At 49.6% G+C, this 60,948-nt stretch overlaps 1 protein-coding gene across 6 annotated transcripts; it reads right to left on the minus strand.

Annotated features, from left to right (window-relative positions):
* Nucleotides 1-5,775: 5,775 nt before the first annotated feature.
* On the minus strand, nucleotides 5,776-60,035 carry DOK2 (docking protein 2). Of its 6 annotated transcripts, XR_008660532.2 has the most exons (8): nucleotides 59,029-59,468; nucleotides 57,684-57,965; nucleotides 57,356-57,443; nucleotides 56,130-56,314; nucleotides 54,528-55,303; nucleotides 53,543-53,736; nucleotides 6,833-6,985; nucleotides 5,776-6,487 (listed from the first exon to the last, which is right to left on the minus strand). XR_008660532.2 is itself a non-coding variant. In XM_055295559.2 (5 exons), the coding sequence occupies exons 1-5, from the start codon at nucleotides 59,089-59,091 to the stop codon at nucleotides 54,683-54,685; spliced, it is 1,239 nt and encodes a 412-aa protein (XP_055151534.2). In that variant the 5' UTR covers nucleotides 59,092-60,035; the 3' UTR covers nucleotides 54,245-54,682. The 6 variants fall into 6 exon arrangements, 4 of the variants coding, with proteins under 4 accessions (XP_055151534.2, XP_063467494.1, XP_055151536.2 ...); XR_010114125.1 differs by lacking the exons at nucleotides 5,776-6,487; nucleotides 57,684-57,965 and having other exon boundaries at nucleotides 6,838-6,985; nucleotides 59,029-59,459; XM_055295559.2 differs by lacking the exons at nucleotides 5,776-6,487; nucleotides 6,833-6,985; nucleotides 53,543-53,736 and having other exon boundaries at nucleotides 54,245-55,303; nucleotides 59,029-60,035.
* Nucleotides 60,036-60,948: the final 913 nt, after the last annotated feature.

The following is a 60,948-nucleotide window of genomic DNA, read 5'->3' on the forward strand; positions in this document are numbered from 1 at the left end:
GACTATCATTCCCATTTCATAATAGAGGACATTGACTTCAGAGAAGCCAAGAGCCTTGCCCGAGGCCACCAAGCTCTTAGTCACTGCGCAGGCTGTAGACTACAGCCATCCTGGCCCACTGTCATCATGCAAACACCTCGGCTTCCCTCCTCTAAGCACCTGCTTCCAGGTCCTTCTCTCATCTCTAACTGCAGGCTTGTCACAGCTCAGCCCATCTCTTCCAGGAAGCCTTCCACAGGGCCCTGAGCTTCTCCCTCTTCACCTGTTTCTAACTCCTCCATGTGGACTTGTCTGAGCACCACCAGACTGTGCATTCCATGCAGTAGACACTTGTCCATCTCCTCCACCCCTGTATCCACGGGTGAACGCAGCACAGGCTCTGGCTTGGGTGGCCTGTTTCCCACCCGCTGTGCTTCACTCCCTCTCCTGCAACTCTCTACAGTAGCACAGCTGGTTCTGATTCACTTCATCAGGCAATGCCGTGAAGGGGAGGGAATCCAATCCAGCAGTTGCAGTACAGGCAGGTCCCTGACTACCTTCCACAAAAGGTCTTCTCCTCCCTCCAGGTGATCCCTCTGCTCACCCCTGGATGTGGCCGGTCCCCTACTGCAACTGCCTGGGACCTCAGAGGTAGGACTGAAGGGGAGGGGTGCAGGGCTGGCTTCCCTAGGAAGACACCAGTACCAGGAAAAGCAGAGATGTACTCGGAGGGCTCGGACCCAGGGTCTGTACCTAGGGAGCAGCCATGGGGGATAAAGCACAAAACTAAACCTGTACCTGTCCCTCTTACCCCTCTCCAAACTTTTGCCTCGGTGGCATCACATAAAGTGCGTATTAAACTCTGTATCAAAGCAAAAAAGGATCTGCCCAAGGATGACCTGGGATGGGGACACGGGGATAGAGGAGTTAAGGCAAATGCATGTAAGTACACACCTCACGAGTGTCCACATACATACACATACAAATACACATTAGGCCTTTTGTGTTCACACCCTCACCCCCAGTTCTGGCTCTCCAATTTCCCTGGCCAGTCCTGGAAACAGCTCTGCAGAGGGGGCCATTGAGCACCTGGGAAACAGCCTGCAGCCATGATTGCAGAGACAGGTCAAGGGTACTGGGGCCAGGAGGGCAGGAGAAAGGCTCTTAGGGCCGGCCGGGCGCGGTGGGTCACGCCTGTAATCCCAGCACTTTGGGAGGCTGAGGCGGGCGGATCATGAGGTCAGGAGATCAAGACCATCCTGGCTAACACGGTGAAACCCCGTCTCTACTAAAAAAAAAAAAATACAAAAAATTAGCTGGGCGCGGTGGCGGGTGCCTGTAGTCCCAGCTACTCGGGTGGCTGAAGCAAGAAAATGGCGTGAACCCAGGAGGCGGAGCTTGCAGCGAGCCAAGATAGCGCCACTGCACTCCAGCCTGGGCAAAAAAGCGAGATTCTGTCTCAAAAAAAAAAAAAAAAGAAAGGCTCTTAGGGCCAAAGAGAGATAGAGCCAAATGCAACCAAGCATTCTAGGGAGAAATCACCAAGGATGCACCTGGATAATAAGATGCAAATTGCCAGGGCTAGAAGTGAAGGAGATGCTTATATGCAAATAAGCAGACCCAACCTCCACCCAGATTAAGCTCAGTTATATTTTTTAACCCTTTTTGACAGAATTCATCCTCAAGCAGAGGGGGCAGGGAGCAGTGCTCTCCATTCAAATGGGGAACTGAGACAGCCCAAGTGGGCTACAGGAAAGCAACCAAGTGCCCGAGCTCGAGGGAATCCAGACTCCATCCCAGAGCCTCCCCACCTCCATCAGGAATCTGCTCTCAGCCTGAGATTTGTGGATACAGATGAGCACCTATCTAAAGGGCCAGGCCTGCATTAGGTTGCAGGAGTGTGGGACCTGAAGAATGTAAGGACCAGGAAGAGGAACCAGGAAGAAGTCAGAGAAAAAAAGAAAGAAAGAAAGAAAGAAAGAAAGAAAGAAAGAAAGAAAGAAAGAAAGAAAGAAAGAAAGAAAGGAAGGGAAAGAAAGAGAAGGAAAGGAATAAAGTGGTAAAAGATAACAAAGAAGTGGATGGAGACATGCAAAAGAAGCAGAGGCACCTAGAGCAGTGTCTCGGGTAAACCAGCTTGATTGTAGTGCAGCATCTCAGGGATTTTGCATAGAAAGAGAAAGACATGGGTTCTAATCTCCCTTCTGCAATAGGTATGTGACCTTGGGCAAATCACTTAACCGCTTAAACCTTGGTTTTATTATCTATGAAGAAGGAGAGTGCTGGGCGCGGTGGCTCACAGCTGTAATCCCAGCACTTTGGGAGGCTGAGGCGGGTGGATCACCTGAGGTCAGGAGTTCAAGACCAGCCTGGCCAACATGGGGAAAACCCGTCTCTACTAAAAATTCAAAAAGTTGTCCAGGCATGGTGGCGGGCACCTGTAATCCCAGCTATTCATGAAGCTGAGGCAGGAGAATCGCTTGAACCCAGAAGGTGGAGGTTGCAGTGAGCCGAGATCGCGCCATTGCACTCCAGCCTGGGCGACAAGAGAAACAAAAATCCCAGCCCTACCTCCTTCACACAGTAACCAAGGCTCATATGAGATAACGGCTGTGAAAGGGCCTGAAAAAGGACCATGCATTATTTCTAACTGGGGAATCAACTGGGGAGTTGGGGCCAGAAGGGAAGCACCTTCTCACAGTGATTAGGTGTGTTGGGGTGTGCTGTACTTTCTTTCTAATGTTTTCCACCTCTTGAGTTTCCATACCTGATGATTTGGGGGCAAGGTCAACCCTGAATGGCCTCAGAATCAGGAAACTTGGCTTCTGCCCGAGCTCTGCACCAGTCACCTGAAGGGCCTTGGGTGAGTTACTTCCCCTCTCTGGTCCTTTGCTGTCCTATGTGCAAAATGAGAACATTGCACTGGGTGGTCTCCGGCACACAGCACAGAAGCCTGCTTTTTATGCATAGCAGAGACTCCTGCTGAACCCTTGGTTGGTGGGTGACTCAATTTGTGTTTGGTTTTAGTTTCTGCTGCTTTAGCGAGAAATTCTCCTCTCAAATGGAGGAATGGGAAGCATTTTCACTTCCCCCTCAAAGAGGGAAGGATGGGCCTTTGTGCTTCTAAGAACTGGGCCTTTCTTGCCCTGGAAAGTGGGTAAACAGGTCTTTGTCATTGACATAGGAGCAGAGTCCTTTCTGTCTGGCTCTGAAATCCTGCCATGGGAGAAAAACTGGAGGCTGCAGGCACTTGTGGAATGGCCCTAAAGAAAGGTGAGGTAGAAACAGAGGCAGAGGAGGGGGAAATGGAGGCAGGAAGTGGGAGAAGGGACCCTAAGTATGCGTTTGGACCCCTGGGCCCCATCCTCCATAGTGCTCCAGAATAGACTGTGGTCCAGAAAATGCCAAGTCTGGTAGACCCAGTCTAGGGGTGCTAAAGGGACACCATGCAAGCACCCCAGCTTAGCGTCAGAATAGAGAACTCCACCCAGCCACACAACGGGGCTTATCTCTGCCAGCAGCACCAGCACTGCTGTGAGCTGCAGCCTGTCTTGCTGGTAACCACAGACCTCACCCACTAAGCTTCTAGCTGTTGCTCAGAACACTGCTCTAAACATAAGCACTGCTGCACGCGAGTGATTCAGATTCACGCTGGCCCCCAGCATCAGGCATAGACTCTCCACTCTGACCTTAAAGCCACAGTTCTTCACCTTGGCACTACTGACGTTTTCAGCCAGATATTTCTTGGTTGCAGGGCCATCCCATCTGCTGTAGGACGTTTAGTAGCGTCCCTGGCCTCTACCCACTTACTAATAGAAAGACCCCAGATGTGACACCACAAATGTCTCCAGATATTGCTAAATGTCCCCTGGGAGGCAAAATCTTCCCCAGTTGAGAATCAGTGCCTTAAACATTCAGAGAGGACACAGCTCAGAAAAGAAGTAGGTTGGAACTACTACCACTGGCCAGGCGCAGTGGCTCACGCCTGTAATCCCAGAGGCTGAGGCGGGTGAATCACGAGGTCAGGAGTTTGAGACCAGCCTGGCCAACATGGTGAAATCCTGTGTCTACTAAAAATACGAAAAATTAGCTGGGCGTAGTAGTGGGCACCTGTAATCCCAGCTACTCAGGAGGCTGAGGCAGGAGAATTCCTTGAACCTGGGAGGAAGAAGTTGCAGTGAGCCGAGATCGCCCCACTGCACTCCAGCCTGGGTGACAGAGACTCCATCTCAAAAAATAAAAAATAAAAAGAAGAAGTAGGTTGTACTCCCGACCCCAAGAAAGGTACAGACATTTGCTGTTGCAGGTTTTCTCTCCCCCAACCCTCCCAGCCCCATGTTATCTAAAACCAGGACAATTGACAAATTTTTAAGGGATTATTAAAATCATGCTTCTCCTGGGTACCATCACTCACTGCAACAAACTTTGAAAGACCTCATGATGGAATCAACTGGTGGAATCCGGGAGCCTCAGACACAAAACATGCTGGAATCCTACCCATGGGCCAGCAGGGAGAGGAGGACAATTTTGGATCTGAGAGAAGGGACTCAGATGTAGAGCTGCCACTACTCCACTCCCGGGCTCAAATCACAGAGCCCAGTTTGAGTCCAATCAAGCTACAGCTGATAGACATGAGTCCAGCAGATCCGGTCTCCCAGTGGGAGTCCTCACTGATTTCAGAGAGCTCTGCCTGGGTTTAAGCAGAATCCTAGCCAGTGCCTGCAGGTGCAGAAAACAGCCCTAGCTTTCACAGAGCTAGCAAAAGTTAGCCAGAGAGACAGATCTCCAACCAGCAAGGCTAGGATTCAGGAGGGCGTCCTCCCACTGAGGAGCTGAACTGCAAACCAAGAACCACAGCCAGACCACTGGACCAGTTATGCTCAGCCGAGCTTGCAAGAGGGCCAGAGCTCATGGGCACCTGGGGATGCCAAGGACCTACCTAGGACACACATGCTGACAGTGGAGGAGCTGCTAATGTTCTTGGTTGCTCCCAGATTCAGCGACTGGATCCAGTTGGAAGGACAGGGCTCTCTGAAGAGCTGCAGCACTTACATCTCTGAGCCGTGCCATCAGTCTCGACACTGCAGTCTGGGGATTTCCTGGTTGATAAATTGCCCATCCCCCTTTAATGTGGAATTCACAATAAAGTCCTCCATAGTTGTATCTTCCCTAAATCAAGCTTGACAGTTATAGAGCCCAAGGAAAGGCCGACTGTGGGAGGCTGCTGGATGCAGCAGGAGACAGCATGCCATGATGCAAGCGGTAGAAAGAACCTGGGCTTTGGACTCAGAGGAGCTGCATTCAGGTCCCATCTCAGCTGTGCACAGCTGTTTGGCCTACAGCAAGTAACTTAGCCTCTCTGAGCTTCAAGGTTCCTCTCTATAAAATGGAAGGCCGGGCACAGTGATTCACCCGGCCTTCCAGGTGTGAACCTGTAATCCCAGCACTTTGGGAGGCTGACGTGGGCCGATCACCTGAGGCCAGGAGTTTGAGACCAGCCTGGCCAACATGGCAAAACCCTGTCTCTACTAAAAATACAAAAATTAGCCGGGGGTGGTGGTACTCCCGGCTACTTGGGAGGCTGAGGCAGGAGATTCACTCGAACCCAGGAGGCAGAGGTTGCAGTGAGCCGAGATCACACCACTGCACTCCAGCCTGGGTGACAGAGCGAGACACTGTCTCAAAAAAACAAAAAAAAAAGGAAATGGAGCTAACAGGCGATTCCTACATCAAAAGACATTGAGATGAAATGGGGTGAAATCATAAAGTCTCGGCACAGCACTCAGCACATGAATAGTCCTCAACAAGTGTGCTTTATTCTTAAGACAACCCCAGCTCTCAGGTATTACAGGAGTGGCCTCTGCTGTCCCCATGACACAGTGCACAGAGAGCATCAACTGGCCCAGGCGGCAGGGCTCAGGGAGCACCGGCTCCAGATGTCTGCATCTGCATCCAAAGACAGCAACCCCAGCCCAGGGCACATCCACAATCCTTGTAGCTTTGGAGGCTCAGAGAGCAGATTCCTCCAGAGAAAGGACAACTCTAAGTGCACTCACTGTGCTGACCTCATGAGGGAGGGGCAGCCCACATCACCTGGAATTCCAAGGTCTTTATTTTCACCTGTCAGGGAAGCCGTGAGATGTGCACTTGAGAACCTACGCAGCATTCCCCGTGGTGCAGCTCCCAGGTGGCTGTCAGCTGGATCCAGGGCCCATCAAGAATCATCGAGTATGGCTGGGCGTGGTGGCTCACATCTGTAATCCCAGCACTTTGGGAGGCCAAGGCAGGCAGATCACTTGAGGTCAGGAGTTTGTGACTGGCATGGCCAACATGGTGAGACCCCATCTCTAGTAAAAGTACAAAAATTAGCCAGGTGTGGCTGTAATCTCAGCTACTCAGGAGGCGGAGGCAGGAGAATCACTTGAACCTGGGAGGTAGAGGTTGCAGTAAGCCGAGATCACACCACTACACCACACTCCATACTGGGCTACAGCGTGAGACCCTGTCTCTAAAAAATTAAAATAAAAAGGAATCATCAAGCATGCCCTCCCAGGGCTCTCTCCACCACCCTTTGGCACAGCAGCTGAGGGCCAGCATGCACATTCCAGACTGCAGTGCCCAAGGTGCTCCCGTTGCCAGCAGCAACCTCAGACCTGCAGGGTGACCCCCTCTAGGAGAAGCCATGTGGGCAGAGCTAAAGCTTCTGGGGAAGAAATCAGAGGCCTAGGTTTGCATTAGAACAGCCCAGCCAGGGGCAATGCCAGCAGATTTCTTTAAATGTCCTCTGAAAAAATAGGCATTTGGGAGGACAGTCAGGGCGAAGGCTGCTTTGCGGTAGACACCCACTGCTCACCTTCCTTCCTTTCATAACATCATGCCTTCTTGTTTACGACCTGTCTCCACCAATCAGCTGTGAGCTTCGTGAGGGCAGGGACCATGTCTGACTTGTTCTTTGCTGTATCCTCAGCACTTACCCGTGATGTTTGATGAATGAATAAATAAATATCTCCAGAATACAGAATGTTGAAGTGGTTTGGAAAAGATAAAGCATGAAATATCATTAAGTTAGGTGACCTGAAAATATTTCAGAAACCCAATGAGTCTTGTCGATGCTAATGATGCCTCGTGGTTTGCTTTGTGGAGACCACAGGGCCCTGTGATTAAGGCATTTAAGCAAGTATCACCCAGCAGTGAATCAACTCCCCCTCCTGCTGGACTTTGCTCAGGGCTATTAAGAGTGAATTCACCTGTAATCCCAGCACTTTGGGAGGCCGAAGCAGGCAGATCACTTGAGGTCAGGAGTTCAAGACCAGCCTAGCCAATATGGTGAAACCCCATCTCTACTAAAAACACAAAAATCAGCTGGGTGTGGTGGCAGGCGCTACTCAGGAGGCTGAGGCAGGAGAATCACTTGAACCCAGGAGGCAGAGGTTGCAGTGAGCTGAGATAGCGCCACTGCACTCCAAAAAAAAAAAAACAGAATGAATCCATAGAAGTACTGCTAGGTACACTCAAATAATTGTCACTCATTGAGGGACATCCACAGTCAGGCACCTTACACTGTAGAACCTGTATGCCCTAGGACTTCCCCATACATCCAGAGCTCCAGATATGGAACCAGAGTTTGAAAATGCCCTGTTTTTTTTTTTTTTTTTTGAGACAGAGCCTTACTGTGTCGCCCAGGTTAGAGTGCAACGGAGCAATGGCAGCTCACTGCAGTCTCAACCTCCTGGGCTCAAGTGATCCTCCCACCTTAGCCTCCTGAGTTGCTAGGAAAATAGGTGTGCACCACCAAGCCCAGCTAATTTAAGAAAAAAAAAAAACTGTAGAGACAGGGTCTCCTGGCCTCAAGCGATCCTCCCACTGCAGCCTCCCAAAGTGCTGGGATTACGGGAACGAGCCACCATGCCCAGCCTGTATTGCCCTGATCTTGAAATCAAAAGAGAAACTCATAGAGGCCTTCATAAAATCCCACACCATCTGCACACATCAGCTTTCCTCAGTGAAGAGAAAACAAGTGTGCAATTGGACCTCACTGCCACCTCCTTAGACCACCACATCCCTGTTACTCTAATTAGCCAGCCCTTCGCCTCTCCCACCACGAAGCAGGGTCTGTACAACCCATGATGTGTTTGTTCTCAAAACAAAACAATAGCTTCCAACTCAGGAGGCTGAGGTGGGAGGATCACTCGAGCCTGGGAGGTCAAGGCTCCAGTGACCTATGATTGCACCATTGCACTCCAGCCTAGGTGACAAAGCGAGACCCTATCTCAAAAAAAAAAAAAAAATAGCTTTCAGCCTTCATGTGGCAACTCCATTTCTATCATGTGTTTCTTCCTCAAAAAGCAACAATCACAAAACCAATTTAACTCCTACTAGGAAAATGTCTCGTGGTACTGGACTCACCATCTTGAGGTCACGTCCAGGAATGTCAAGCCATTATAGACCTCTAAGTCTGCCCCAGAACGTAATAATAAACATAATCCATCTCTGACCAGTGATGCTCCACCTCACCGCACTAGGGCTATGCACAGCCACAAGATGCCAGAGAGTTCTGATAAGCTCATTGCTTATGACCTGAGAGCAACCTCATCTGGCCACACATTGACAAAGAAGCCCTAGAGATTATCACAGAAGTCAAGGAGTCTTAAAACTAATTCTATGTCCTTCCAATGAGAAGGCTTTTTTGAAAACCTTTTCTAAGGCGGGCCTTCTCTCTTAATGACGCCACAGGTACTCAACCCTGAAATTAGAGGCTCCTGCTCAGCAGTTATGACTATGTGTTTATCACCAAGCTCAAATATGTACTTTGACATGCTGATGTGCTGAACCACCTGCTGTGCCAGGTTCCAGAGAACTACCCTTGAAAGTAGGGTAGAAAGAGGAGAGAAGGCCACAAAAACAGAAGTGCAGATTAGACATGGGAAGGAGTGTTGCAATCACCATGTGCTACAGAGACAAATTATTTCAAAAAAGGAACCCACTCTCGGCCGGGCGCAGTGGCTCACGCCTGTGATCCCAGCACTTTGGGAGGCCAAGGTGGGTGGATCACAAGGTCAGGAAATCGAGACCATCCTGGCTAACACAGTGAAACCCTGTCTCTACTAAAAATACAAAAAATTAGCCTGGCGTGGTGGCGGGCGCCTGTGGTCCCAGCTAGTCGGGAGGCTGAGGCAGGAGAATGGCATGAACCCGGGAGGCGAAGCTTGCAGTGAGCTGAGATTGTGCCACTGCACTCCAGCCTGGGCGACAGAGCCAGACTCTGTCTCAAAAAAAAAAAAAAGGAACCCACTCTCCTAAAGGAAAAAAGACTGCCTCCCCCAACTCAAACAGCAGGACAGACTGAGAGGGGACATTTTGCTTAAGGGCAAGTCAGCCCCTTTGAAGGACAGAGGCAGAGAAGTGTAACGCATGCCTCTGTTTTTGAGTTTCTTACAAGCTAACTAGGAGAGACAAGGCACACAAAGTTCCAAGTTCAATGTCTAAATAAACAATGTAGAGTAAGTGCTCTAGGAACTCAGGATAGACTTGACTACAAGCTTGGGTGGCCACAAGATGACTTACGATGAATGGGATTTGGATAGAAGGAGACAGGACTTCTAAAAGCAGTTTTGCAAAGGAGAGAGTGGTGTTAAGGGCCTGGGGTGATTGGAAAAGGGCCCCAAATCCCTCCAGAGCAGTGGGAAGAAGGTGGGGTGGAGACTGCCAGAAACCAGCAGAGGAAGACTGAATGTAACAACCAGAAATGCAGACGCTAGAAGCAGGGTAACCAGATGTCCTGGAATGCCTGAGATAGTCCCAGTTCACTGCTATTTGTCCCTCTGTCATTAATAGTTTCCCCTCACACTCTCATGAAAATCACACTCTCATGAAAAATCCTATGGTCACTCTGGTTGGTGGGACCTTTGAGCAGCCACCTGTTCTACCCACAGACCTCTCACAGACCGCGGTCCCCACCCCTCCCCAAAGGAGACTTTCTAGCCCAGATCTAGAAAATCTTATTCAGGGCACACACCCTGGGCATGAATCTGTAAGGGACACCAAAACATCAATGCAACAAATAAGTCATATGGTGCCTCAAAGTCAGGCCCCTACACACAGCTTCTTCAGCAACTTGGTCCCACTCCAACAGAAATAGACAGGGGTTGGTAGGAACCAACACACTCTCATTACGCGCCAACTCCAAACGCACGGACAGAGAGTGGAACAAATATTTAGCAAAGCCTGTTTGATGGGGTGCCCGCACATACCCTGCCTGAGCGTCTACATGACTGATCCAGGCCCTGGCCCCAGCTCTGCCCAACACTAGCTATATGACCTTGGACAGCCATGTCCTCTCTCAGCCTCAGCATTCTCATCTGAAACACAAGGGGCTGCTGGGCAAGGTGAACTGCATCTGTAATCCCAGTGCTTTGGGAGGTCGAGGCAGGAGGATAGCTTGAGCCCAGGAGTTCAAGACCAGCCTGGGCAAAATAGTGATACCCCTATCTCTACAAAAAGTAAAAATAAAAAATAGTGGTGGCACTCACCTGTAGTCCCAGCACTCAGGAGGCTGAGGTGGAAGGATCACTTGAGTCCAGCAGGTGGAGGCTGCAGTGAGCCATGATCACACCACTGGACTCCAGTCTGGGCAACAGAGGAAGACCTTTAAATAAATATATTTGAGGCCCAGTGCAGGAGGCAGAGCCTAGTGGGAAGTGTTTGGGACATGGGGGCAGATCCTTTATAAATGTCTTGGTGCCGTCCTCCCAGTAATGAGCTTTCACCCTCTTAGTTCCCTACAGAGTTCCCCCCCACTCCCAGAGCTAGTCATTGAAAAAAGCCTGGCACCTCCCTTTCCTCTCTCTTGCTTCCTTCCTGTTCCCATGTGATGCCTCCTCCCTCGCACCTTCTGCCATGAGTGGAAGGTTCCTGAGGCCTCACCAGAAGCAGATGCTGGCGCCATACTTCTTGTAGAGCCTGCAGAACCATGAGCCAAATAAACGTCCTTTCTTTATAAATTATCCAGCCTCAGGTATTCATTTATAGCAACACAAATGGACTAAGACGCCATCTCTTAGAAGTCCTGGCTTCTCCAGAAAAAGAAAGAGAGTTAATTTAAATTTTTAAAAAGGCTTATGCAGAACAAGAGACTCCATGAACAAATGAAAAGATAAGCCACAGACTGCATGCAACCGAGAATAGATTCACAGTCAGAACCTATAAGAAATTCCTACATATCAATAAGAAAAAGACAAACAACCCAATAGGAAAATGGGCAAAGAAAATGGATAGACAATTCACACACAAAAAAGAAGCCCAATGGCCAGTAATCATGAAAACATGTTTAACCTCACTAATAATGTTGAAATACAAGTTAAAACAATGAGGTATTGTTTTATACTCACCAGATCAAAAAAATTTGTTTAAGTCTGACAATGTCAAGTGATGATAGACTAACAGATGCTCTCATACACTGTTTGATAAGCAATCACTTGGAAGAACAATGTAGCTATTTCCACTAGTGTCAAAAATGTATATCCTCCACAGCCCCACAATTCAGCTCCCATGTACGTGTCCCAGAAAAGCTCTTTACCCATAGTATAAGGAGATCCCTGTCACCTTGCACACATAATACTCAGGTGCTCAAGCATAACAATGAAGAAAATGGGAAAAAATCTAAACAACCACTAACAGAAAAATGAACAAGTGATTCTGGTATAGTCATACAAGGAATATTATACCACAGTGAAAATGAATGAACCAAAATGACAAGAACCACATGGCTAAGTCTCAGTGTTCAGGGGAGAAAGCAAGTTGCACATTTATACAGTATAATACTGTCCATATACATTTTAATTATCGCAAAACTATATGTACTTTTATACACATACATTTACGTACTTGTATGTATATGTATATATGTATATGTGTATTTATATATAGTTTCTGGAAACATATCTGCAGCAAAAATATACAATTATGAGTGGGATGACAAACTCCAAATTCAGAAGAATAATTATCTCACAGGAGAAGGTGGTATGATGGGATTGGGGGTGGGTATTCAGGGGGCTTGTATTGAATCTATGATTATGTACTTATTTATTTTTAGAGGCAGGGTCTTGCTCTGCCATCTAGGCTGGAGTGCAGTGGCACGATCATAGCTTACTGCAACCTCAAGCTCTTGGGCTCAAGCAATCCTCCCACCTCAGCCTCCCAAGCAACTCGTACTACAGGAACATGCCATGACACACAGCTAATTTTTTAAATATTTTTTTAGAGGCGGAGTCTTGCTATGTTGCCCAGGCTAGGCTTGAACTCCTGAGCTCAAATGATCCTCCCACCTCAGCCTTCCAAAGTACTGGGATTATAGGCATTAGCCACTATGCCAGGCTGTGGAACCTGGAATATCTTCTTTAAAAAAAAAAAAAAAAGAGGGGGGGCCGAGCATGGTGGCTCATGCCTGTAGTCCTAGCACTTTGGGAGGCTGAGGCAGGCAGATCACTTGAGGTTAGGAGTTCAAGACCAGTCTGGACAACATGGTGAAACCCCATCTCTACTAAAAATAAAAAATTAGCTGGGCATGGTGGCACACGCCTGTAATCTCAGCTACTCGGGAGGCTGAGGCATGAGAATTGCTTGAACCCAGGAGGTGGAGGTGCAATGAGCCGAGATCGCAGCAGTGCACTCCAGCCTGGGTGACAGAATGAGACTTTGTCTCAGAACAAAACAAAACAAAACAAACAAATTAAAAAAAAAAAAAGTAAGAGGGTTAGTGCACAGGTGGGTATAGGAGGGTGGGTAGCAAAGGTGTCTTAAGGACCAAAGGTTCTAGAACTAAGAGGCCACACTCTGGGACAAGTGTGGCTGCAACTCCCTAAGCCCCTGCAAAGGTGGCACCTCCTTAACAAGCCCAAGGGATCTGGGGTTGTCAGCTGGATAGAGACAGGCTGGCAGGTCAGGCTGGCAGGTGGGGCGTGTGGTTCTTCTCAGTCTCCCTGTCCCTCTCCTGTCTTTGGCTGGCCCTTGTGGATCCTTTCCTCAACTGGTCTTCATCGCCTCAAAATATATACTGAGGCAAATTTCCTCTCCCCTTCGCTGTCTCGGGAAAGAACACAGTTTTTGCCTACTGGGCTGACAAAGATGAAAATGTTTGATACAGCCCAATATAATTGGTATGAATTTGTTCTGCAACACACTGGTACAAGAAATGTCACTTTATCATTTGTCTAAATCAAACTGAACTTGGCTACAAGCCCCCATTCTCCAGAATCAGTAGAAAATTCAATCTTAGTCACGTTCTGGGGGGTTCCTGTCCTACCCGAGGATCATACTGAAGTGTTGCGAGAATGATACATTTCAAATTCAGTCCAGTATGGGCACCAATGATACACCCATCGTATCAGCGGCCATGATCCTTTCAAAGGCCCTTGCTCTCACCCTCCATACCACACTCAGAGAGGGCTCCCAAGTTCACATCACTTAGCATTCTGTTTCCTGGGACCTAGAAGCAGCCCTATCAGAAGTCCAGCCACCTCCCACAGCCCTGTGTCTGTGGAGCGCAGGTCCTGGGACTCACAGTAACCTGGTGCCCCAAGCCCACTGCAGAAAGGTATGGGTCACTTCCCACATCAAATTCCAAAGCAGACCAAGGATAACAGCCCCTGTGGACACCTACCCTGACATATTGTCACGCTCTGGGAAAAAGGGCTAAGGCTGTGTGTGAGCTCACAGAGCTGCAAGCCCCCAATCCAGGCAAGGAAGACCCCGTCCGCCTGTGCTGTGACTTAGGAGTTTTCACACTGCTAGACTCTTGGATCTGGTTGACCTCTTTAGTCTGAGTAAACCCCAGGAATAGAAGGAGGGAGGAGCCCAAGGAGGAGATATTAGACTTACTAATAGAAGAGGGAGGTTGGCCGGGCATGGTGGCTCACACCTGTAATCCCAGCACTTTGGGAGGCCGAGGCAGGTGGATCACTCGAGATCAGGAGTTCAAGGCCACCCTGGCCAACATGGCAAAACTCTGTCTCTAATAAAAATACAAAAATTAGCTGGGCATGGTGGTGGGCACCTGTAGCCCCAGTTACTCGGGAGGCTGAGGCAGGAGAACGCCCCAGCTATTCAGGAGGCTGAGGCAGGAGAATTGCTAGAACCTGGTAGGTGGAGGCTACAGTGAGCCGAGATTGTGCCACTGTACTCAAGCCTGGGCGACAGAGCCAGACTCCGTAAAAGAAAGAAAAAGAAAAGAAAAAAAGAGAGAGAGAGAAAGAGGAAGGAAGGAAGGAAGGGAGGGAGGGAGGGAGGGAGGGAGGGAGGGAGGGAGAAAAGCTCAGAGATTGAGTAGCCATGGGCCTTGGACAGAAGGTGAACTCAAAGCCAAGCCTCTCTGACTCCAGGCCCTCACAGAAGACATCACCACTCGAGGATCACATCTTTCAGCACAGAGACCCTCAACTGTCATCTTTGTAGGTGGTCTATTTCACCTCACCTGAGTCTGGGCCACACTGCCATTTTAGGTAAAGAAGAGTTCATCAGGCTGGGCATGGTGGCTCACGCCTATAATCCCAGCACTTTGGGAGGCCGAGGCGGGTGGATCACGAGGTCAGGAGATCAAGGCCATCCTGGCTAACACGGTGAAACCCCGTCTCTTCTAAAAATACAAAAAATTAGCCGGGCGTGGTGGTGGGCGCCTGTAGTCCCAGCTACTTGGGAGGCTGAGGCAGGAGAATGGCATGAACCTGGGAGGCGGAGCCTGCGGTGAGCCAAGATCGTGCCACTGCACTCCAGCCTGGGTGAAAAAGTGAGACTCCATCTCAAAAAAAAAAAAAAAAAAAGAGTTCATCAGAGTGGGGACAGAAGCTAGGTGTGCATTGCTTAGAGCAGTGAATGTCCTCTTCCTGTCTCTGCCATGCCAGGCCCCAGATGGAGGCCTGTGTTTTCAAGGGAGATGAATAAATTCATTTCAGGGGTGCAGAATTAGCAATCTCCTCCAAATAGCAGACTTAAAGCCCTGTTCTCCAATAGCTTTCTCAGCAACTAAAAGGTATTTTGATCTCCTACCTGATTCATGATCAGAACTTGGGCAGGGAAAAGAGAGTGTCATCTAAAAATCCCCTTAAACTGGCCAGATGTGGTGGTTCACACTTTGGGAGGCCAAGGCAGGAGGATCACTTGAGGTCAGGAGTTTGTGACCAGCCTGGCCAACATTGTGAAACCCCACCTCTACTAAAAATACAAAAATTACCCGGGTGTGGTGATGCAGGCCTCTGGTCCCAGCTACTTGGGAGGGTGAGGCAGGAGAATCACTTGAACTCAGGAGGCAGAGGCTGCAGTGAGTCGAGATCATGCCACTGCACTCCAGCCTGGGTGACAGAGCAAGACTCTGTCTCAAAAAAAAAGAAAAAAAAATTCCCCTTAAACCTCAGCAAAATTCAACTGACCTTGAGGAACTCTGACATACCTACTTCTGTTAAACGTGTTGGGTTAACTTAGGGCGACGTTTCTCAACCTCAGCACCATCACTACTTTGAACTGGATGCCTTTATGTTATCAGGGGCTTTCCAGTGCATTGCAGAACGTTTGGCAGCATCCCTGACCTGCCAATGGATGCTGCTGGTATCCCCACAGTAGTGACAACCACAAATGTCTCCAGACTTTGCTGAAAGTCCCCTGGGAGTGCCCTGCTCTAGAGTTAAGAACCACTGCTCTGGAGTTTTGTCCTCCCCGACTTCTCACCCAGCACAGTGCATGGACATGAGTAGGAATATCAGACTGAACCCTTCAGGATCAGATACAGGGGGAGGGCAAACAATGTAAAAGAAATAGGAGCTTTGACACCAAATCAAGACTCATTACTGAACACTCGCAGAGACACACATTCCTAGCAAAGAATGATTAAAAGCAATAAGGAGCCATTCATTCAATGAGTCAATCAACAAACATTTGTCTATTCATTAATCAGTTATTATGCATTAGGTGCTGGGCTAGACGCTGGAGATCAAAGATTGAAAAGACAAGCAGTCTTTACCTTCATATAGCTTATCCCCTGGCAGGAAAACAGATATTACATGATGGATTACAATAAAGTCTGTTAAGGGTTGTGATGGAGAAGTACAGGGGCTCTGAATGAGTTTACTAAAGGTGAACTCAGGGGCTAGAAAGGGGTCCTCCGTGTCATCTCTACCTATAAATCTTAGCCCATCCAACAAGCTGCCGTTTTCCTACCCCGTCCCCCTCCTCACCAGGCTCAGCTGTCCCCCTTCAGATGGGAAGCCTGGTTCCACCAGCAGTCACCTGGGACCAGGTAGGCCCGAAGTACTGAGAGGGTGTCAGGATCCAGTTGACTTTGCTCCCAACTGTAACTTTTGATTCCATTTTGAGCCAGCTAAGGCCATGGAGTAATCGAATTAGGCAAATATTATGGGGAAGAAAATGGGCCTGTAAGTAGCTTAAAGTGATGGAAATGACCTGAAGGTGGCCACGCAAATGGTCTGTATAATATCCTGTAATAACCCTGTCCAGGCAGCCCCGAGGAGGCTGGCTTCCAATAATGAGGTGTCTGATTAGAATAATGTTCAGTGGGAGAATGTGTGAGTGTCCACATAAATCAGGCCTGGAGAGCCTCCCCAATTAGCCGGGAAGGAGACAGGCAAAGTGGGTGCCAACCCTGCACCGGGTGGCTGCCAGGCAAACTGCAGAGATGGGGGAGGGAAACTAATCATTCTCGGAACAATCCCTGACATTTTATAACACTTTACAGTTTATAAACCCTTTTCTTGTGCCACATTTCACCTGTTTCTCACACAGTTGTTTGAGGGATTAAATAAGATAACTTCTCGGCCAGGCGAGGGGGCTCTCGCCTGTAATCCCAGCACTTTGGGAGGCCAAGGGGGACGGATCACAAGGTCAGGAGATCGAGACCATCCTGGCTAACACGGTGAAACCTTGTCTCTAGTAAAAATACAAAAAAAAAAAATTAGCTGGGCATAGTGGCGGGCACCTGTAGTCCCAGCTACTCAGGAGGCCGAGGCAGGAGAATGGTGTGAACCAAGGAGGCGGAGCTTGCAGTGAGCTGAGATTGCACCACTGCACTCCAGCCTGGGCAACAGTGCGAGATGCCATCTCAAAAAAAATAAAAATGAAAAATAAAAGTAAAAAAAATAAGATAACTTCTCTTGGGAGATAATGGTTGAATTTCGGTTGGGATTTCAGCCCAGTACATGGCACATAGTAGTTGTTCAATAAATGGAAACTATTGAGCATCATATGGCAAAGAGATGATGATTTTCCAATTACATGCTTTTCCTCCCTCCTGGCTCTGGGGCCATGAGCATGCTTGCAAACACCCCCAGAGGGCTTCTTTGCCCTTCCTGTGTTTCCCAAACAGTAGGGGAGAGATTCGTATTGTTCTCAGGGGAAAGCTGCTCCTGAAATGCTCATTTCCTTCCTTATTTGCCCATCTTCACTCCAGCTGACAAGAGCAGACCCCCATCTGCCCAAGACACCTCATTCCACTCAATAATTGGATATGGAGTGTCTACAATGTGCCATTCATTCATTTATGTATTCAATAATAATTACTGGATGCTGAGTATGGACCAGGCTCAGGCCCATGGGGAAAGAGGAGAAAACAGAGGTGGTCAACGGCCCTGGGAACCCAGGCCTGGCAGAGGGCACCTGCTTCATGGTCACACCGCCCCTCTGGGTATCAGGGTCAACAAGCTACAAGGGCAGAGCAGGGGACTGTCCGGGGTCAGGGCCAGGGCCACACAGCCTCAGGGGGAGAAGAGCTGGAATCCTCTCATCTGGGGGCAGCTGGACCCTTTACAGGGCTTTGCCCAGTCCTCTCTTGTCATCCTACTGCTCTCCTCTGACCAGTCCATCCTCACTGTTTCACTGATGAAGAAACTCAGGCCCAAAGAAATTAAGCATCTTGTTTAAGATAACATAGCTGAAAAGCAGAAAATTAGTATCAACCCAGGGTTTCAGGTTCCAAATCTAGTCTTGTGTATGTGAACAAATGTACGTGGTACCACACTCCTGAGCACACCCACAGCCTCATTATGTAGATTCCGATGTGACCATTCAGACCTGCATGAATGTTTGGTGTCCACATACACAAACCCACACAGATACAGCCTCATGGCCATGTATGCACCCAAGCCACGCTCCAGAATGGCATCGGACATCTTGGGCTTCTTTTTTTAATGCCAAAGAGTAGTAATTTGGGAAGGAACAAGTAAAGAGCCAAAACAGAGATGGAGGGACTGTACCCTGAAATTCTGAGCTAGATAGGAGACCCCTGGGGAAGTCTGGACCAAGATGGGGAAAACTTGACCCACAGTGACTTCAATGTGATCACCCAAAGCCCAGGTAAGTTTAAAGACTCCTTATAGGTAATTCTTACGTACAAATGTACTTCCTGCTTGAATGAATGAATGAATAAATCAATCAATATTTGCTCCTATCTCAGTTAGCTCAGGCTGTCATAACAGAATACTGTAGACAGGGTGGCTTCAACAGCATACATCTATTTTCTCACAGCTCCAGAGGCAACAAATCCACAATCAAGGCTCTGATTGATTCAGTTTCCAGTGAGGCCTCTCTTCCTGACTTGTGGACAGCCACCTTATCGCTGTGTCCTTTCATGATCTTTCCTCAGCGTATGTGCACAGAGAGAGATCTCTGCTGTCTCATTTTATAAGGACACTGATCCTATCAGATTAGTGCCTTGCCCTTATGGCCTCATTTAACCTTAATCAACTCCTGAAACACCCTATTTCCAAATAGAGTCACATTAGGGATGAAGGCTGCAGCATACAAATTTGGAGTGAGGGTCACTCTTCAGTCAATAACCCCTCCATACTGTGAGCCGAAGGCAAGCTCTAGGGCATTGGAATGTAGAAACACAGAGAAAGATGCATGTCACATTCACCACATGAACAGCCCCTACAGGATCTTGAATGCTGCACATCTCAGATGCAGGTTCCTTCTGCACCAGAGCCTTGTAGCACATGCTCCTGGAGGAGAAAGGCTGTCAGAATCCAGGAAGACTACAATGCAGACTCTTCCCTGGGTGCTCAGAGCCTTTGCTCCTGGCCCCTTTCCAGCATCAGATGACAGGGCTAGGTAAACAAGTCCGGAAGCATCAGGGAATTAACCCCTGAGTCCCTGGGTGACCAGCCTCAGCCTTAGCCAAGAGGTAAGCCTGAGAGGAGACATGAATAACCATAACTGGAGAGTAATCTAAACAGAAGCAGTGCTGTTGAATTCCAGCTTGCAGAGCTGAAAGAGAACCTAGAGCTGAGCCCATTCAAATCTGTTTCATTCTGTTTGAGATGGAGCCCAGGAATCTGCATGTTGAATCTGCCCCACCCCCAGATGGAACTGGCATGCTCCAAAACTTGAGAACCATGTCCCAAAGGAGTCTGGTCTGCTGCAGCAACTCAGAAACTGCCAAGTGATTCAGGGACAGGGAGAGGAAGAAGACCCAGAGGCAGCATCTCATTGTGACATGGGGGCAAGGAGAGGCAGTCCCCATGAGTAAACAGCAGAGAGCTAGGAACAGTCTCACCTGGAACAGTGTAGGTAGAGGGGGCCCCTCCAACTTATCAAGGTCAGCCACATCCACCCTAGTGATCAAGTACCACACCCAAATTGCCCTTATATCAGAAATATAGGCACATTCTTTCAAGGAGGACCCCAGATTTTGTTCAGAGAATAGTAGTAACCAGCCAAGCATGGAAACACTGCCTCTTAACTCAGAAACCTTAAGTACATGGAACTGTCCCAAACATTTGCACATTGCCTCTCCCTGCCCTCCAGAAGTCACCCCAAAAGCAAACAAGCTGTACCAGAGCTGCAAGGCCACCTGGTGGCCACAGAAGGAATTGTCTAACCTGACCATCTTCCAGACCCAGGGGCGGTGCATGGCTTGCCTCCCTTTTCTGTTTCTATCTTTTATTACTTCCTTTAGATAATCTATTTCATGCAATCACTCTCACACTTTTTTCTCTTTTTTTGAGACAGAGTCTTGTTCTATCACCCAGGCTGGAGTGCAGTGGCGCAATCTCGGCTCACTGCAACCTCTGCTTCCTGGGTTTGAGCGATTCTCCTGCCTCTGCCTCCCGAGTAGCTGGGATTACAGGCACGCCCCACCATGCCCAGCCAATTTTTTAACATTTTTAGTAGAGATGAGGTTTTACCATGTTGGCCAGGCTGGTTCCAAACTCCTGACCTCGTGTTCCACCTGTCTCAGCCTCCCAAAGTTCTGGGATTACAGGTGTGAGCCACTGCACCCAGTTCACTCTCACACATTTGTAAGACACAGGGTCTTGCTCTGTCACCCATGCTGGAGTACAGCAGTGCAATCACAGCTCACTATAACATCAAACTCCTGGGCAAGCAATCCTCCTGCCTCAGCCTCCCGAGTAGCTGGGACTATAGGTGTGCACTACCACCTCTGCCTAATTTCTTAATTTTTTTTTGTAGTGACTGGGTTTCACTATGTTGCCCAGGCTGGTCGCAAACTCCTGGGCTTAAGGGACCCTCCCACCCCAGCTTCTCAAAGCACTAAGATTACAGGCATGAGCCACCATGCCTGGCCTCACACTCAAACTCTTTTTAATCTCTTCCTTTTATTAAATAATATCACCTGGGGCTTTCAAACTCAAATGCCTACAGGGACCAAAAAAGGAAATATATTCTCTTTTTTTTTTTTTTTTTTTTGAGACAGAGTCTCACTCTACTGCCCAGGCTGGAGTGAAGTGGTGCAATCCCTGCTCACTGCAACCTCTATCTCCCGGGTTCAAGCAATTCTCGTGCCTCAGCCTCCCAAATAGCTGGGATTACAGGCATGCACCATCATGCCTGGCTAATTTTTGTATTTTTAAAAAATTAGTAGAGACAGGGTTTCACCATGTTGGCCAGGCTGGTCTCGAACTCCTGACCTCAAGAGATCTTTCTGCCTTGGCCTCCCAAAGTGCTGGGATTACAAGCGTGAGCCACCGCACCTGGCCTGGATATATTTTAACGAAATTTTTATATCCTGGAAGATGATTTTTTTTTTTTTTTTACTTTAAAATGCTATTGGGTCAGCATGGGTAGGCCCAACAAAACATGCATGAGAGTCACCAGCTGGTGATGTCTAGGAGAATTCTTGCCTCTCGGCTTTCATTTTCCTTTCTTCTCCCGCCTTCCCCACTTTCTATCGGTAAGTTCAAATCATTATAATGGCTTTAGACATGAGAGACACAGGTCAACACTATCTCAAAGAAAAAATACAACGGTTTAGCAGGAATCCTTGAATTTTTAACCAAAATTAGATATTTCAAAAACCTGTGCAACCAGCCTCAGTCTAAATCCCTTGAGAGAGCCCAGAAGAGAAGTTGCAGATTCTCCCCCACATGTCTCCTAGACCTCCTCCTCTTCTAAATTAACCTGCTTCCCTCAAGCACCAGGATTCTAGATAAATAAAAAATGAGTTCTTATTCAATGGGATTGTTTTTCTGTTTGGCTTAATTACTAGTGTTGTGACAGTATTGTTTCCCACCATTTCCAGTGCAAATGTGCAGTGTTTCTGCTTCATTGTGCAGTAAGAAGGGTGTTATAAGCTCGCCCCAGAAAGCTAACCATCACTTAAAAGACTACTCTTACGGGAACATAGGTGCCAAATTCCAAAGATCTAACTTTAACAGATCAGCTCTGGGAAGCACAGTCTCTAACAGGCTGAAGGCTGCCTGGGAAAAAGCTCTGTTTTGAGGGTCACATTTTGCTTTTCACACCACTCTTACTAGAATCACAGACTAGAATCACTTACTAGAATCACAGACTTTTCACATCACTCTTACTAGAATCACAGGGCGAGAGACATGCTTAGAAATCACTTAGTCTATCCCCTCGTTTTACAGATGAGAGAGATGTTTATATATGAGAAAACAGCAAGATGAAGTGACATGCCCCAATTCTCCCAGCTAGACAGTGACCCAGGTCCCCAGACACCCAGTGCAGAGACTCCTGCTTTTTTAGATGATGGGAAACGCCATGGCCTTAAGGCAGCCAAGGAAGAAAATAAATAAAACATGGCAGCCAACATTTATTGAATACTTGGTACCAGCCAGGCACTGTGCTGGGCACTTAAGCTCATTTAATCTTCTAAAAGCTCTATCAGGTGGTACAGTTCTGATGTCCACTACACAGATGAGGCTTCAGATGAGGCTACAGTTCTTATGTCCACCCAAAGACACACAGTGAGTATCACAGACAGAGTTGGGGGTGAAATTCAGGCCACCATACTCTGTTTTTTTTTTGTTGTTGTTGTTTTTGACTCAGGGTCTGGCTCCGTTGCCCAGGCTGGAGTGCAGTGGCACAGTCTCAGCTCACTGCAACCTCCACCTCCTAGGCTCAAGTGATTCTCATGCCTCAGCCTCCCAAGTAGCTGGGACTACAGGCGTGCACCACCACACCCAGCTAATTCTTTGTATTTTTAGTAGAGTTGGAGTTTCGCCATGTTGTCCAGGCTGTTCTTGAACTTCTGGCCTCAAGTTGATCCACCGGCCTTGGCCTCCCAAAGTGCTAGGAGTACAGGCGTGAGCCACCATGCCGAGCCCAGGTCATCATACTCTCAATCAAGGCACTGCTTCGGAGTCACCTAATTTGCTCCCCGCCCCACCATGCCCTCAAAGGAAGACCTTTGCCATCCAGTTATCCAGTGGGGGTAGTCCATTTCTCTTTCTCTGTTGAAGGAGAGGTGGCCTCCAGTGTGTAGGATTTCTCAGTTGAGAAGTACTTACAGGACCTGTCATTTTCAGGTCCTAAGCAGTTTAGATGTCCAGAAAATCCTCCCAGTAAGGATTCATTTATTTTGAAATTCAAAATAAATGAATTTCAGAAACGCATAGCTGAGCTAGTAGAAAAGTAAGAAAAATCTTCAAAGGCCAAAAATCATTGCAAAGCCCAATCCCAGGAGGTAAGTGCCCACTGAGGCCTGTGGTTGGGTGAGAGGTGATCGGATGGATCCCTGTTGACCTGGAGCTTGGCTTTTAATATGGATTAACATGAAGGGAAGGGATTCAGTAGACAAAATTTGGAGTGAAAGATGAGAAACTGAAGAGAGAATTTTTTATCTCACAATCAGAAATTACAGGACACAGCAGGCAGAAAATGAGAAGTGCCTACAGGGAAAAACCAAAGGGAAGAAGATGCTGAAGTCAATCCTGGGAAATGAGAGTATAAGTAGCAATTAACAGTCATGGGACACTAACTCTGAACTTGACCTGTACTAAAGGCTTTACATAAACATATCTCTGTAACTTTTAACTGCACATGAAACTAATCAATCACTGACTGGCTTAGCAATAAGCCTAAAATATCAGAATTGGAAAGGGCATTATCAACCACTTAATCTCTTGTTTTTCAAACTGCAAGTCTTGCAACTTTTGGTTCAATAGATAGATTAGCATATAAATAATATGCATGGTCGGGCGCGGTGGCCCACGCCTGTAATCCCAGCACTTTAGGAGGCCGAGACAGGCAGATCACGAGGTCAAGAGATCGAGACCATCCTGGTCAACATGGTGAAACCCCATCTCTACCAAAAATACAAAAATTAGCTGGGCTTGGTGGCGCGCACCTGTAGTCCCAGCTACTCAGGAGCCTGAGGCAGGAGAATTGCTTGAATCTGGGAGGTGGAGGGTGCAATGAGCCGAGATTACGCCACTGCACTCCAGCCTGCCAAAAGAGAAAGACTCCGTCTCAAAAAAATAAATAAATAAAAATAAATAAATAAATAATATGCACACAAATATATATGCATAAATCTCTATGTGTGTATGTATATACACAAATGTATATGTGTATATATCCATACATACACGTACAAATATGAACGTATATACTAGGTCCCAATGTAAAACACATGTCTCACTATAGATCAAAGTAAAAAATCAAATGCCAGCCAGGCGTGGTGGCTCACGCCTATATTCCCAGCACTCTGGGAGGCTGAGGTGGGTGGACGATTTGAGGTCAGGAGTTCAAGACCAGCCTGGACAACATGGTGAAACTTTGTCTCTACTAAAAATACAAAAATTAGCTGGGTGTGGTGGCACATGCCTGTAATCCCCGTTACTGAGGAGACAGAGGCAGGAATATCGCTTGAACCTGGGAGGCGGAGGTTGCAGTGAGCCGAGATCCTGCCACTGCTCTCCAGCCTGGGCTGTGACAGACAGAGACTCTGTCTCAAAAAAATTAATAAATAAAAATAAAAAGTTAATGAATTAATTAAAATTTAAAAATCAAATGCCTAGGAAGCATTGATAAAACTCCAAGCCATCAATGTCTTTTTTTTTTTTTTTTTTTTTTGAGATGGGGTCTCGATCTGTCACCCAGGCTGGAGTGCAGTGGTGCAATCTCGGCTCACTGCAAGTTCCGTCTCCCAGGTTCACGCCATTCTCCCACCTCAGCCTCCCGAGTAGCTGGGACTACAGGCACCCACCACCACGCCCGGCTAATTTTGTTTTTGTATTTTTAGTAGAGACAGGGTTTCACTGTGTTAGCCAGGATGGTCTCGATCTCCTGACCTCGTGATCTGCCTTCATTGGCCTCCCAAAGTGCTGGGATTACAGGCATGAGCCACCACACCCGGCCCATCAATATCTTTTGTGGGAAACGGAGGCCCAGAGAGAGTGCAACCAAAGCTGGTCACCTGGATAGACCAGAGTCCAGATGAGTGCCGTTTCTCTCACGGTAGTAAGGTGGCACTGTGAGTCTTTACCATGCACAGCTCTGGGCCAGGATGCTCCCTCTGTGCCTCTTGTCAGGGAGGAGGGAAACCAGAGTGAGTCTGGATCTGTATGAAACTGAGCATTAGACAGCTTGCTTTCAGTGCCTCCAACCCCGCAGCAGGGCCTTCTCCTCACCCAGCCCTTCTGCAGAAGCACCCACTGCCCTCCGCTGTCTCTACTCTCCCACTACCAAGGCCTGGCATCAGGAAAGGATTTAGTAACCTTCTGCACACAAAGCTGGAAATTACTCCCATACTATCTTTTCCATGATTATTTGGTCTTGTCGTGAAGGACTGAAAGTTTCAGCCAAAGACAGGAATTTCTCATTATGGAGTCTTTCCCTGGCTTCAGAAAACCAGCAGAGAAGGCATTTAGGCCCACAGTGGGAGAGGGGAAGAACACATTTGACTCTTTGGTACCTGGTGAGCCACATGTCTAGTGGTGTGTGATCAGGCACCACCAGGAGACATGAGTGATCCTAGCAGGTGACATAGGGGTTGGCCTTAGTCTTCTCCCATAATCTCCTTTTCTTTGATATGGAATCCTCTGGCCCTCTTACTTGCAAGGTTGATAAAGATAATAACAGATAAGATTGTGAATCTGAGGCCAGGCATGGTGGCTCACGCCTATAATCCCAGGGCTTTGGGAGGCCAAGGCAGGTAGATCACCTAAGGTCAGCAGTTCGAGACCAGCCTGGCCAACATGGTGAAACCCGTCTCTTCAAAAAATACAATAATTAGTTGGGTGTGATGGCCAGCGCCTGTAGCCCCAGCTACTTGGGAGGCTGAGGCAGGAGAATCGCTGGAACCCAAGAGGTGGAGGCTGCAGTGAACCGAGATTGTGCCAGTGCACTCCAGCCTGGGCGACAGAGCCAGACTCCATCAAAAAGAAAGAAAGAAAGAGAGAGAGAGAGAGAGAGGAAGGAAGGAAGGAAGGAAGAAAGAGAGAGAGAGAGAGAGGAAGGAAGGAAGGAAGGAAGGAAGGAAGGAAGGAAGGAAGGAAGAAAGAAAGAAAGAAAGAAAGAAAGAAAGAAAGAAAGGAAGGAAGGAAGGAAGAAAGGGAGGGAAGGAAGGGAAGGAAGTGAAGGAAGGAAGGTGGGAAGGCGGGAAGGCAGAAAGGAAGGCAGGCAGGAAGGCAAGCTCAGAGACTGACTAGCCATGAGCCTTGGACATAAGGTGAACCCAAGGCCAGGCCCTTCTGACTCCAGGCCCTCACAGCAAAGCAAAATTCCACCTAAAAAAAAAGACTGTGAATCTGCTCTTTTAAACACACTTAGCAAAATTTCTAATTCTAGATAAAGTCTGTGCCTTCAAAGCCATCACCTTGGGGAACACGTCACTTATTTCAATAATCCTTGCACTCGTTTCAGGGTCTCTGTTTTAGGAATATTAATAATTACCGATTATTAAATGCCTGCTACAGATCAAAAACTATGTCAGGCACTTTACACATTGTACCTTATTAAATCCTATAAAACAATTGTCCCCTTTTCAACAAGGCAAAGCTAGTTTTATTTTATCTGTATCAAACCTCATCAGTGGCCACAGAAACTCTAATCCCTAATTATAGTCATCACACTTGGCTCTAAATGACCTTAGACTGTTCCCAGAAATCAGTCTACCCTTGAAATGCGAAAAGTGACCTCCACGAAGAACAGCCAAGAGAGTATGTCACACGCTCAGTTGGATTTCCCATAAAGGAATTCCAGGAATATTTTGTTCCATGGCAACATCTTTGCAATAAGTTCATGGCCTCCCAAGGTGACTGCTTTGATGTGTGGATGCACGTGTGGGTGCACGTGTGTTGGATCAACCAAAGTGCTTTAGAGATACAGACTATACCCTTAGATCTGCCTAAATGTCTGACTGGTACTTTGAGAAGAGAGGGGACAAGAAGGAAGTGTCACAGAAGTTTATTTCCTGATGGGTCAGGGGCATGGCTCCCAGGTGCAACTGTCTGTCTGGTTCTGGGCCTTCTTTCTCATCCCACTGGCTGCGTTTTTGGTGACTGCACACAGCTAGTGAGAGAAAGGACACCTGTGACAGAGAGGACACCTGGCTCCCAGCTATAGGGTTCACCCCATCCGGAAGGCCCTCCCACCCCCTTCCCCTACTGCTGTAAGACCTACCCTGTGGGGTCCTACAGGGCTAATTCAGGGTTGGTTATTCTTCTCCCCCTTCCTTTACTCTTTTCCTTGATGGGAGGACTGATGTTTTTACAACCTTATGCGGCTGTTTTGTGAGTTCATTGTCAAGCTCCCTTCCAACTAGACCCCTCCGGCCCTCATAGACAGAAATTCTGGAGTTGCCACTGGTCAACGGAGCCCTTAGGGCAGCTCGAAAATCACCACGTTTCCTGAAGCAACTCTCACTCCTTCTCTTCTCTCTTCAAACTTCCAACACCTTCTCCCTACCCCTCAGTCTCAGCCTATGATTCTTTTTTTCTTTTTTTTTCTTTTTTTGAGATGGAGTCTCGCTCTGTCGCCCAGGCTGGAGTGCAGTAGCACAATCTTAGCTCACTGCAAACTCCACCTCCCAGGTTCACGCCATTCTCCCGCCTCAGCCTCCCGAGTAGCTGGAACTACAGGCGCCCGCCACCAAGCCTGGCTAACTTTTTTTTTTATTTTTAGTAGAGACGGGGTTTCGCCATGTTAGCCAGGATAGTCTCGATCTCCTGACTTCATGATCCGCCCGCCTTGGCCTCCCAAAGTGCTGGGATTACAGGCGTGAACCACAGCGCCCGGCCCAGCACAGGATTCTTAAAAAGAGAAGCAATGAACACCGCAGGCTCCCACCACTGTATCTGTCATCCTACCTGCCTCTGAGCCCACCTTCTCTGCCCTTCCTCCTTTTGACACATTTCCTCCAATCAGCCACATTTAATGAACAGGGTGAGGCATGCCCTCCTCCTCCAAACACTGTCTTTCTGAAGCCTCCAGACAACACTCTAGCGGTTCTTCTCTCAAGTCACCACCTATTCCCTTTCCACTGTCTTTGTTGATTTGTCCTCACAGCCCAGCTGGTTACAGTGCCCCAGGGATCAATCCTTTGGCTTCTTTTCTGTAAACACTCACTTTCAAGGTGAGCTCATTCTTTCTCATGGCTTTAAAATACCATGTAAACGCTCATAACAAACTCATAAATGTGTCTCTCTGCCCAGACCCTCTCCTGAGTTCCAGACACATCCATGCTACTGTCTAGCAACCATCTTCACTTTGAAGTCACATCTTCACTTCAACGCACTCCTCTCAGAAGCCTCAGTCTTCCCTCCAGGCTTGACCCTGAAGCCTTCTCCATCTCAGTCAATGGCTACTCCATTCTTCTAGCTCAGGCCAAAAACCTTGGAGTCAGCCTGAAACCTTCCTGGCAGCTCACGTAGTCAGTAAACCCCACTGGATCTACCTTCCGAGTAGATCTGGAATCGGATCATTTCTCACCATTCGCCACCTTCACCACTGCCACCTGCACTTCAGCTGCCATCACCTTGTCTGGATAGTGTGGGAGCCTCTCTCTGCTCCTACTTTTGCCTCTCAAAGTCTATTACTCTCAGCACAGCGGCAGGGTAATCCGTTCAAAACTAAGACAGATTACTGAACTCAAGAACAAAATAGCAAACAACGCAATTCAAAAATGGACAAAGGATTTGAATAGACATCTCCCCCATGGAAGTTATGCAAACAGTCAACAGGCACATGAAAAGACACTAATATCACAAATTATTAAGGAAATGCAAATCAAAACTGCAATGATGATATACCACCTCATACCCATTAAGATGGCCACTATGAAAAAAAATATATATATAGGGCCAGATGCAGTGGCTTACACCTGTAATCCCAGTACTTTGAGAGGCCAAGGCGGGTAGATCACTTCAACCCAGGAGTTCAAGACCAGCCTGGGCAACATGGCAAAACCTTATCTCTACAGAAAATACAAAAAATTAGGTAGGTGTGTTGGCGCACACCTGCAGTCCCAGCTACTTGGGAGACTGAAGTGGGAGGATCACCTGAGCTGGGAAGTTGAGGCTGCAATGAGCCATGATCACACCACTGCACTCCAACCTGGGTATCAGAGTGAGACCCTGTCTCAAAAAATAAAACAACAAACAAACAAACAGAAAATAACAAGTGTTGGTGAGTATGTGGAAAAATTGGAACCTTTGTTTGTGCACTTTGGTGAGAATATAAAATGGTGCAGCCACTGTGAAAAACAGTATAGCAGGCCGGGCACAGAGGCTTATGTCTGTAATCCCGTCACTTTGGGAGGCCGAAGTGGGCGTATCACGAGATCAGGAGTTCAAGACCAGCCTGACCAAGATGGTGAAACCACGTCTCTACTAAAAATACAAAAATTAGCCGGGCATGGTGGCAGACTCCAATAATCCCAGCTACTAGGGAGGCTGAGGCAGGAGAATTGCTTGAACCCAGGATGCAGAGGTTGCAGTGAGCCAAGATGGTGCCAATGCACTTTAGCCTGGGTGACAGAGCAAGACTCTGTCTCAAAAAAAAGAAAGAAAGAAAAGAAAAACAGTATAGCAGTTCCTCAAAAATGAAAATTATCATATGATTCAGCAATCCCACTTCTGGATATACCTGAAAGAATTGAAAGACAGGTATCAAAGAGATATTTGTACACTCATGTCCATAGCAGCAGGATTCACAATAGCCCAAGGCAGACACAACCCAAGTGTTCAACAATGGATGAAGGGTAACCAAAATGTGTTCCATACTTACAATGGAATATTATTATTCAGCCTTAAAAAAGAAAGTATTTGGGAGGCCAAGGTGGATGGATCACTTGAGGTTAGGAGTCTGAGACCAGCCTGGCCAACATGGTGAAACCCCGCCTCTACTAAAAATACAAAAATTAGCCAGGCATGGTGGTGCACACCTGTAGTCCCAGCTACTTGGGAGGCTGAGGCAGGAGAATCTCTGGAACCCAGGAGGTGAAGGTTGCAGTGAGCCAAGATTGCACTACCGCACTGCAGCCTGGGCAACAGAGCAAGACTCTGTGCTCAAAAAAAAAAAAAAAAAAGAAAAGAAAAAAAGAAAGGAAATTCTGGGGGGTGTGTTGTGGCTCACATCTCCCAGCACTTTGAGAGGCCAAGGCTGGAGGCTGCTTGAGCCCAGGAGTTCAAGACCAGATTGGACAATACAGTGAGACCCCATCTCTAAAAAGTTTTTTTTTAATTAGCCTGGCGTGCACCTGTAAGTCCCAGCTACTCAGGAGGCTGGGGTGGGAGGATGGCTTGAGCCCAGAAGGTCGAGATTGCAGTGAGCTATGATTGCACCACTGCACTCCATCCAGCCTGAGTGACAGAGTGAGACTCTGTCTCTAAAAATAAAATTTTCAAAAAAGGAAATCCTGACATATGCCATGACATTGATGAACCTTGAAGACATTATGCCAAGTCAAATAAGCCAGATGCAAAAGGACAAATACTGTATGATTCCACTTATGTGAGGTCCCTACAGAAGTCAATTCACAGAGACAAACAGTAGAATGATGATTACCAGCAGCTGGAGGGAAGGGGAAATGGGAGTTGTTGCTTAATGGGTACCGAGATTCAGTTTGATATGACGGAAAGAGTAATGGAGATGGATGGTGGTGACTGCTGCGCATTATGAATGTATTTAATACCACCGAACTGAACACTTGAAAATGGTCAGGATGGGCTGGGCGCAGTGGCTCATGCCTATAATCCCAGCACTGTGGGAGGCTGAGGCAGGTAAATCACTTGAGGTCAGGAATTCAAGGCCAGTTTGGCCAACATGGTGAAACCCTGTCTCTACTAAAAATACAAAAATTAGCTGGGCATGGTGGCACGTGCCTGTAGTCCCAGCTACTCGGGACACTGAGGGAGGAGAATTGCTTGAACCCAGAAGGCGGAGGTTGCAGTGAGCCGAGATTGTGCCACTGCACTCCAGGCTGGGTGACTGAGGGACACTTAGTCTCAAAAAAAAAAAAAAAAAGGTCAGGATGGTACATTTTATGTTGTGCATATTTTATTACAATAAAATAATGGAAAAAAAAATAAGTCAGATTCCTGGCTTCTCTACTCAAACTCTTGCCTAGGCATTTAATATGGAATAAATCATTCTTACCCAGATGGGACTGCCAGGCCCCCCTGCCTCTCCCTTCCTTTCCTGCCTCTTTCCTCTCGTCCACTCAGCCGCAGCCCCGCCGGCCTCCTCCCCTGTTGCAAGGGAAGCTTGAGGTGATCCTGCATGTCCACTCGCCGCTCACTCTGCAGGGAATGTTCTCTCTCCCCTTAGCCTGGTTTATTTTTCTTCTTATCACTCTCACCACCTGGCATATCATCTGCCTCCCCTCCCCTGACCCTAGCACAGCTCTAGGAGAACAGGGACTTCTGCTGCTTCTGTTCATGAACGTGCTCAACAAGGGCCTGCCCGTCCCTCTGACATGGTCCTCTTGGAGCTACAGCTGCCCCTCTGTCTCAGGAGTACAGAATTTCCTCCTCCTCCCCAATCCCCACACCTGGCCCACCCTTTCCCTTTGTTCTTCTGCCCCATGCTGCCAGTGATGAGCCCGTGAGACCAGACACTCAAGAGAGCAGACAACCAGGGACACAGGAGTCTTTGTCCCCAAAACAATCTCAGTACGTGTTGGCTGCTTGTAAAGAATCTCTGCGGTGTTGATTCTGTGGTCAATGAGGGGCTGTTTGCTCTTCCTCAAGTGTACCCACCCCGACTTCAGGGCACCTACTGGCCCCAGAACTAAGTTACCAAAGGCCCATTTAGGCCCAAAGGACGCCACTTGCCTCTGAGAGATGAGGGAAGCTCACAGCCTCCTCATAGCCCCATAATGCAGTATTTCCCCAAGGAGTCAGGTCTCACTGGTGGCCCTTGGACAGGCATTCAGTGGCATTGTCCACACCATGAAAAAGTTCTCCCTTTTCAATGCTTTTTCAAACACCCTGTCATGGGTTGAATTGGGTTCCCTGCAAAAAGAGAGGTTGAAATCCTAACCCCTAGTACTCAGAATATGACCTTATTTGGAAATATTTTGTGGCAGATGCCATTAGTTAAGATGAAGTCAGACTGGAATAGGTGGACCCCTAAGCCAATATGTCCATTGTCCTTATAATAAGAGGAGAGCCCCATGAAGACAAAAGCACTCAGGGAGAGCTCGTGACCAGGAAGGCAGAGATTCCAACTATGGGGCTGCGAGCCAAGGAACACACAGAATTGTCAACCAAACACCAGAAGTTGTGACAGCCAAGGAGGGATTCTCTCCTACGGTTCTCAGAAAGGGATGGCCCTGCTGACACTTGGATTTTAGACTTCTAGTGTCTGGAACTGTGAGACAACAAATGTTTGTAGTTTCAAGCCACCCAGTCCATGGCAAACCTGGGAAGCCAATACAGACCCTAATGACCTCAGGGAGGAAATCTCACTTGGGGGCTGGCAGGTTTTTCATGCCTTTCTGATACTTGCTAATTTTCCTTTTTGCAAAGAGAAAACAGTCCACAGACTAAGAGCTTTCAGCAAGAGAGGCACCAAACTAAATTTGAATAACCTTGTTTGGATTCCATTATATGTATTTGTATGATTACCATCGATTTCTAACAAGTGATAACAGGCTTTCCTTGCACAACAGTAAAACAAAATTTCCTTTTCAAAGAAATAAACCAAGTTTAAAAATGAGTTAATTTAATGAAAAATATTATGTCACATTAATAGAACTGGCGAGAAAATATGGCAAAAATAGTGCATGTGGGGAAGGTAACTAAAGTTTGTCATATGCCATCTTAAAGAAAGCCAAGACCAGATAGCCACTGTGCCTCTTCCTTTCATGTCCCAGATCACAAATGCAAAAGATTAAAATGAAAATGACAACATATACAATGATTAGAAAAAGTACGAAGTGGGCAGAATTATTTGCACATTGGTCTTACCCTTTTCCCGTCTTCTCCCCTTCTCATTTGCCTTCCCTCACCTGGGGGCCCAGGACCTGCATCCAGCTAGGCTCTTCCTGTCTCTGAAGAAAATCGATCTGGCCAGGCTCGGTGGCTCACACCTGTAATCCCAGCACTTTAGGAGGTCAAGGCTGGAGGATCACTTTAGCCCAGGAGTTCAAGACCAGCCTGGGAAGCACAAGGAGACCTCTCTCTACCAAAAATTTTAAAATTAGCCAGACGTGGTGGCACATACCTGTAAGTCCCAGCTGCTCAGGAGGTTGAGGTAGGAGGAGGATTGTGGAGCCAGGGAGTTTCAAGGCTGCAATGAGCTATGATTGCACCGCTGCACTCCAGCCTGGACAACAGAGTGAAATGAAAGAAAGAGAGAGAGAAAGAGAAAGAAGGAGAGAAAGACAGAAAGAAGGAAAGAAAGAAAGGGAAAGAAAAGAAAGAAAGAATGAAAGAAAGAGAGAGAGAGAAAGAAAGAAAGAAAAAGAGAGAGAGAAAGAGAGAAAGAGAGAAAGAAAGAAAGAAAGAAAGAAAGAAAGAAAGAAAGAAAGAAAGAAAAAGAGAGAGAGAAAGAGAGAAAGAAAGAAAGAAAGGGAGAAAGAGGAGGGAGGGAGGGAAGGAAGGAAGGAAGGAAGGAAGGAAGGAAGGAAGGAAGGAAGAGAGAGAAAGGGAGAAAGAGAGAGAGAGGAAAAGAAAAAGAAAGCAAATCTGATAAACTAGTCTCCACTGAGCTTGGAGTTAGAGAACTCAGTGACAGCCCCATCACTGTCACTAATGTGATAAGTGACTTTGAGCAAATCCCTTAGTCTCTCTAGACTTCAGTTTCCTCTCTACAAGAGAAGATAAGACAAAAGGGTCTCTTTTTGCTCAGAATTCTATGCTTCTGGGATGTTAGCAGTTTAATGTGTTCCCCTCTTAGGGACTCACATTATACTTTAAAAAAGACTTTAGTAAAAAGATGAATAAATTCAGAGGAATGAGCCCCCAAAAGTGAAATTCCAGGTTTAGTGGCATGTGGGGGAGAGAGATTTTTTAGGGTGGTGGGGTGAGGCAGTTGTAAAATCACACAGTCAGCAACCAGCAACTGCTGCCTCTGCATGAGGCTGGCTTCACCTCCAGATGGTAGGCCTACCGCTGTCTCAGACCCCCTTAGGCCCCACGAGGCCTGCTCTGACCCTCTGGGTGGCCTTCCATTCCATCAGGAATCAGGAAGTCAGATCTCTGATAGGGATAAATACTGCATTTTTAATTTTTGAAAAGCAAAATATAGATATTTATTTACATTCATGTCCGTGTACACGCACACACGCGCGCGCGCGCACACACACACACACACACACACACAGTTGGCGACAGGAAAGGGCCAAGAAGAAAAATCAGCTTTGACAACCTAATAAATGTCAATTTCTGAGGGGGGCTGAGTTAGAAGATGAATCCTCAGAACTTTAATTGGAGACATGATGCTCTCACTTTGCCAGCACTCCCGCCTCTCCCGATCCCTCCACAGATAGCAAAGCCCTTGCCTTGCTCTAATTGACAAGAGGCCTCTGTCTGCTAGGATTTGGCTCTGGGATGTCAAGAGGCCCCGGGATGGGGTAAAGGTGGTGCTCTAATGCCCGTCAGAGAGAAGAGATGAAGCAGCAGGATTTGTGTCCCAAAGGCAGACAGCCCAATGGGCTGAGCAGTCACAGATGTGCCCTACGCTGTGCCTGCCCTACGCGAGACCCTGCAGAGACAAAGGGGTCCCTCCTGACTAGTGATGCTTGCTTTCCACCTAACAGCAAGTCAGGAGGCTCCCTTCAGATCCCCGGTGGTACCCTAATCCAGGCACGATGGGAGAAAGGGAAAGCATGTTGGGGAGGTGGTGTTGTGTGGTGGTTGAGAGGATCGCTCCCCAACCCGGCTGCCTAGAGTCACCATCAACTGCTGAACTTTGGGTCAAGTGTTTGACTCTTCTGTGCCTCAGTTTTATCATCTGTGAAATGGAGATCATCACAGCACCTGCGTGAATGCATTGTGAGAGGATCAGATGGGTTAATCAGGGTGGAAAAGCCACACACACTCATGCCCAACCGAAGACTCAATGGTAACAGCCCTTGTTCAGCTCAGCACAGCTGCCAGAGCTTTGGAGCCAGCACTCCTGGGCAAACTGTGGAGTCTCAGCACCATCACCCAAACAAGCTGCATGTCATGCGTGAGACAGTTCAGCTGTGACAGACAGCCATCACAGTGATCGAGCCGGGCAGGAGAAGCAGTCATGGCCACCAACACCTGGCCCACCACTGCATTCTGACCATCACTTTCTAGTAAAACACTGAGGACCACTTTTCCTTTGAGACCCCCACTCTAACTCCTGCCCCTCCAGAACCTGCAAGCATTCTCGTTTTGGCCTCCTACAGACTGTAATCTTAGCCATACAATTTAGCTCATTTTTATATTAGTAATGGTTCAAGTAACTAGCACAGTGCTTTGCAGTTTACAAAGGAATGTTTAGTTTACATTTTTGAATTGTTAATACACTGACATGGCTAAAAATTTAGAAATCTGTATTCGAAGGCAAACAGTGAAGAGTCTCCCTTTACTTTCATCTCCTACCCTTCCCGACCCCAGCCTCGGCCCCCACAGGTAACCACTGTTTTTAATTCCTCGGAGATCCTTCTAGAGTTTCATTCTGTATGCATGAGTAAATATTTCTATTTCCCCTCTTTTTGTTTTATTTTATTTTATTTTTTTGGAGGTGGAATCCCACTACATTGCCTAGGCTGGTCTCCAATTTCTGGGCTTAAATGATCTTCACTCCTCAGCCTCCCAAAGTGCTGGGATTATAGGTGTAAGCCACTGCACCCAGCCTCTCTGCTTTTTAAACACAAAATGTAGCATGCTATCTACACACACTGTTCTGTGCCTTGCTTTTCTTCATTTGATGATATGTCTTATACACAATTTCAAAGCTTTCTGTCTCCTTCCTTTTTATAGCTGCATAATACTCCATTGTGTGGGAAAACAAAATATCTTAAAGAGACCCCTCTTACTGAACATTTACATTCTTTTCAATATTTTCCCATCACAAACATTCTGTAACAAGTAGCCATAAACAAATCCTTTGCACTTATGCAAATGTATTTATAGGACAATTTCCCAGAAATGGATTGCTAGGTCAGAAAATATGTGCATTTAAGCCATGGATAGATGTTGCCAAACTTCCCTCCCTAGAGGTTATACACTTTTATCTTCCCATGAGAGATAGGAGACTATCTATTTCCTTACAACTCCACTATAACTCTGTTACCAACTTTCTGGACTTTCTCCAATCTGATAGATGAAAAAGTTGTTTATTGGTGTAATTTTAATTTACATTTCTCTTATTTTGAATGAGGTTCAGCGTGCTTATATACATTTAAGAGCTATTTGTATTTCCTTACCCTAAATGTACTTTGCTAGCCATTTATCTTCTTTATCTTCACAATCCCCCTGTGAGAAATGTGAGGTAAGTATTAATAATATCTGCATTTTAAAATGATAGAGCTAAGACTCGAAGCGTTTAAGATACTGGCTCAAAGCCTAGGCTGGTATGGCAGGGCCAAAATACCATCTTGCATTTTTTTCTGATTGTTTTATGTTTGGGATATTCCCAATTGAGTGGTGCATTTCTTATCTGCCTTCAAACCGTCCCCATGAACCTAGAATGGCACTAAGATGTAGCAGAAGAGCCAGGCGACCACGGGTCCTGAGCCCCGGTTTCTTGCTGTGGCTGTGTGAGTTACTGGCTTTGTGCCTCTGGTCAAGTCCCTTGACTCTTGGGCGGACTTTCCATATCTGTAAAGCCAAGATTTGAACTAAATCACCAAAGCCCCTTCCAGGAAATGATTATAGTGGGAAGCACTCCATGAATCTCTTATTATTATTTCTTTTTGAGCAGAGGAAATAAAACCGTTTTCAGACCTCCCAAGATGAGAATGTTCAAATCATACCCGTTTATGTGAACACAGTCTAATCAGAGGAGGTGAGTGAGGCAGCAGGGGAAGAGATTAGGGGGGTCTTCGGGCAGTATTGCAAAGTGAGGAGGCTGTCACAGTGGTATGCTGGAGTCTGCCTGTACTGAGAGCCGATTGCAAGATCTTTTAGGAGTTTTGTAAGCCAATTGACATCCCATTGATAGCTTGAAACAGGCCATGGTGGGAATATTTACACCATGGAAATCAGTAAATGCTACATGTGACATCATCCCCATCTCCCACATCCAGAGCCAGTTGTTCACCAGTATTCAGCTGCCACCACATCGCTGCCTGAGGATCTACAAAAAGTCATAAGCGGCTGGGCTCAGTGGCTCACTCCTGTAATCCCAGCACTTTGGGAGGCCGAGGCGGGAGGATCACCTGAGGTCGGGAGTTCAAGACCAGCCTGACCAACATGGAGAAACCCCATCTCTACTAAAAATACAAAATTAGCCAGGCGTGGTGGCACATGCCTGTAATTCCAGCTACTCGGGAGGCTGAGACAGGAGAATTGCTTGAACCCGAGAGGCAGAAGTTGCAGTGAGCCGAGATCACACCATTGCACTCTAGCCTGGGCAACAAGAGCAAAACTCCATCTCAAAAAAAAAAAAAAAAGTCTTAAGCAACAGGAGCACTGGAGAATTGACAGGAGTGCCGGGGAGCATGAAGGGTTCTGGGAGTGAGAAGAGCTCACACAGGCCAGAACCCTGCTCCGATAGGAGCCACTGGGTCACACCCTACCTTAGCCAGGAAATCAGTTGACCCCAGCATTCCACGTCACCTCCAAGGGTAAGGGCACTGACCCCAGAGCAAACTGCAGGGTTTCCAAATCCCTGCTGCTCACATACAAGCTCTGTGACCTTCAATAAGTTGCTGAAGTGCCATGTCTCAGGCTCCCCATCTGGAAAATGGGGACGTAATAGCCATTATCCCTACCTCAAGGGGTTTTTGTAAAAATTAACGAGTTAACACATAGGATGCATTTAGAACAGTAAATGTCTGGCATGATCAAATGCTCAGTAAGCGATTGCTATTGTTATTCTTTTACTAGAACCACAGGGTAAGACTGGACTGAGAGTCCTGGGGGCCAGGTTTCTGGTCCTCCCTCTGTAGCTGTGGGATCTGGAAAAATTCTCTTCCCTGCTCTAGGCCTGTTTTGCTATCAGTAAAGAAAGGGATTGGGGCAGATCATCACTGGGATCCTTCCAGCCCTTCTCTTCCCTTATCTAGTGCTCCAGTCCCTTGACCCTGTGGGTTCTCATGAGGGATACTCCTTTGTCGCCACCCCTGGGAAGCCTTCCTGGGTGCCCTGGAAGTCAGGCCTCCTTCCTCTGGGCTCCCACATCCCAGCACTGTGTCTGCGAGCCCCTCAGCCCCTAACATACCACACCTTGAATACCTGCCCACCTCCCCTCTGGAGTCTTCGAGGCAGGGGTAAGCCTCTATTTTCTTCTCTATCCCCTTCCCTGGAGAAGACCCTTGCCCTTCCCCAAAGAAAACCCTCAGTAGTGGAATCAGGAAGGGAAAGAGTCCAGGCACCTTCTGAAACATGCCCTTACCCACCTAGCCTGTACCTTTCCCACCCTAAATGCCCTCTGCAACCCCCACAACACCATCCCAAGCCTCGACTTTCTGCTACAGAGTGGCCCAAGCCCCACCACAAGGCTGTGCTGCTCCGCTCGCTCTCCATCTTGATGTGAAACAAAAGAGCAATTGCCCAGAACAGGGCTGAGTAATAAGCCATGCATGGGAGCCAGCACCACATTCCCCTATAATCTGGGCTAGTCCAGAGCTTGCCAGCTCCACTCACTCCCTCCTTCTGCCAGCCCAGGGAACATCTCCAGCTGGTGATCTGCCAGGGGGCTGGCTCCCCACAGCCCGCTCCACTGGGCTCCAAGAGTTCTCTGGCTGTTGGGGCGTTGGGTGGAGGAAGGGGATGGGCAAACTCAGAGGGCAGGCCCCAGGGCACTTGCAGCCTCTGAGGGCCAGCAAGGACCCCCTTCAGTTTTGTGTCCTGGACACCTTGCCTACTGCACCCTAGTCCTAATGCTTGCAGAGAAGAGGCTTGTCCTCCCCTAGTAGCCAAGTCCACAACTGGAAGGTCTGCTCCCTCCCCCAGCCATAACCCTATCCCTCCCTGCTGCTGTATTTTTCTCCATAGCATTTACTGCCATCTGACATATCATAAATTTTACTTGTTTTTTGTTTAGTGCCCTCCTCCCTCAAAAGAAGGTAAATTCCACAAGGGCAAAGGTTTCTGTTCTTTTTTTCATTCTCTATCCCCAGAAACAAGAACACCATTTAGTGTTTCATTAGCGCTTGATCAATATCAGTTGAATGAATGAAAAACTACATCTGTTGCCCTCAACCCAAAAACACACACACACATACGCGTGCGCACACAAACACGCACACACACACATGCACACACACACACATTGATTCTTCTATCCAGATCAAATTTCTGGCTATCACCTATTTTCTGCTCAAATGATAAAAATTGAGTTGTTGGCTGATAATGAACTTAAGGCATGACCACTTTATAGAGGCATTTGCATTTTACAAGGGAAGATTTTGGAAATGGTAAAATCTTTCACGAGCCAACAGACTAAAGCTGTAATGGGTGAATTATATGGGGAGGCATTTGGGGAACCCTCTCCCACCCTGCTTAGAGTGCCTCAAAGCAGATCAGCACATAGGTGTCAGGCCCCTACATAACACAGCCACCAGCCGCACCCCTCAGCCCAGTTCAGCTCTCCCTGATTCCTGGGGAAGATGTATCGGCTGTCCTGACCACTGAAATCTCCATCACGCTTCCCTTCCCCAGCCTAGCCCCTCCACATAAGGACTTATTTTATCTTTGTCCCAAAAGCCAAGTGGAGTTGCTGGGCCTGGACTTGGAGCTCTGGGAAGCATGGCTTTCTAGAGCAGGGGTTCCCAACTAGTGCCAGGGGTGGCCCAGTCCTCAGCTCCCAAAGGCCTCCTGGCATTTCATGGAGGCGTTACTAGGCCTGGAATCTCAGGTGCCTGCCTGGAAGAGCCAGCATACTGACACTCTGGGTATCAGACCCCATAGCAAAGGATGGAATGATTAAGGATGAAGCAGGGGACTCTACAGAGTGAAGGCCATCAGGGGTTGATCGATGAAGTCATCCTTACCGAGCATCTAGTTCATGCAAAGCATGTGGGTTGGGCCCCAGGCAAAGGAACATCCCATGGCGCAGGTCACCATCTCCTACCCACATAGCCCTCGTCAGCTCTGGTCTGGCCAGGATGCAGGCTGCTTTGAGGGAGCCAATCAAGAGGCTAGCCTGGGGGACCTCTGAAAGCAGAGGGTACTGAACCCATGGGCCTAGTAACGCCTCTATGAAATGCCAGGAGGCCTCTGGGAGCTGAGGACTGGGTCACCCCTGGCACTAGTTGGGAACCCCTGCTCTAGAAAGCCATGCTTCCCAGAGCTCCAAGTCCAGGCCCAGCAGCTCCACTTGGCTTTTGAGACAAAGATAAAATAAGTCTTTATGTGGAGGGGCTAGGCTGGGGAAGGGGAGCACAATGGAGATTTCAGCGGTCAGATTGCCCCTCTACTTAGGAAGATCCCATGTGCAAAGCGGTGGTGGGGCTTTTCCATGGGGGACCCCAGCCTGCTCAGCCAATCCTGTCCCCACTTGGGTGTGTTCTGAACAGGAGGAAGGCATTCTCTGAATGGGAAGCAGGGGAGAGAACATCTTTTTTTTTTTTTGAGGCGGAATCTCGCTCTGTCACTGAGGCTGGAGTGCAGTGGTGTGATCTCGGCTCACTGCAACCTCCGCTTCCAGGGTTCAAGCGATTCTCCTGCCTCAGCCTCCAGAGTAAGTGAGAATACAGGCAAGCGCCACCACACCCAGCTGATTTTTTGTATGTTTAGTAGAGACAGGGTTTCACCATGTTAGCCAGGATGGTCTCGATCTCCTGACCTTGTGATCTGCCCATCTCAACCTCCCAAAGTGCTGGGATTACAGGTGTGAGCCACCACGCGCAATCTTTTTTTTGTTTTGTGGACAGAGTCTTGCTCTGTCACCCAGGCTGGAGTATAGTGGCGCAATCTTGGCTCATTGCAACCTCCGCCTCCCGGGTTCAAGTGATTCTCATGCCTCAGCCTCCTGAGTAGCTGGATTACAGACACGCACCACCACGCCCGGGTAATTTTTGTATTTTTAGTAGAGACAGGGTTTCACCATGTTGGCCAGGCTGGTCTCGAACTCCTGGCCTCAAGCGATGCACCCACCTAGGCCTCCCAAAGTGCCGGGATTACAGGTGTGAGCCACCATGCCCAGCCACAGGGGAGAGGACAATCTGAACAGATGCTGCTCCCGGGTCCGGACCTCCTGGAGCTGATGCTCCTGGACCTCCCTCTGAGCCTCATCTCCTGGGGGCAGAAGGAAACCCTGAAGACCCAAGCCAGCAGAGACCTCAGGGTGCCCACGGACACCAGCAATGACAAGCCAGGGGACATTCAGATGTGACTGTATCCAGACATTGCAATGGGAGTACACCCTCCCAACCCCACCTGCTCAGTGTTGCTGGGGCACACCTTCAACTGCCAGCACATCAAGCTCTCCCAGGGTCTTAGAGCCTCGCCTGGGGTAGGGTCGGCAAGGAGGGTTTCTGGGCTGCCCTAGAGTCAGGGTGAGACTCCAGCTGGAATTGCTTTCTTCTGTTGGGGGCAGGGCAGCATATAACAGGCTCCAGGGAGACCCTGCGCTCCCTGCCCGGCCCCTAAGTGCAGCCTCTCCACCCAGATGGTCTCCATTGATCTGCTGGAGATTTTGCCGACTGGTCAGTTCTTCATCCCATTCTTCTTCCGGCTCCAACCCCCTCCTCCTCGGACCATCCATCATCTGTCCACCTGCCTGAATCACATGAGGGGCTGGCAGGCGCAGCCTCTTAAAGGAGCCAGGGCCCAACCCTCAGGTGTCATATCAGCTGCCCACAGGTACCAAAGCCTCCCTCTGCCCTGAGACCTTTGCGCTTGGTTCTGGCTGTTTGTGCAGCTTCTGGCAAGCCCTAGAGGGAGCTGGCTGAGCTCACAGCACGTGGATCTAAGGGTCTCTAGACCTGGTTCCCTCAGTGGGCCTGTCTTGTGTCCTATACTCATTGTTCTCATTCTGATGCCTCGTGGAAACTCCGATGACCCCTGAGACATGAGCTGAGGAAAATGTAGACATTTGCTTGCCATGCAGGACTCTGAAGGATGATCAAGACTTACGATTCAATAGAGGTACACGACTTCCACTCTCATCCCACGATCTTCTTTTAAGCCATGTGACAATCCCATAAGGTCTACCCCGTGTTTCTAAACCTATGTGACAGACGAGAGACCTCAGCTCAGAGCAGTGAGGTGACTTGCCTAACGTAGCACAGCTGTCAGGGAAGAGTCCCTGGAGTTAGTTCTCTTGCCACCATCCCTTGGAAGTCTTCATGTCACAAAGGAAGGAATCTCCCCTAGGGACCGTAACAAGCAGCATGGCCAGCAGGCAGCCTGGCATGCTGGGAAGGGCTTGGCCAAGTCCCAGCTTAGCCACTTAGGAGCCCCGGCAGCCTGGAGCCAGTCATCCAGTTTCTGCGAGCTCAGTTTCCTCATCTGCAGAACACAAAGGACATCCATGCCTTTCTGGAAAGGAACAAAGGAAAACGTGGAGTGTTCTGGATCCTAAGAAGTCCTGTGCCCCAGGAGGGGTCAAGACCACTGCACCCCCATGAGGTCCCCATGCCCAGTATTTGGGACAATGTGACATGCTATAACAAAGCAGTCTCTGCAGCTAACTGTGGTTTCCAGAAACAGAAGCTGCTTTCTCACTTCCTCCTGTAAGGGAGACCTCTGTGTCCATGACTCCCTTTGTAAAAGGAACAAAGAGAGGACGGGCACGGTGGCTCACGCCTGTAATCCAGCACTTTGGGAGGCCGAGGTGGGCGGATCACTTGAGGTCAGCAGTTTGAGATCAGCCTGGCCAACATGGTGAAACCCGTCTCTACTAAAAATACAAAAATTATCTGGGTGCGGTGGCACACACCTGTAATCAAAGGTACTCGGGAGGCTGAGACAGAAGAATCACTTAAAGCCAGGAGGCAGAGGTTGCAGTGAGCCAAGATCGTGCCACTGCACTCCAATCTGGGCGACAGAGCAAGACTCAAAAAAAAAAAAAAAAAAGAAAGAGGACCAGCCAATGGCTGAGAGGAGAGACAAGGAAGAAAGCTACATGAAGCCGGCAGAGCTCAGGTCAGGATGATTCATGCTTGGAGATAGACGTTTCTGGTAGCTGAAGGAGGTGAGCCCGGCTGGGACCCAGCCCAGGTGAGACACAGCCAAGCAAGGACGGGAGGGAGAAGAGGCAGCTGAACTGGGAGATGGCTCTAAGACCAGCTTCCCAGGAAGAGTGAAGCTGGATTTTACAGCCACTTGCAGGTGCCTGCTAATGAAGGAACCTAGTCCATGAAAAGTGCCTCCCAGGTATTTGTGGCTGTCCCCAGGGGCTGGCTCTGTGTCTTCTGGCACTGGTGCCATCTCCACTGACACCACTGCTTCTACACTTCACTGGGTGTTCACTGGGCACCACCAACTCCCAAACTCCTGAGGCTGACAGTGCTTGGCACCCTGTAGCAAAGTGACGAAATTGTCCCATTCCCTGCTCTGTTTCAACCTCAACTAGATGAATGCCCAAAAATGTGCAGTGCGTGCCCAAAGTCCTTAAGAACTCTAAGTGAAAGGGGCGTGTTGAGAGATAAGTCCTAGAGATAGATGCCCAGAGGTGACTCCACTGTGGTCTAATGGTGCCACCTGGACTCGTGCCGGTAGACACTATACCATCCTCAAAGCACCTCATCTACCTGACAGCTTGCTCTTTTGCCTTGGTCAAGTTTCTCATGCTTGCCTAAGCCCTCATTATAAATGGTGTCTCCTAAATTTCCTCATTGCTCAAGCTGCATAAGCTTGCACAGAGAACCTGCAGTGCTATCTCCTTGCTTTAGGGTAAGTTCTGTCCCAGGGAGCTCCACTGCCCCTCATGCTACTGCACCCACCCAACCATTGCTCTGGACATAGCTGAATCCCAGAAGAGAGACCCACAAGGTTTCAGTTAAGACTTTGAACCTATATTTTCCTCATTCCCTCTTGGCAAAGACATTCCTGCTGACTTGCTATCCTGACAATTTCCCCCAAACAAAAGACTACATAGCATTAATGGGAATTTTGAAGGTCTCCTGATCCAGGCCTATCATTCTGCAGATGGAAGAATAAGGCCCAGAGAGGGAAAAGACTTGCTGGACGGCCCATGGCCAGTTAGTGGCAGACCTGGGATTAGAGGTCCTAATTTAGTTCCCTGTCTAGTATCCATTGTCATGGACATACAGAGGTTATGGGTTGATGAACAAGCCACAATGTCCAAGCACAGTGCCCTCTGCCCTACTGCTGGCCTCACTTGCCTTCCCCATCAAAGAAGTCAAAGACCAGCCTGGCCAACATGGTGAAACCCCATCTCTCCTAAAAATACAAAAATTAGCCAGGCATAGTGGCAGGCACCTGTAATCCCACCTACTTGGGAGGCTGAGGCAGGAGAATCTGGGACTGAACCTGGGAGGTGGAGGTTGCAGAGAAGTGAGTGAGATCGCACCACTGCACTCCAGCCTTGGGTGACAGAGCAAGACTCCATCTAAAAAAAAAAAAAAAAAAAAAAGTCAAAGGTCAAAGGTGACTTTCTTTTTTTTAGGAAGCAGCTCTATTTTGTCTGCTGGGGAACAGGGCCCTGTGCTGGGCCAGCCAAGCCAGAAGTCAGGACCAAGAGAACAAAGATTGGCTGTCTGGACGGTCTGATAATAACTGAAGATCCGAATGCGCTGCAGAGAGCTGGCCCAGTATCTGCTGTAGGTTCAGGCTGGGTTTGCCGGGTGTGGCTGGTCAATTTGGCCCAAGTGGCCCTGAGGCCGAATGTCTGGCTCTGGGCACCAGTCCTTACTTCCCGCAAGGCTCATCTCCAGGCTGCCAGGCCTGCCCACAAAAGCCTACTGAGTGCTCTGTGTCCAGTCCACCCTGGCTGGCCATGCTTCTGTGAGCCCTCAACCCCTCCTCCATCCCCACCTCCTACCCCAGAGCTAGCCAAGTTCCCATTCTCTTTCAGCCAACAGTCTTTGAGAAAACCAAATTTTTTCTTATTGCTTCTCAGCCATAATCCCCAGGTTCAGACAAACCAATTTTTTTATTTTTTTGAGACAGAGTTTTGCTCTTGTCACCCAGGCTGAAGTGCAATGGCAGGATCTCGGCTCACTACAACCTCCACCACCCAGGCTTAAGCGATTCTCCAGCCTCAGCCTCCAGAGTAGCTGGTATCACAGGCATGCGCCACCATGCCCAGCTAATTTGTATTTTTTGTAGAGACGGGGGTTTCACTGTCTTGGCCCGGCTGGTCTTGAACTCTCTGACCTCAGGTGATCTGACCACCTTGGCCTCCGAAAGTGCTGGGATTACAGGCATGAGCCATTGCGCCCAGCCAGACAAATCAATCTTGCAGGCAGCTTGGCAGGGTTGGAACCTGGCTTCAGTAACTACTCCAGCAACCTCTTGAGGCTTCTCCTTGCCCTGTGACCCAGCAGGATCATCTTGTCCCAGCTGCCCTCCCTCGAGCCATTCCTAGATGACCCTTCATCACCATGGAACCTCTGGTTCCTTTCCCAGACCCTGTCTCTGGTTGTTCTTTCGTGTGTCCACTCCTTCCCCTTCAACCAGACCCATCCCAGTTCACTTCTTCATCCCATCAGCCCTGAGCCTGTATGGCCTTGTGCGTACTTATGGGCCAAATGGTTCTTATTTGTAGGTGGAAGCAGGAATTAGGGCCCAGAGTTGGCGGCTGCACCTTACTCTGAAGTTGCCTGCTGGGGAAAGCTACCCCTCAGGGATCAAGGTCAATGATAACATAGGGGGAGTAGTCATCAGAGGAGGATGGAAAGAGAATAAGTCCGCAGAACTTTCCTTCCACCATGGGCAGGGAGGTAACCAGCAGGAAAAGAGCAGCTCAGCCTCAGCTGCCTATAATTAACCTGGGCCCCTCACTCATTCCCCAGTGAATTTGTTCAGAGCCATGCAGTGATGGCCTTAGGGACGGAAAGAAACCCTTGCTCAGTGATAGTAGCCCTTGCAGGAAGGTAGAACAGGGAATCAGTAATCTCCTTCCCTTTTGCTCTCCCTCATTCGCATAAAAGGTCAAAAACTATCTCCCATTGGCTGGGCATGGTGGCTCACACCTGTAATCCCAGCACTTTGGGAGGCCGAGGCGGGTGGATCACCTGAGGTCAGGGGTTCAAGACCAGCCTGGGCAACATGGTGAAACCCTGTCTCCACTAAAAACACAAAAATTAGCTGGGTGTGGTGGTGCATGCCTGTAATCCCAGCTACCCGGGGGTGCTAAGGCGCGAGAATTGCTTGAACCCAGAGGCGGAGATTGCAGTGAGCCCAGATTGTATCACCTCATTCCATTCTGGGCAACAGAGTGAGACTGTCTCAAAAACAAAAACAAAAACAAAAACAAAGGAAAAAAAAATAACATCTCCCTGTGAATGCAGGAAGCCTTGACTTTGGTGATTGAGTCCTTTCCCTGAAGCACAACCATAAACAAATTCTCATAAAATGTAAAACACCTGAGAGGGATTTAAAAATTAACTTGGCCTCAGTTTCCATAAGTACGAAAATAAGGCCTCAGGCTGAAGTGCTATTAGGACCTTTCTGGATCAGACATTATGCTCCTTGAAATCTCCATGATGAGGAGTTTCTCAGCCCCTGGGGCTTCCAGAAGGCCCCAGCCAGTGCAGGACGGGGGCCGAGGTGAGGACATAGGAACAGGGAGAGAGGTGGGCAAAGTGCCCATGTCCTGTCTGTGCCTCCATCTGCAAGCCTGGTTGCCAGGTTCTGAGAGTGCATCAGAGATGCAGCATCAAGCAGCCCCCAACTGCAGGTCCTGCTCAAGACCATTCTCACCCTCTGGGGGCCCTGGAGACCTCATTCACTCGTGATGCCTCACCCCACGGCATCTGCATTTCAAAAGAAGCCTGCTAGGAGAGGGAAGGCGCTGTACTCAAAATGTAAATGGTGGGATTCTTGGCATCTGTAGGGGGTGTGTTTATGGAGAGAGAGTCCTCCAGAGCACCACAGCTCATTACACACTAGAGATTACCTGTGTTCCTCAAAGGCAAAGTGGGCTTCGTTTATTTTTCCAATCAAGAAACAGTTATTTGTACCTACCTCGCGCCAGGCATTGTGTTAAGTGTCAGGGATAGAACAATGGACCGGGTAAAGTATGAACCCTGCCCTTTGAACATTTGCAGTCTAGTAGGAGAGATGGCAAACTCCTTCTGAATGTTCTCTTGGCTCCTTTCTGCCCACCTTGTCCCCAGCTTCCTCCTCTCAGAACGGTTACTGTTCCCAGAGCTCCTCTGGCTGGCTGCAGGGCAGCGGCCCCAGGGGTCTGTATTGATCACATCAGTTGGTGAGCCCTGCCAAATGAACCAGGTGCTTCTGCCCAGCAAGGAACCTGCCTCTGCACCCCGATGAGCCGCCTGCTGCGCCGTGCGTGGATGTGGCAGCTCAGATGAAAGGAGGAAAGCCCCCGCTGTGGCTGCCTGTTCTCCAGCCTTGCCTGAAGCCAAAGGTCTTCTAGTCTACGAAGCATCTTCCCTTCCCAGCTCTCCCATTCCTGGGCATAATAGGCCACGCGACCATTGCTCTGCCCTGGTACGCAAATTCGCCCCCGCTAAATCCCCCCTGTCCAGCAGCGGAAAGGCCATTCATGCTGCTCTCTTCAGCTCTCCTGAAATACTCTTCCGCTTTTGTGCTTTCCTATCAAAAGCCTAGCTCCTTCCAAACCAAGTCCTTCTACCCGCAAAGCCTCAGTTCACCCTCCGAAGACAAGGAGGTCTCTGCTCCTCTATGCCTCCATTGCCTTGCTGGTAAGACAGGGATGTCTTGCCTTGCCCACCTGGCAGAGCTGTTGAAGGTGAAATGAGACCATGGATAATCCCAGATCTCTGTGTGTGGCAGGCACTCTTCTCCGAGCTGGGCATTTATTCACTCAATTTCATCCTCACCACAAGCCTCCGAGACACATATTATCATCATCTCCATTTTTCACATGTAGAAACAGATGCAGCTGCCCAGAGACACAGCTAGCAAGTTGCAGAAGCAGAATTTGGACCCAGATAGTCAGGCTATGGTCTGTGTGCTTAACAGTCCACACTCAACTGCCCCCAAAGCAGTTTGGAAACAGAAAGTGCCGTATAAACTCAAGAACATTCTTATCATCCTAAATGCTGGTGCCCCCTCTGGCACACCTCTCACTCCACCCCACCCACCCCTCCCCGATCAAACACCTGGATGCACAAGGCCAACCCCGCCCTGGATGCAGGTCCCTGAATTACTTAGCGGAGCACTGGGACCCCATCTCCCTCACAAGTCTGTCAGAACCCTGTGCTCCCCAGTCTGTTCCCCTACTCCGCCCCCGACCAGCCATCTCTGGCCCAGGGATCCAGGAGCTAGTCAAGAAGAGGGTTCTGACCAGGTATGGTGCCTCATGCCTGTAATCCCAGCATTTTGGGAGGCTGAAGCTGGTGAATGGCTTGAGCTCAGGAGTTTGAGACCAGCCTGGGCAACATGGAAAAACTCCATCTCTACAAAAAAAATACAAAAAATTAGCTGGGTGTGGTGCATAGCTGAGTATGGTTGGCAGGTCTGTCCTGTAGCCCCAGCTACTTGGAAGGCTGAGGTAGGAGGATCACCTGAGCCCAGGAGGTCAAGGTTGCAGTAAGCCGAGATCACGCCACTGTACTCCAGCCTGGGAGACAAAGTGAGACCCTGCCTCAAAAAAATAAAAAGCAGGCCAGGCGTGATGGCTCACACCTGTAATCCCAGCACTTTGGAAGGCCGAGATGGGTGGATCACCTGAGGTCAGGAGTTCGAGACCAGCCTGACCAACATGGTGAAAACCCATCTCCACCAAAAATACAAAATTAGCTGAGCGTGGTGGTGCATGCCCATAATCCCAGCTACTCGGGAGGCTGAGGCAGGAGAATCACTTGAATCCAGGAGGCAGAGGTTGCGGTGAGCCAAAATCATGCCATTGCACTCCAGCCTGGCCGACAAGAGCAAAACTCCATCAAAAAGAAAGGAAAGAAAGAAAGAAAGAAAGAAAGAAAGAAAGAAAGAAAGAAAGAAAGAAAGAAAGAAAGAAAGGGAAAGAAAGAAAGAAAAGAAAAAAGAAAGAAAGAAAGAAAGAAAGAAAGAAAGAAAGGAAAGAAAGAAAGAAAGAAAGAAAGAAAGAAAGAAAGAAAGAAAGAAAGAAAGAAAAGGCAGAGGGTTCCAGAGGTTGCAGGGAGGCAAGGAGACAAGCAGGCCTAGCCAGAGCCTGGAGATTGATGGGTTCTGCTCCAGGCTGACTGGCACTGGATCTTCCTGGGAGCTGAAGATGGGAGCAGAGCAATGATGAACAGCCTCCTGCCATGGGGAAGCCAGCTTGAGGCCTAATCAGATCAGATACCTCCTCCCAGCTCCTCTGGCTCCTCTCCCTCCTCCTCACAGCTCACCGACCTCCCGCACTTACTTCCCAGCCCTGTCCTGTCTGAGGTCTCCAGCCACCCCAGTTGGTTTTATAAATGGCCCTTGCAGGCTATGGGCACCTTGGCTAATTGAGTCAGCACCCATGAGGCAGGAGGCAGGAAGCTGGTTAGCATCACGGCTGAAAGGCAGTGACAGCAACAACTTGAGTGGAGTCTTCAGGGAGCAGCCTGCAGGAGCAGAGAGAGCCAAGGAGCTGGGCCTTTGTAGATTCTGAAGCTCCAGGGGGAGAACTAACGAGGTGGGAAGTGGGGAGTGGGGAGGGGGAGAACTAACGAGGTGGGGAGTAGGGGGCAGCCTGGCCACCCCCACTGTCACAGGTTTACACCATGGACCACAGGCCAACACACACACACACACACATACACACATACACACTTCTATGCTTTGGAAAAAGAAAATCCAAGGGGAGGCAAGAGAAGCAGAGAAGAAAAGGAACGGGAAAAATGATGTTGTGTGCTGCGTGCGCACATCTCTATGCTAGATGCCAGTCATGCAGCCATCCTTACCTGCCCCGATGTCACCTCTGCATAATAACTAGCAAATGAAACCAGTTTATAAGAATCCTGGTCGCAGCAAACCTCATGGTGTCAACAGCTGTCTGACTTCGGACCTTGGAGCCTTCAAGAGGCCCTTCTGGGTGGATCAATCAGTTGCTGTGACATGCCCTATCCCCTTTGAGGGCAGCTGTTTCCTTACATATGAATTTGTCCCTGGGCATCCTGGTGGCATAGAAACCCTCCAAGGAGGCCCGGCGTGGTGGCTCACACCTGTAATCCCAGCACTTTGGGAGGCCGAGGCAGGTGGATCACCTGAGGTCAGGAGTTCAAGCCCAGCCTGGCCAACATGGTGAAACCCCATCTCTACTAAAAATACAAAAAATTAGCCAGGTGTGGTGGCGGGTGCCTATAATCCGCAGAGGCAGGAGAATTGCTTGGACCCGGGAAGTGGAGGTTGCAGTGAGCCGAGATCTTGCTGTTGTACTCCAGCTTGGGCTACAAGAGAGAAACTCCATCTCAAAAAAAAAAAAAGAAAGAAGAAAAGAAAGAAGGAAGGAAGGAAGAAAGAGAAAGAAAGAAAGAGAAAGAAAGAAAGAAAGAAAGAAAGAAAGAAAGAAAGAAAGAAGAAAGAAAGAAAAAGAAAGAAAGAAAGAAAGAAAGAAAGAAAGAAAGAAAGAAAGGGAAAGAAAGAAAAGAATCCTCCAAGGAGGCCCTCACCACCGCATGTCTGTTTGAGGAGGGTGATTCCTCAAGCAAGCTCCTTCATTCCTGTGTTCAGTGAACATCTGCCTGCCCACTCTATACTGTAGGCCCCTCGAGGGTGGGATGGGTCTGTGCTGCTCCCCAGCTCCTAGGCGGGGCTGGTCCGTGACAGATGCTCCATGGCATTTGCTTTTTTGTTGTTTTTGTTTCTGAGACAGGGTCTCACTCTGTCCCCCAGGCTGCTGTGCAGTGTGGCTCAATCACAGCCCACCACAGCCTCAACCTCCTGGGCTCGAACAATCCTCCCACCTCAGCCTCCCGAGTAGCTGGGGCTACAAACAAGCACCACCATACTCAGCTAATTTTTAATTTTTCTGTAGAGATAGAGTTTCCCTATGTTGTCCAGACTGGTCTCAAACTCCTGGGCTCAAGCAATCCTCCCACCTCGGCCTCCCAAAGTGCTGAAATTACAGGCGTGAGCCACCGTGCCTGGCCCATGGCATTTGTTGAATGAAGAAAGGTACACATTGCAGATGACCATGGTGCAGCTGAGGCTGGCTGTAGTGGCACTGACACCATTCTCTGGAGGGTGGCGCACCCCTTGGATCAAATCTTCTGAGAGCGACCCTGATGCCATGATCAGGATTTTTTCAACAACTGTCTTAAGGACTTTCATTACCCCTCCCAACTTCCCCAAAAGCTACTTCCCCTGTCCCTCCAGCCCTCACCCCACCTTTCCCAAGGGCCCCAATCAACCACTTCCCCTTGCATGGCACAGAGAGCATTAGAATGGAAGAACCCAAGTCCCTAGATCTGGAAGGTGACGAGAGGGGACGAAAGGGCAATGTCCAGCTTAGGACCCCAAACTTCTTGAAGGCAGGGTCCACACATCTGGGAGTGGGATTCTGAGGCTCTGAAGGGACAAGCTCTGACATGCAGATTCCTCAAATTATCCCCAAGCCCTTCGGGTAGTAAATGCCTTCCTTCAGGGCCAAGCCCCCAAGCCTGGTGGTGGTGAAGCCCCCAGTGGCCTTTTTCACAGGCTAACAACGCCCCCTGCCGGGCTTAGCCAGGACAGCCACTTCAAATGCCACCTTAGGAAATCAGGAACATGGCTACCTTGCCAGAGAGAAGCCCCAACTCCCACTGCTGGCCTGAAGAGGGGGAAGAGTAAAATCTTTGAAAGTGGGGCCTTCCAGCCTTTAGTGATCCTGAGGCTGGGAAGGGAGGGTGCCAGGGGGCACCTTCCACACAGACAGGAAGGCCCCTCACTGGCTCTCTCCAGGAAGCTGATCCATTGCTCAAGTTCCTTCAACAAGGGAAAAGGCCACAGTGAGAGCAGACACAGAGGTCACAGCACATCTGGGAGGCCAACGTCCATGTGTATGTCTATGCCCCTCTCCCTCCTAAGCGCTAGCTCTTCTATCCAGCTTCAGGACTCGTCTTGCCGGATCAATACTAGCCATCTCCATCTCAACGCATCAGAAACTAAGTTCATCTTTTTCTCAAATCCTGAGTCTCAGGCCGGGCACGGTGGCTCACGCCTGTAATCCCAGCACTTTGGGAGGCGAGGTGGGCAGATCACTTGAGGTCAGGAGTTTGAGACCAGCCTGGCCAACATGGTGAAATCCCGTCTCTACTAAAAAAAAATACAAAAATTAGCCCAGCATGGTGGCTCACACCTGTAATCCCAGCATTTTGGGAGGCTGAGGTGGGCAGATTACCCAAGGTCAGGAGTTTGAGACCAGCCTGGCCAACATGGTGGAACCCCATCTCTACTAAAAATACAAAAAATTAGCCGGGTGTGGTGGTGCATGCCTGCAGTCCCAGCTACTCGGGAGGCTGAGGTGGGAGAATCGCTGAACCCAGGAGGCTGAGATTTCAGTGAGCCGAGATCACACCACTACAGTCCAGCGTAGGTGACAGAGTAAGATTCTATCTCAGGAGGAAAAAAAAAAAAAAACCCGAGTCTCTCTAGAAACGCTCTTTCTCTGTGTTCCACATCCACTATGAGTCCAAGCTCCACAGGTGCTAGCTCTATACCATCTTTTGAATCCAGTCCTCTCTGAATTTCTCCCTTTCCCACTTTTCTTGAGCCAGGGTCTTGCTCTGTTGCAGAAGCTAAATGATTCTCCAGCCTCAGCCTCCCAAGTAGCTGGGACTACAAGTGTGCACCACCACACCTGGCTAAGTTTGTTTGTTGGTTTGTTTGTTTTTATGGAGATGGGGTCTCATCACTATGTTGCCCAGGTTGGTTTCGAATTCCTGGGCTCAAGTGATCCTCCCACTTTGGCCTCCCAAGTCGCTGGGATCACAGGTGTGAGCCATGGTGCCCAGATGAATTTCCCCTTTTTTCTTTTCTTTTTTTTTTTTTTTTTTTTTTGAGACGGAGTCCTGCTCTGTTGCCCAGGCTAGAGTGCAGTGGCGCAATCTGAGCTCACTGCAAGCAATCCTCCTGCCTCAGCCTCCCAAGTAGCTGGGATTACATGTGCCCACCACCATGCCCAGCTAATTTTTGTATTTTTAGTAGAGATGGGGTTTCACCATCTTGGCCAGGCTGGTCTTGAACTCCTGACCTCGTGATCCACCCTCCTCGGCCTCCAAAAGTGCTGAGATTGCAGGTGTAAGCCACCGTGCCTGGTAGAATTTCCCCTTTTCAATTCAGCCCCAACCTACCCCCTCCCACTCCAAGTCCATCTTCCACAGGGCTATTGGGTTATTGCCCTAAAGCTCAGCTTTTATGGGACTCCCTGTTCAAAAGCCTTTAATAGTTCCACCTTTCCCTCTAATTAGGTACAAATTCCCCTTAATACAGTCAGAATCTGCCTTCCCAACTAGATTGTGTCACCTTCCCTGCACTCTGAGCCTAGAACTCCGTCCTGAAAGCAACACATCCATACCTCCCCGTGGTTTCACCCACACTCCCATTCCCATCCAAGATGCTCCTTCACACCCCCTTAATCTCCATGGAACTCCTTCCCACCCGTAAACGCCCACCTTAAATGGTACCTTTGATATGAAGCCTTTCTTGTGCTCCCAACAAATAGTTACCTCTCTGGCACTCATGGCCCTGTCTGGTCCCTTGTGGCACTCACACCCGCTCTGTGACAGACACCTGTGCCTTGTCTCATCTCATCCCCTTCTGGGCAGTGTGTCTCTCAGAGGCCAGGCAGCCTACAGCCTCCCACAAACAGTGCCCATGCTGTCGGCGGACTGGGTTGATAGCTGAAGTCCATGGACACACCCTGCCAGGAAAGCAGGTTTTGATAAGAGGAGCAAGCAAAAGGACACAGGCTGACCTGTGGGGAAATGGTGTTTGGGGGCCTAGGAACCCAGAGCCAATGGGAATCACAGAGCTGGATGGCTCCTCCTTGCCCACATGGGGCAACCTCCTCATTTTACAAAGATTTGCACAAAACTCAGGGAAGGGAAAGGGCCCAGGACCATACAGCTGGTGACTCCCACTCCTGGTGCATAAGAGGCTCCATCAATCCAATTATTTCCTTCCTTGCAGTTTGGCTCTCCCCCACTCCCCTGTGCTTCCCCCACCATTTTTCTGACATTGACCTTATCCCAGCAAAAGGGAGACATGCTTGAACACTATTCCCAGGGCACCCTGACTTCTACAGGCCTCTGTGAGCAGATGCTTGGGGCCCAGCCTAGGCCCCAGGGGCATCTTGCAGCTGGGAGAGGATGGGATCAAGGGTGGTCAGTTGGAGCCTTCACTCCCACAGCATTCATGCCACACAAAAATGTTCCAAAAATGCTTTAATGCCACCAAGAAATCTGAAAGGTGCAGGAAGCTGCCGCCATCCACTTGGGTGCCTGGGCCCAGGCTGTCCCTGAAGTGGCCATCAGCAGGCAAGAGGCTTGCATAGCCAAGCAGCCCAAGCAATTGCTGACATCCTTTTGTCCTCTGCCCTAAAGGCCCCAGGTTCCCCCTCAGCTGGGGAAATAAAGAGGAGGAAGTGGAAAAAGAGTAGGAGGAGGGTGGTTCTCTCCAGGGCACCCTTCCTGCTTTGGGATGGTGACTCACCAAGCAGGCCCTGGGAGAGGCAATTTATCAGCCCCAACGAAGGCAGGCCAGGCCTTGGGCTCCAGAAGGGGCAGAGGAGGTTCTTCTGATGCAGTGGCCAGGAGAAGTCACCAGCAGAAGCCAGGGGGCGGTGGACCATCCCTCTGCTGCCTCTGTCACTTCGGGCCTTTCTTAAGTACAACATTGTCATACTCAGTTCCTGGCTGCCAGCCAGAGGCAGAGAAATCCTGCCTGGCTGGGTGGACATGCTGGAGGCCACCGGGGTCCCTGTCAGCTGTCGCCTGCCTCCTCCATGCCTCACCCCGGGGCTCCTGCGGACTGTCATAGAGGGACAGAGCAGCCACTCCCTCGGGCTCATCGTATATGTGGTCAGGTCGAGGGGGCAGGTGCTCCTCAATGCTGTCGTACAGAGGGTCGGCCAGGAGCTGAGGAGGGACTGGCAAGATGCCCCTGAAGTTCTTCCCCAAGGAACGGGCCACTGCATCGAAGGGCACGGCATACTCCCCTTCTGGGCCCCGAGGCCGTGGAGCAGGCACCGGTGTGGTGGGTGAAGGCGGTGGCAGTGAGTCATGGGGCCGGGAATAGGGGCTCTCAGGACGGGGCAGCGAGGCGGGGATTGTGGCTGGCTGGGGTTGGGGTGTAGGGGGTGCAGCATTCTTCTGGGCAGAGATGGCCTCTTCCAGGGCCAAGAAGATCTCATTGCCTTGCCGGGTTTCAAACTCAAAGTTGCCCTCTCCAGAGACGCAGCGACGGCCTGCCTCAAAGGAAAAGGTTACCTGGGCCAGGGAGAAAGGAGGTTATTGGTCAGGCCACAGGGCAGGGATGCTTTTTTTTTTTCCTTGAGACAGAGTCTCACTGTGTCTCCAGGCTGGAGTGCAGTGGCATGATCTCAGCTCACTGCAACTTCCGCCTCCCGGGTTCAAGCGATTCTCCTGCCTCAGCCTCCTGAGTAGCTGGTACTACAGGTGCATGCCACCACGCCCAGCTAATTTTTGTATTTTTTGTAGAGACAGGGTTTCACCATGTTGGCCAGGATGGTCTCGATCCTTGACCTCATGATCCACCTGCCTCAGCCTCCCAAAGTGCTGGTATTACAGGCGTGAGCCACCGAGCCCGGCTAGGGATGCTTTCTTAAACCCTGTCCCTAACCCAAGCCCTGGGACCTCCAGCTTCCCTTCATGGGAATTGCTGGAGCCTCCTCTGCCCTCTGTGCTTTCCCCTACAAGCAGAGACTTGGCTCTCTCCTCTCCCCTCTCCAGGCCCTTCCTGCTCACTGCCACCCTTTCAAGGATGGGGCTAGTTCAGATGCTGTTCACCCCTCCACAGTCTCTCTACCTCTTCTCGTTCTCCTTCCTTCTACTCCACTTCTGCCATCTTGTCACTCTCCTCTTCTTTGCTTCACTCCATCTCCCTCTCCTGGTCTCTCCCATCCCCTCGCTGCTTCTCTTCTGCAGGCCTTTATCTCTGCCTTTGCTTCCTCCCACCTCCTCCTCCCGCCATCCTCTCCACTTTGGATGGCCTCCTCTGCCTCTCCCGGATCACCCCTCTTTGTTTGTAGCTTATCCTTTCTCTCAACCTGCCCTGATGCAGCTTCCCACTCACCTTGTCCCGCCCAAAGCGCCGCAGAAACCTGTAGGGCCAGTCGTACAGCTGGGTCCCTGGCTCAGGCCCACCCCACAGCTCCAGGGCACTCTCCCCAGCCCGGAGGGTATAGGATCCCCGCAGGTGGCACCTCTCACTGGCTTCTGTAGGTCTCATGGTCACAGCAAATTCCTTGTGGGGGCCAACTGGGGAGAAGAGAGAAGGCAAAGGCAGTTAATGGGAAACAGCTGGCCTGCCTCACCACTGCCCAGTTCTAAATGAGTGTACCAGAACTTTTCTAGAAAGAGTATTATCCACACACTCATGGCCCCCTGCCTGGGTCTTGGAGGCTGAGCTGCTCTGTGCCAGGTCATACTCCCCAAAAGGCCAGGTACCTCCACCCCCTACCCTAGTAGACATCACGCCCCTACCCACATCCACCCCAACCTCATGCCCACATCCTTCCTGCCCCTGTCACCAGAGCCACAGTCTTGTCTTCCCCACCCCATCTCTTACCCCAAACTAGCCACCACCCCAGTCCCTACGGTCACAGCTGCAGGTGAAGCCTTGGCCCTGCCCTCCCACTGCCGGGGCCCTGGGGGTGAGGCTTAGATGGAAGGCAGATGAGAGCTTCTCCTCCCTCCACCAGCTCCTCAAAAGCAGCACCTGGGGCCCGGCGCGGTGGCTCATGCCTGTAATCCCAACAGTTTGGGAGGCTGAGGCAGATGGATCACCTGATGTCAGGAGTTTGAGACCAGCCTGGTCAACATGGTGAAACCCGGTCTCTACTAAAAATACAAAAAATTAGCCAGGCGTGGTGGCGGACGCCTGTAATCCCAGCTGCTCAGGAGGCTGAGGCAGGAGAATCGCTTGAACCGGGGAAGCAGAGGTTGCAGTGAGCCGAGATTGTGCCATTGCACTCCAGCCTGGGCGACAAGAGCAAAACTCCGTCTCAAAAATAGAAAAAAGCAGCACCCTCACCTGGGCCTCCAGCCGTCCCCTCTCCCACCAGCAGGCCCTAGGTAAGATGAGGCGAACCGAGGGAGAGACTCAAAGCAGGGCAGGCTCCCCTACGTTGGGCTGCACCCGGAAGCGAGAAGGAGAGGCTGATAAGGGGGCTGGCCCAGGCTGGGGATAACCACAAGGCAGGAAGACTCGGGGCCAGCAGCTAGCCAGCCCACACCTCCTCTCCACCTCACCCTGGGGAGAGTCCCCAGGGGAGAGCAGGGCAGCCCCCGCCCCCTCACCTGTGACTGTGCTGCTGTACAATTCATTTTCCTCCATGCAGGGCCGGCTCTGCTTTTCCTCTGGCCCCGAGAGCTCCTTCCTCTGCCCCTAGGGAGGAGGCGCCACGTTTCACCACCTTCCCGGATCCCCAGGCCCCGCTCTGGCCCAGGCCTTCTTTCAGGCCACCTCAACCTGCTGGCTCTGTTTGCACACTGGGTTCGGGTCCAACTCCATTGAGGAAGCACCCCATCACTCTAACCTTGACACCTGTAACACTTGCCCACAGGAAGCATCTAACACCCTCGGCCTGCACGCCCCCTTGCCCTTTCCGCACCCCGGGCAACTCACGGGGAAGGCCAGGAGGCAGATGGCCTGCACCCAGTCGCCACGCTCCGCTGCAGGGGCCGCCAGCAGATACAGGCGCTCCTTGGTCTCCAGGAAGAAGGCACTGGTGTCCCGGGGGCTGCTGGCATCTCCGCCGGCCTCGGCCACCCGCAGGCAGTCACTGAGGCGGATGACTTTCCGGGCAGCCTCACTCCGACGAGGCTTCTCCGGGCCCTCCTGCAGCTCCAGCCGGGCCAAGGCGCAGTCCGACCCTCCATACAGTGAGGCGCCAAAGCGGCGCCATTTCTGTGCCAGAGGCGTGGGAGGCGTGGGAGGCGTGGGAGGCGTGGGAGGCGTGGGAGGCAGGGGCGGGAGGGAGCCACCCAGAGACGGGGAGATCGTGAGCCAAGGGGAGAAGAGTAACCGTGGGAGGGGGACTGGGGCAGCCACTTGGAGATGGGGAGAGAGGTGAAGATCACAGGAGACCCAGGGAGGCAGAGAAGAGGACAGTGACCGCAGGAATTAGAAAATCGGAGATCAGCCGCCAGCCCCGAGAAAGAGGCCCACGAGCAAGAACAGAGACTGCCCAGGCAGAAAGCAACACCGGGATGAGCCCAAAGCAGGCTGCAAGAAAGCCAAACAGGCCCACCGCAGCGGACTCCGGTCTGGGGAAGAAAGCGGGGCAGTGGCCGAGGCCCAGAGGAGGGAGTGAGGAGGGCGGCGTGTGACCCGGGCTGGAGACCTCATTCTCCTTCTGTACGAAATCCTGAAGGAGAACTTCTCTCCACCCTCCTGAACCTTGCTGCCTCACTGCTTGATAGGTTGGGCCATGAGAGAGAGACAGGTGTGCCCCCCAGTGTTGGTTGGGGGACGAGGACTTCCTGGTTCAAGGAGGCCAGGGAAGGAGAAAGAGGATGGACAGCTGGCTGGGGTCCAGGCCCCCAGAGGCCCCAGCCCAAGCTGAACACCAGCCACATGCACCCCACTGGGGTGGGGAAGGAACCTCTACTGTCATCCTAAACTGTCCCTCCAGCTGCCCCTTCCATTCCCTTCCAAGGTGTCCGGTGAAAAGAAGTCAACACAGAGCAAGAGAGCAAAAGAGGCAAGAGATGAAGCCAGCACATCCCCCTACCCCCACCCAGGGCAAATAGCCCTCAGTAAGGAGCACAGTTTGGGACCTGGTTGAGGCCTGGTTCAGGAGACAGCGTCGGGTAGGAAAAGAGCCCTCCCAAAGTTGAGCTCTGGGTCTAACTTGGTGGGTGCACAGTCAGACCTATAAGGGTTTTGAATATGAAACTCCCTCTCCACCCCAGGAATTCTAGCAGCCTCCCAGGCCCCCTGCCCAACCCCAGCCCAGCCTCACTCCTACCTTTCCAAACGTCTGCTGCTGCTGAAGATACAAGAAGCCTTGTTTCACGGCCCCGTCTCCCATCCTCTGACCATCTCGGAGCCCCAGGCTTCAGCTCTCTCCTTCACTCCTGCCCTTGCCTCTCTCTTCTCAGCCGTGTGTTCCCCTTCTCTGAAGTTCATTTCCTCTCTGCCTAGGGTTTTCTACACTATTCTAGTCTGCTCGATGACGACAGGCCGATAAGCCCTGTGGTTTCTTCTGAGTGTGTGTTCTTTTTTCTTTTTTTTTTTTCTGAGTGAGTTTTATACTCACGCTTCCTGCATTTCCAGTGAGTTAGAAACAATTTCCAAAAAGCTAAATGCCAGCTCTTCAGTGAGCAATAATTCAGGTACAGAAGTTGGTACAGGGAGGCACCAGCAAAGAGTGGCTGGCCCGCTGGAACAAAGACCCAGAAACCAAACTAGACAGTGAAATCAGTAGTGAAGGGCCCCACCTCAAGCTGTACTCAAGTTAGAAGGGACAAACCACTAAGTTACAAATAAGGAAACAGGCTTCAAAAGTCTGAGGGATTTATTCAAGGCCACCAAACCAGAACCCAGGCCTCTCAACTCTTAACAGCTGAACGACACACACGGCATTGCACAGACAGACACATAAGACAGCTCATGTGGGCCTAACCAGATGCCAGTTTCACACACACACACACACAGAGGCAACCGTTTACATGCAAGCACTCCCTGCCTGCCAACAACACACACTCACACCAACCCTGTAAAGATTCTAGAAACATGATCATCCCCTCTGGAAAAGGGACTGACTCCCCAAGTACATCTTAACTGTTGGATTTTTGCCTTCTTGCAAGCATTCCTGAGCATTAGAAAGATGCTTAGGTTTCATCTGCAAATTATCTTAAGTTTCAATAGCAATCACTTTCATATACATTTTGAAAATGCTTCATAGTTACCGAAAGTGCTTCGTAGCTTGCAAAGCTTCTAGGCACACACTTTTCATCAGCCACACTATCCTTTGACAAAGGCAGGGCAGGTGTGAACACACTTATTTGCAACTTGCCTGAGGTCACAGAGATAGTTGGGGGCAGAGGAAGAAGTAGAGACCAGGGCTCCTGATCTTTAATTCAACATTTTGCAGGGCCCCTAAATGGAATCCAGATCCATGCAAAAAGATCCATTGCTGTGGGGAAATCCAAGCTGCTCAGAGAAGTTTAACTTAAAGCCAGATGGTTTAGAGAAGCAATCTGTATGGAGGCACGGTGCAGAGGGATTGGAAAAAACTGAGACTCAGACCAACACTCTTGGGGTTAATCCCATAACAGGTGCTTATATAAACAGGCCCATTTCCTCTACAACAGGGGTTCAGTTACCCTGGCAAGGAGCGAGCAGCACCGTGCACAGCTCAGGCCTTCTGCTGTACATGCCATGGACTGGACCAAATCAGCTTGAAAAAAGTGAACGTCATGAGCTCTGTGAGGACAGGGATGAGTCACTTCAAACTCACTGCCCTCAGCCGTGATGCCTGGGTTTGAAGAGGTTGATCCAAAGCTCAAGGGAGAACCAAGCACACTGTTTTGGGAAAAGCACACCTTGGGAAGTGGTTAGGGGTATGGAAATGGGATGTGACCTAATCTTCCTCTTTAGTCCCTAAGGAGAGTCAACTCTGCCTGGGAGCTGCATGGTCTTTGGCGCAGGGAGTGAGAAGAGGAGGGCTTTATGGCCATCTTGGGGGCTGCCAGAGCAGTGCTTTCCAAACTGTAACATGTAGATCTTGTTCAAAGTAGATTCCAATAAAGTAGGTCTGGAATGAGCTCTGAGGTGCTGCCGGTGGTGGGTGGGCCAAACCACACTGAGTAGCAAGGTGACAGAGGATGTCCCCTGCTACCGATTGCCTTCCCTGAAGGCAAAATGGACACGTTCCACTCAGAAC

This window comes from Symphalangus syndactylus, chromosome 10, assembly GCF_028878055.3.
Source record: "Symphalangus syndactylus isolate Jambi chromosome 10, NHGRI_mSymSyn1-v2.1_pri, whole genome shotgun sequence".
Lineage (NCBI taxonomy): Eukaryota > Metazoa > Chordata > Mammalia > Primates > Hylobatidae > Symphalangus > Symphalangus syndactylus.

Coding starts and splice junctions, on each gene's coding strand:
- DOK2 (XM_055295559.2), bottom strand. CDS start 59,091: ATGGGAGACGGGGCCGTGAAACAAGGCTTCTTGTATCTTCAGCAGCAG. Junction 57,444..57,683: donor TCTGCCTCCTGGCCTTCCCC/GTGAGTTGCCCG, acceptor CCTCCTCCCTAG/GGGCAGAGGAAGGAGCTCTC. Junction 55,304..56,129: donor GGCGCTTTGGGCGGGACAAG/GTGAGTGGGAAG, acceptor TCCCTGGCCCAG/GTAACCTTTTCCTTTGAGGC.